The following is a 72,089-nucleotide window of genomic DNA, read 5'->3' as shown; positions in this document are numbered from 1 at the left end:
CACATCTCTTGTAGCTGTGCTACAGTGAAAACTGCTTTATTCTGGTTTCTGAATGCAACTAATACAGAATGCCAAAACTGTTAGAAGAATGAAATAGTTTTTCCACGTAGATGACTCAGAGATGTATTCATCTGGATTAATGTTATGTGACAAGGGAATGAGTATTTACATTTTAAGTCTCTAACTTTAATGTGAGTTATAATTTTTTTTTGCATAGTGACTTTGAAAATTATCATATGTAAGTGCTGTTGACTTTCGGAATAATATCTGGTAAGATTATACAAATCAAAACTATTCAATAGCAGAGACTTTTGTTTGGAAAATAGTTAAGGCTGTGTCAAGTATGCAAATATGTATACTCTGCTTTGTCAAAGAGTTAATTTGGGTTTGGTAAACTGTATAGTAGGCATTGAAAATTTAAATTCTTTTATAGTTGGAAAACAGTAAAGTTCTTCAAGAAGTAAAAATATTTGGAGTGTAATCAAAATGTGAAATAGACTGTTAATGCTGAATTTAAATGAAGAATTTTATGACTGATCTCTAGAAATTCAAATCAAACTGCTATAGTCTATTAAAATGATCTTATATTTATAATTGTTAAACTTATATCAGTGGATATTTGTGATTAAAGTTAGTCCCTTCTCACTGACGTGAAATTTACCAGAAATTGAAGTATTAAGAAAGCTTTCCCTGAGCAAATGTCAATCTGTTCTCAGTTAAAAGGAAAATTTGGGCAATAAACAAACTTTGACATTTTGCTTTAGTACTTGCATGAAGCTTATGCAAGGGGATTGTTCAGAAGTACAATCCAACATCACCCAATAACTGGCCAGGCAATTTGGAAAAAGGAAATCTAGGCTGAGGTTGGCTCCATGTTTTACCCTTTAAGAATAATTATTTCTATCTTACTCCTCAGTTTCAAATAGCTCATCTGAGCCCAAAGTAATTCTTCATTACCTTGCCCCCAGTGCTTAGACTAATAGTGCACTTGAGCAACAGAATTAGTTGAAAATAATTGGTATTGTTGCCACAGTACAAAATTTTTGGTTGAAATTTTTTTCTTTACTAGCCCATCAACAAGATTTTACATATCTTAGCTGCCAGACATATAATCCAGACCAAAGCAATAGTGACAATTAGGTGGACCGGTAGACATTGTTAGAATGAGAGTCAAGAAATGCTGAGTTCAAATCCTTCTTCAGACATTTGCTACTTCTGTGACCTTGGTCAAATCAATAACATCAACTGGTTATATGAATGAGAATGGAACCTTGCTGCTGACTTATTACAGAATCCAAAATTTGGAATGGGGCATAAACAGTATGTTAGTGGACCCCATCTCATACTTTCTTTCAGGTAAAGAGGTTCAGAGACCCTGATCAGAGATAGTGGTGCAGGAAGGCCCATGAGGAAGGGTGATATGTTCTGTTAGAGCTGTGATGGTTATCACTGCACAGGCAGATTTAGTTGATACCACAGTGCCATAACATGAAGAATAAGTATCAACAGTACAGACAAGTTTCTTGTCTTGAAATGATGTCAAAGAGCCAGTATTATCAGTGCTCTAGTAGGAGGCAGGTAGGGAACCATGCAGAATCAAGCCATGTTGATCTTTCACAGAAGGGAGTTCTAATTGACATGATGAACGTAGCTGGGTAAAAACAACTGCCTCATCCTTTGTAAGGGAGAATTATATAGTATGCTCCTACTGCAACATGTCATCATATTTCCCCCACACACACACACTCCATGTCCAGAGTGGTGATGAATCAATTCCTCAACCTCTGCTGTTCTCCCAAGAGCATCAACTTTCTTATTCATTTTAGCTGTGACTGTATATCTCTCCTGGTTACTGACACATCCTCAAACAACTATATGCAATTGGAAACATCCATAAAATTTTTCCATTCATCTTCATCTCAAAGGCAAAAGCCCTTGAGTGTCTAGTTGATGTCAGAGTTGGGAGAGCACAGGTTCAGGTGTGAAAGAATTCCCTTAGACAACTTTCTCTTAACCAAGGGGAGCTTTATTGACACAAAAGCAGCAGGCTAGCTTTGGAAGGAGGACTAGCAATTTACAGAGAGACAAGGACTTGTTTTTATAAGGACAGGATAAGGAAGAAGGGAAATTTTAAGACCCAGGATGAAGGACATAAGGAATTTTGTGGTCCAGGATAAAAGGTTTTATAGCATTTTAAGATAAGGGGAGACTTTAGGATGCCCTCAAGCTCAGGAGGGGCCTCACGAGGTACTGGAAAAGCAACCCTTAACATTATGCTTAACCCTTTAGGGCACCATATACTATATCCACATCTGTTTCCAGGCTTCAAACAATTCTGCCATATCCATAGCCACTGCCCGAGAATCAGTATAGATAAAGATTTTGTTTGCCCCATCGCTCAAGGCTAACTACATAGAACCACAGTTCAACCTACTTAGACGACTTGCCAGGATTCCCATTTGTTGCTAGATCAATGACTGATTGAAGTCCAGTCATAGAAATGGACAGAACTGCAAGAAATGGGACAAAACAGCATTTCTCAGGAACCAGGTACTCACAGGGAAGCCAGGTACTTATTTGGCAGGGGCCTATTTCAATAGCAGAGGATGGAGGGTATTGGAACTTAGACTACAGAGTTTTTAGCAGAGTCTGAGACCTGTTCATAAGAGGTACTAATACCCAAAGGGCTTGATTTGGCTCAATCTTGAATGTGAGAGAGATGTCTCTGTAAATTGTCAGGTCATTCTTGGGATGATTTAGACGACTCCTTCTTATAGATGGTTTTGGGGGGACCTTGGAGTGGAATTGTTGGGAGGTACCTGGCTTTCTAGTGACATGGAGGAGGCAAACCTGTCTTAAATAACTATAGTGGTGAAATATTTCAGCAAAAGCCTTTAGGGGACAAAGATTTGGTATCATTCTCCAAATGGGATCCCCAGGAGTTGGGAAGTTTTGGTGGTTTGGACAAGGAATACTGAGTAGGTATCAGTACTAGGATGCCCTCAACATCAACTTAGAAAAAAAAAATCTAGAATCTCTAAGTTTTTGTTCTCCACATTTTTTTCCATTTCATTTCTCATTATGATGACTTCTTTTGGTGACAGGGGAAAGGAAGAAGAGGTTGTTCATTTTTTTCTCCTTTCTGTTTTTCACTGCTGACCATACCAAGATGATTATCTAGTAAAAGCCTAAAAGCATTTAAATGGTGAAAGGTATTGTAACCATAGGTAATACGTGCTGGGACCAATTTTCCCATGTTTCCTCTCATCCCCACTCCCCATTCTCAATCCCACAATGGATTAGGTTAATTTTTCCTAAAGAGGCAGTAAAACAGACCTTGGGCTCTCATGCTTTCTCTCCAACCCTCCCCCCGCCTCCTCACCACCACCACAATATGGTTTTGTTCAGCTGTTTTTAGTTGTGTCTGATTCTTTGTGACTCCATTTGAGGTTTTCTTGGCAAAGGCACTGGAGTGGTTTGGCAATTTCCTTCTCCAATTCTACCAGGAAATGTGCCACAATAAATATTTTTGTCTATATATGTACTTCCTCTCTGTCTTTGATCTCTTTGGCCAGTGCCTGGTGCTGATATCAATGTATTAAAGAGTCACAGTTTAATGACTTTTCTAATATAGTTCCACACTATTTTCCAAAACTGGTTGAAATAATATATAACTCCACCAACAGTGTATTAGTGTCTCTGTCTTACCATAGTCTCTGAACATTTACTATTTTTCTCTTTCATTGTCTTTGCCAATCTAATGGATATGAGGTGAAACCATAGAATTGTCTTAACATACATTTCATATGTTATTAGTTTTATAGGATCATAAATTTAGTGAATTACCTAAGGTTATATAGGCAGTATCAGAAGTGATATCTGAGTCCAGGTTCTCCATCTTTGGTACCAATGATCTTTCCGTAGTTCTACTCATTCTTTCATCTTGTGGTTGGTATTTTGCTTCTTTTCTTTAAAACTTCCCATTCATATTATTTAACTAGTTATCTTTTGGCAAATGGCTTTATAGGGGGAAAGGTTTTATGGAAGCTTTTTAAATATCCTAATTATATCCGGATATACTGTGCATATACTCTAATCCCACTCTCCTGGAGCTGAACCTTCCTTGTAACAATGAAAAACAGCAAAGCAAAAATAGCCAAAATAGTTAGACTATCTATGCAATACTCTGCCCCTTTAGAATGACCCCACCTTTCCTCTGTTTTCAAGGATAGTTCTCACTCCTCATGTCTTTTTAAATTTTGTGTTAACTTTTAAGCATTTGCTTTAAAAGACTTGGAATACAATGGACATACCACAATATTTTACAAAGTAAGAAATCATTTCCTCCAGCAGTTGGGATAAGCTGCTTCCCTACATGATGAAAACTGATCTAACCACCTTGAAATACCATTTTATTTCTATCAGATTGGCTAAAATTATTGAAGGAGAAAGCAACAAATGTTGGAAGGGATGTAGAAAAATTCACTGTTGATGAAACTGTGGACTGATCCAATTATTTTGGAGAGCAATCTGGAATTATGACCAAGTTATGAAACTGCCTATGCCCTTTGGCCCAGAAATAACACTACTAGGTTGGTTTCAAAAGATAATTAGGGGTAAAGGAAAAGAAAAAGGAAAAGTGGCAAAGAACCGGAAATTGTGGAGATACCCATCAATTGGGGAATGGCTGAACAAGATGTGGTATAGGATTGTGATGGAATACTACTATGCTACAAAAAATGATGAGCTTGATGATCGTAGAAAAATACCAATAGACTTACATGAAATAATGAAGAGCAAAATGAGCAGAACTGAGAGAACATTATATACAGTAAGAGCAATATTATTTTAAGAACAACTTTGAGCTACTAAGTCATTTTGAATATTATAAATATCCATACTAACCACAAAGGACCTATGAAGAAAGATGCTATCTGCATCCAGAGAAAGAATTGATAAATAGAATTATGTATAGAATGATTTTACAACTATATGCACATTTCTGTCTAATAGTAGCAGTCTCTAAGGTGGGTGGAGAGGGAGAGGTGTAGAAAAAAGGGAAAAAAAGAAAGTTACATAACTATTGTATATTTAAAAAGAATAGCCAGTGGCACATAATAGATTTGCAGTTTCATTGCAATCACCATTTTTTTATTATTCTACTATGTTATGGAAATGTTTGTTTTATTTCTTAAGTTCACAATAAAATAAATAAATTTTTAAAAATCAAACAAGATAAAAAGCACTTGGGTTGTTAATAAAAAAACACTAAAAGCATGGTTAACAACAATGCAAATCAATCATCACTTCCAATCCGAAAGATTATGTTTCCCCAGTGAACTGTTGTAAAAGTTGAAGTAAGCTGATTTTATAAATAATTTTTAGCCTATTATTTCATAAAAGATATTCTCAACCTTTAGTATTTTCTCTGTCTTTCCTCCACACCCATGTATCTGACAAGAGGGAGCTAACATTTTTATCTTTCTGCTCCCATTTTTAGTTTGCATACATTTATATTTTCTTAGCATTCTCTAACTATCCCTGCACTCTCATATCCAACTGTTTGCCTCATTTTCCTCATCTGTAAAATGAAGGGAGACTAGTAAATCTTCAAGATTCTTTGCAGCTTTGAACCTATGAACACATTTTGACCTACCTCTGTCATCTCCTCTTAATCCTACCTCTACAACCTCTCCCTTCTAGAACATTATTATGAGGTTTATCATTAGGTTTGAGCATAACCTAAAATGCTTATCCTTGTTTTATGATCTTATGAAAGGATCCATCACACTTTTTTTAAAGTGGGGGTAGGTCCTATTAAGGGTGTCTGCTAAATTCTGACAACTGATGCTTATTGAGGAAATTGAAAGAGTATCCCAACCTCGGAAGGAATAAAGTTGTCTCATCAAAAGCATGAGTCTTAATGATGAATGCACCTCCAGTTAGAGAACTGGTAGACTCAGATTGAATATTGAAGCATATTTTTTCTTTATTTACTTTTCTAGTGTTTTTTGGGGGAGGAAGGAAAACATGGCTAATGTAGAAGTACATATTGCATGATTTCTTATATATAATGAGTATCATATTTCTTATTTTCTCACTGGCATGGGGAGGGGGTGAAAGGAGGGAGAGAATTTGGAACTGAAAATAAAAATAAAATAGAACCCTAGAAAGCAAAAGAAGAGAAAGCTATATTCTTTACCATACTGCCTACGCAAACATCGGTTACAGTAATAGCTTTACAATATTCAAATAGATCTATGATCTAACTGACTTGGAAGTTATTTCCAATTATGCAGCTCACAACCCATCCATGTGTGGCCATCCTGTGTGATTTTTTAAAAAACATATTCTCGTAATTTCAACCACAGAGTATCCACTAAAATTGCTGGAGGCTGTCCTTGGTTTCCCCTGACATTGCAAGGATATTAGTGAAGCTCTCTGACAGTCTACCTGTCACCCCCCTTCATATATATGACCTACCTATTTTCTCTTTCTATAATACAATTTCTTGATCATTTCTTTTACTCCCTTTCTTGAGAGTTCCTCATTGGTTACCCATGGCAGTCCACACATACTCACCCTGCAGTTCTTCATTCCCTCCCTACGATATTTTTTAATTCCTTGGAAACTGTTACATCCCATGCTTCGCTACCATATAACAACCCTAGTTGAATATTAAAAAGGTGAATCTTTGCTTTCATAGGAATCTTGGAGTCGTTAAAGCAGCTTTGCAATTTCCTGAAGTCAATCCAGCCTACTTTCTTCCTCCAGTTCAGCTCTGTCCATGGTCCATCTTCAACTCAGTTACATATATTCTGATAGACATTCTCTATAGGCTGTCCACCTAAATACATGTTGTAAGCTGGGCAACAGACCTCCTTCACCTCCTTTATCCTTCCTTATATGATGGTCAGGTCAAACTCTCAGTATTCTGGGATTTGATACAATTGGCACAATATCATCTATAAACAGTGGCATCTGGAAGACTTCACCATCTATAGTGCCAAAGGAAAAAACAATACACTAATGTACTCTATAATTAGGCACAAGTCTGCCAGAAATAATTTTATTGAATTTAACATTGACCTATATCTAAAACATTTAAAGCTTGGAGGGAGAGATGTCCAAAATTAACAGTCCCCCATACCCTCTGACATGGCTCTCTGCCCAAAGACTATGTGGAATAGTATTTATAGGACTCTTGAACAAGGAAAAAATTATATCAGTTAACATATTAAGATATGTTGAAATACAACTTTGGAGCAACATTCCAGAACAGTTACCACTAAGTTCCTTTCTGTGATCAGTATCTTACCTTTGAATTTCAAAAGAGATGACCCTGTTCCTATTTAGGTTATGACAATACTCACTTCAGGGTACAGCAAAGCAATCCATTCCTTCCGGATAATAGTTGAGTTTGATCACCCCTTATGCTACTTCAGAGGAAAGCCCTAACCTTGATTTTTTCCACTTTCTTAAAGGTAAAGATCTGAAAAGGGTTTTATGCTGAAAAAAATGGTATTTTGAAATATTTATAGAAAGATTTAAAAAGGTGTTTAATATACTTCCACAACAGAGAATCATTTTTTAATTTACCTTCAATTCTTATGTAGATGTCTCTCAAAAAGACAAAGCATAGATGGGAGAATAGACATGTCAGTGGATAATTACTGAGATTTTTTCGCTTGCCTTTTTTCAGAGCAACACTGACTACCTTGCCGCCTACTGCCTGAAGGCCTCCTGTTCTCAGGGTTCTCCAGTGAGCCCTTAAGGGGAATTAAAAGGTATCTAGGCTCTCTGCCAATGACTCCATGGTGTTCCTTCATTTGTAGGAATGGTCCCCTGCATCCCAGTTTCATTTAGCTCCTTAACAATCAGATTAGCTTTTACAAAGAAATATTTACTTCAAAAGGTATGATCACAAATATACAAATTTACCCTCTCAACACATGGGAGGTATAATTCCCTCTCGTCCCTATTACAATACTCTCAATCTCTGGGGAGGGGAGGGAATTAAGTTTATAGTTTAGTTTAGCTCCCAAAGTCTCATTTCCAAGTCCAAAACACCCCTGGGTGGTTGGGCTACTGAGTAAATCCCTGGCTTCTCAGGGCTACGCTTCTGGGTTAGCTGACTTCAATATCCTGCCAGGAATCCTAGCTCCAAGATCACCCTGCCTTGACCTACTTTGAGGATCATCACTAGCACCTGAAAGCTGAGAAGGACAAATGACATAGATAGAAATAAATATCCCCGGGCCCCGTTCTCTGAGCAGGAGTATAAGAGAGGGAGAGCACCAGTTTTCACCAGTTCAGATCATGGTACCAGTGCCATGGGTGAACTGTGATCTTCATCCTCTGGACACAGAAGGAAAGAGGGAGATTCCCCTAGCCCAGCAATTTTTAAAGACATGTCTTGTTTTAGCTACACAGACAATCAAAGGAAGGGACATTCATTCATATGGTAGGGAAACCAAGTATCTTTATGTTAGACTATCTGGGCATGCTCAGGGTACAGGGCAACCCTTCTCTCTCCTTATATATGTATTCAAAACATTAAAAGAGACACAATTGTTAATATGTGGAGGGATGAATATACAAGCAAAGGGAGAAGAAGATATAAATTAATACTGAAAATTATGAATTACTAAATTATTATTTCCAAATTTATTGGTACTGAAAAACACATTAAAATAAACTGTATTAAAGCAGAGAATGTCTCTCCTTTGCTTGGAGGATGTTACTAAATTTTAGAGGAAAGAATTTTCAGCTCATTTTCATAGAATTTGGGTTACAGAGGCAGCTGGGTGGCACAAAGGAAGGATCCATGGCCCGGGACACAGAAAGATTTGAGTTCAAATCCAGCCTTAGATACTTATTGGCTGTGTGACTGAGCAATTCACTTTATCTGTTTGTCTGAGTTTGCCTGTAGAATGAGGATAATAACAGCAGTCATCTTAGAGTGTTGTAATGAGGACCAAATGAGATATTTGTAAAGTACTTACCACAGCACCTGGCACATAGTAAGCAATAAATAAATGCTAATTTCCTTTCTTCCTAGCCCATTTGTCATTTGAAATCCTGTTCTTGTACACTTGACCTCAGAACCTTTAGTACTGGTTTTACCTTTCATTAGTGCATGAATCAGGCGGGGAATGCCATCTCTACAAGGTTCCAGGTAGATGATTATCGCTGACCACAAGCCAGAAAGGGTGAATGGTATAGCAGAGAACCAATGGGCCTTTCTTCTTGTGGCTGATACATCAACGTGCTATTTGGTATAACAGTCTTTGGTGTTCATTATCAGTTCAAAGAGCTAGAGACAAAGCACAAAAAGAGACTTGTACAAACTAGAAAGTTGAGACTAGTGTAAACAGCTGTACCTCATTCAAGATGCCTTGGAATGTAGTGTTGTAGTCAGTTTTGATTTAATTCAGTAAAGGTGTTTCGATTCTTATATGTGAGTGATCCTTTTAGGTTACTGAAGTCGGAAAAGAGATTGAGTGGGAATGGGGGAGCATCCAAAGGGATTTTGAATCTTTTCTAGGATTAAATCATTTTCTTAGATTATGTAAAACCATGGGCAGTCTCTGAAAGGGATATCTTTTCTCTTGCAGAGACTAGAAAGGGACTTGGGATGTGTAAGCCATGAACTCCTAGTCTCACATGTATACTGGAAAACATGGAGTTTGGAGCGATGCCAGGCGGTCTACGCAGGAACTGCGTTCGCCTTGCTTTCCAGCCATCTGTCCTCAGGGTCAATTCAAAGCAAGTGATTCTGTAAGTGGGCATCTATCCTTTTAAGTTCTGGTACATCTGCCTATTCTACTGTATTAGGTAAGTACTGTGAAAGCAAGAACCATGCCTTTTCCTTTTTTTTTTTTCATCTCAGGGCACAATTCTATCTTTTTTTGGGGGGAGGGGAGGAGAAATCTTAGATGTTCTGTAAAAAGGTATTAGAACCTTACCCTCCCAGGGAGGTTTAAGCATAAAAATAGAAACAAAGACAAATGACTGGGTCTTTTCAAGAGAAGAAATCTAACCTACATATCCAATGTAAAACTCCAAGGCTCTGCCTTAGCGTGCGTTGTGGTCTTTATAATGTGCCTGGGAATATTTTCCTTCAGTCCTAAGGAGAACTGAGAAATATCTTTTTCATTTAATTATTGAATTTTAGATTTGCAAAAAAATTTAGAGATCACCTATACCAAAGTCTTTCTTTCACAGTGGAGGAACCTGGGCTCCTTTTAAAGATTTGAGGATGAAGAACATAGGAACTCTTTCTAAAAGTGTCTTTTATGTTGCTCTTGATTTTAGGTTTTTCATGATTGGCTTTTATTTGTTTTTAATTTAGTTAATTTGTTTTCAGTTTTCAGCAATCACTTTCATAAGTTTTGAATTTTCTCCTCCTTTCTCTCCTTCTCCCCTCCCTCCCTGAGACAGCATGCAATCTTACATGGGTTCTACACGTACATTCTTATTAAACACATTTTCACATTAGTCATGTTGCACAGAAGAATTAAAATGAATGAGAGAAACCATGAGAAAATTTTGGTTTTTAATTTTTATTTATTTTTTATGTTACCCATGATTAGCTTATCCTCTTGGTATAAATGCATTGGAATTGACAGAAGTAATAGCACTTTTACCTCAAGTTTTCCCTTTAGATTACACCATCTTCTTTTAAGTTACTGTTCTCATCACTCTAGGAAAGGGTTCCATGTCTATAACCTCTTCATTCCCAAGCACTGAAATAATTTTCTTTTTCAAAGACCTGGCCTTCCTAAGTGACTTTGAACTAGTCATTAAACTTCTCACGTCCCTCATCTCTAAAATGAAGGGATCAGACTAAATAACCATACACAAAGGCAGTACAGTGTAACATCTAGAAGTCCAACCTTGGAGGCAGGAAGACCTGGGTTCAAGTCTTGCCTCTAACTTGTATTGTCTGTGACACTGAACAAATGACTTAACTGAGACCTTGAGTTACAGAATAGTTGCCATTCTGCATTGGCATAGTAACTTCCTCACTGGAAATTCATTATAACAATGAACTCACAGGTCTTCACGATCATCATCATTATATATTTTCATAGGACTATTAGGTACATCCAAACAATCATTCACTGTCTGTGCTGCATCTCAAATATGTTTGAAGTTTCCTCCTGTCTGTGGTGTTCCAACATGTTTCCCATAATAACCAACTTTTTATTTTTAAATGCTCCTCTGTAGTTTTGCATTGAATGGCTTCAACTACTTCTTTTTCCATTCAGCCATTTACTTTCTATTCCTTTGGTTTACACAACGGAAATAGTGTAGAAAAACAAAGAAGAAAAGAAAATCTACCCAGGAAGGTCTTACATTCCCATTCTCATTTTACAGATAAGGGAACCTTGGATACATCAGCCCAGGGAATGTTATTACCCTTTTTGTGGAAATACCTAATGGTCCTAGACTTTTCAAATGTTTCCTAAGTCAAACCCACCACTGAACCCAGTCAGTACAGTAAAGAGCAGTTTATGTTAAATTCTTTTCCAATTTCCTTGCTCCCTGTCAGCAGGAATTTCCTCAGTTTCACTTCAGATTTAGGTTGTGATAACTAAATTTCCTTTAACACTCATCATGTCCTTGATATCTAGAACTAATTCCATGCAATTTTTCCTAAAGCTTTAGTATTCCTCAAGGGAGCACTAAATTATATTGCAATTGAAGACCTTTTGCCTTGTATTACTGTTCTTAGGACTCTTAATCTTGAAAAAAACAAAAATCAAATGATACGTGTGCTGCATAAGAGAAACACAAATATTTTACATTGTTGAACTGAATTGAATTCTCTCTGTTTTGGGATAGGAATAAACTTAATTTGCTGATTGCATGGGAAGAGGTGTGTTAAGTCAGGGGAGAGGGATGGAATTACAGCAAATATAGCCTTTATATTACAGTATTAAAGATAATCCTCAGGTGCTTTAAAACAGGACAGAGAGAAACTCATGAATAATTTTTTAAATGTTATTTCAATTTACATTTTGGCTTCTACATTATAGCTATATTTTTGATTTATGTTTAAGACACAATGGTGGATCCCAAGGAAAGGATGAATTCTCTAAAAACCGAGCAAAATCGGCAGTCTATCAGCTCTTGACTGGTTTCTGTTCTTTGAAGGAACAATTCTAGATTTGTTTTGCTAATGGTATTATGCAAGTTCAATGAGGAGAGATAATAAAATGGCACCAAGGCAAATGATTCTAGGGAATAAAATTTTATTTTCTAAGTTTCATGGCAGTCTTTTATTTAATGATCTTATAACACCAGCCTAACTACACATTAACATTAAAAAAAAAACAAAAACTTGTTTCATCTGATTACAATGTAAACAGCAAAACATGATTAAATGTTCCACATGAGATCACTAAGCACATAAGAACAGCTACTTGAATAAATCCTATAGTCAAGTTTTTTAAAAATACCTTTACTTATTTTTAGCTTTCTTATTACCAAATATTTAGCAATAAACATTCTTTTAAAAATAAATCCACAATATATTGTGTAAGTAATAATCATTTTGTTCCTATAGGATAGTTAGTTATTTATGAATAACCAATTCCTTTTTGATTCATTAAGAATATCTAAGAAATATCATTTATTATTCATTTAGATTAGAGGATGATTATTACATGAATATTCATAACCCTGTCTTTTCTTTCCATTTCATTGCCTACTATTTTGACGTAGTGAAGACTTATGACCAGAGGGTGGGCATGTCTGGGAGTAGGTGGGGAGCAAGAATATAGAAGTTCTAATTATCCATGAGCAACTCTACTCAAAAAGATTGGGGGGAGGCAGAGTTAGAAGAAGGTGGAACCCAAAGTATTAGCTAAAATTGAGGTGAATAATGTCCTCCAGTTAAAATGTGCTCTCTCTGTCCTCCATGATAATAGTTATTCTGACTTGATCATCTAGTATTCATGTGCTTACATAAGCTTTATTGCTTTCTGGGAGACTTAGGAAATGGAGATTTTCCCAAAGCTTAGATAGCACATTTTGAGAAAGTACCCTGCCAAGGTCTTAGGGATCCTTACCACTCAAGTTCAGTGATCTCTGATAAATCATAGGGTTGTAACCAGGTGTCCCAATCATCATCATCTTTGACAGCTACTCTATCACCTTTGTTGGGCAATGAGCAGATGGTCAAAGGAATGGCCTGTTCTCCTCCATCATGAGATCGGGGCCTAAAATAGGGGCGAAGAGTCCCAGAGAATTTGTCAGTGAAGGTGAATATGTGGGAGTTGTCAGTCACATTGAAGAAAGAAACCTTTCCAGCTTCATAGTTCAAGAAGACCCCTACTCGCCTGGGAGGCACTCTCAATGTCAGAGATACTCGATGAGGGTTGAAAATAAAATATTCACAACCATTCCACAGCCCCATCACCCAGTAACCAGTCTGAGGGCATAGCTTTACCTCCTCTTTGCGTTCCACTGAGTCGTAACACACACCCAAGAACCATCTACTTTTCTCCCTGACCTCTACCTCCCAGTAGTGCTTCCCTGAGATGAAACCCTCCTGACCAAGGACACTGAGCTGGTCTTCAAATCTCTTAGGGTCATCTGGCAGGTCCTGCTTTTTGTTACAATAGATAACACTCTTGCCATCTTCTGAGACTTTAAGGTTGGGATGAGCAGTATCCGAATCCAGAGTTATATTCACTGTATAGAGAAGAATAGTGTTGGTCTGTGAGAGGGATACAGGGAGTCAGTACTTTTAAATTATGATTTCTGGTTCTCCCTTCGTTTCACTGTGCAACTCTGGGTAAGCTTATTTCCTTCTTTGGGCCTTATTTTCTCCTTGTTTGTAACATGTAAGCAAAATTATAACTAGAGTGAGGCCAAGACAGCATTACCCAAGGTAGGCAATTTAGAGAATAACAATAGCCCTATCTGGGTTGTATTTGCTCACTCTTTCCCAGCTTCTCCCTTGCCCACTGCTGCCCTCAGAAGCAGCCTAACGCCAAGATGTGCTACTTCTTTCCTGAAAACCATACCCCAAGTAAGCTTCCCACACCTACCCTCCACCTTCACCCCAGGAATAACCACAGATTCAGCTGCATAGACTGAGGTTTTCTTGATTCCAGGAAGTGCACTTCTTCAACCTGACAACAAAATCTCTTCCCACCTTAATCTGCCCAACTCCCCTTGCTCCAGAGGCAAAAACTCCTAGGTATTTCTCTATGTGTGAAAATAGCACCTGTCCATTTCCTTACTCCTGAAGCAGGGAGTAAATTTGTAGCTTGTTTTGATTCTTTGAAGGTAATAAACAGGGACTCCCACTCTCTATTTTGAAGGCTTGTGTATTCAAGAACCAAGAGATAGTATTAGAATATGATAACTTACACTAAAACCTTGTATGGATTTAAATTCTTTGTCTCCATGCAATGTCACAGAGTTCTATGTTTTTTAAAATAAAGCTGAACTAAAACAATGATCTTAGATGAGAGACTATAGTAGAAAGTTGTAAGGTATCTGTGGAGTGTGAATAAATATAGATATAGGGTGTGTATATGTATTATGTATACACACATAACAAACAAATGCATTTTTACATATACCTATATAGGGAGAAGAGGAGAAGATTGAGGGTCAAGAATGCCATCTTCAAATATATGAAAGAAAGGCTGTTATGCAAGGGAACAGACTTGTTCCACTTAAACCCAGGAGACAGAATAAGAAGCAACAGATGGAAGTTGTGGAGAATTTGATTTGACTTGATATAAAACTAAAATAAAACTTTCTGAAAATGAATGCTGTCCAAAAGTGGCAGGATCTAACTACACAGATGACAAACAACGTGTCAATGAATATCTTCAAGTGGAGACAGAATGACCACATGTTAGGTGCTTAATATATGTTGATTGATTGATAGCAAGGGGATTATAAAGGCTATTCTTATTTAGGGATGGGTTGAACTAGATTATTTATTTCTCTGGTACATTCCAATTCTAAGCATCTGTGCATGTACACACATACACACCTATACTTGGTCATAGATCTTGTTACTATCTTTCTCTCATTGTCTAGATGAGATTAAGTTCATGCTAACTGCAGCTAGGTGGCATGGACCTAGAGAGCAGGACCTGGAGTCAGGTAGACCTGAATTCAAATCTGACCTCAAGATGCTTACTAGCTGTGAAACCCTAGGCAAATTACTTCAAGCTGTGAAACCCTGGGCAAATTACTTCGTCTCTGCCTATCTCAGTTTATTTGTCTGTAAAGTGGGGATAAATAATATAATCTACTTTATAGGGTTGTGGGGATTAAATGAGATAATAATTATATAGCACAGTGCCTGGTACTTATTGGTGTGGATTATTATTATAGCTATTATGATTAATTCTAGTCAGCCAATCAGCAAGCAACATTCATTGAGCACCTTCTTGTGATGGAGTGCTATAGTAGGCATCGTTATCGTTGCTTGTATAGACATGCTTACACACACACACACACACACACAGAGTACTTTTAAGGATTGCGAGGTACCATATACATGCAATTTAATGTATCATGAAGTAGGCACCATTAAAGCATATTAAATAAAAAGGTAGTCCATCTATTCTGGTTACCTGCGTGTCTTCTGGCTGCTCTCCACTCTGAAAACAGAGAAAGAGAAATATTAGCTAACAACCCTGGAGAGAGTAGGAATGGAAAGTCTCAAGTGTTTGAGCTCCAACCAAAATAAATCATCAAATGAGGCATGAGTGCAAAAAGATGATAGATTTTAGGGACTTCCCTAGGAAGGGAAAATTTTAGTGAATTGGTAGCTAGGTAATCTTCTACATGATGTGGTTTATTCTCAAACCCTACCTCTACCTCCAGTTACCACCTTCCCATTCTAATGATCCTGCTCTAATGCTATCTCCTACATCACCACCAGCACCATCACTTGCATTTATATAGCACTTCAATGTTTGTCCTTCCTTCTTTGTACTCTCTTAACACTTAGACTGGCACTTATCCTCCATTAAAGTTCTAGTCCCAAGCCTCATTATAGTTTCGAGATGACTCTAGGTTTTCAAGACTATGCTAATTAAATACACAACTGGAAAGTCCCACCCAACTGAAAAGATATAAACTTGGTCTGATAAGTAAGGTCAAGTCTATGAAAATTCAGCCAGTTTCATTATGAGAAAGTTGGTTTTTCAATGAACAATATTTTTTGAGGGGGCAGGGTACAGCAATTTGGGAAAACTATGAAGAAGTAGGGTTTGCTATCTTTATAGTATAGGGAATGTCCACTCCAATAAAATCACAAATCCTTCAAGTGCTACATGTTATATCAGTTATTATGTAATGCCTCATGATAGGGTTTTTGAATACATATCACTTCCCCTACTGAACTGTAAATTCTTTGAAGGCATAAATACATCATGTCATATATCTTTGTATAAGACAAAGTATTTGGCACATAACAAGCACTTGACAATTTTTTTTCTTGTTAAATAAATGAGAAACATTGGAGTGTCCACTGACTATAGAACCTTGATATAGACACTGTAAGGAAATACAGAAGAAAAAGAAGACAAATTTACTCTCCATAAGCTTATAGCTTAGTTGCAAACACAAAACCTCATAAATGAAAACACCTTGAAATGTTTACAAAGGAATACATTAGAATTAGTTTAAATTAGTATGACTCCATTTATCTCTCTGTGCTTCAACTGCTTCATATGTGAAATAAGGGGCTTAGACTAAAGATCTTTGAAATCTCTTCAAATTCTAAGTCTATGACCCTAGAGATTCACATAGAGGACATATGTGGCAATCCTGTAGGGTAAAAAAGTTATCAGAGGAGAAGACATTAATTAGAAAAAGCTTGGGATGGGGAGAGTGTTATGAGTCAAATTAGGGAAAGAGGGAGGGAAAGAGGGAGAAAGGAAAAGGAGGAGAAAGAGAGAGAATCACTCACTCACCAGCCTGTCCTTCTGCCCTTCTCCAGTCTGAAAACAACAAAGGAAAGAGGTAAGAATAAAAATATACTCCTTTTTGCCTGCCCCATGAACATTAACAACCTCCTTTTGCTCACACTCAGAGATATTGCCTGGTTGGGAGAAGATGAACAGGCATGTAAACTGACCCCCAAACACAATCAAACATATTCAAGGGTATGAAGTAGTTCTGAGAGGGAACACTCACCAATTTCTGTCTGAAGCTTACCTATAAAATAAAGCAAGAAATGTATCAATTCATCAAACTATTTAGGACAAGAAGATCTTTCCAAAGTCAGAAGGCCATATTCTTAGGAGGCAAAGCCAAGGAAAAGAGTTTCTAAGGTCTTAAAGCAATGCTAATTCTTGCCCACTCTCCTTTCCCATCCTTTCTCCTTTTTCTGCTGTTCACTGTTGTTTCCCCCTTCTTTTCTTCCTCCACCCTTCCTCCTAAAAGGGGAGAAAGTCTAGATTGTTCTATAGTCCCTCTTCAGGAGTCCCAACCTGGAAACAGTGGTGCTACTGAAGAGTAGAAATCTGCAGAGAGTACTAGTCTAAAAGCACCCAGTCAAACACTGGTCAAAAGCATTCATGATTTTCCTAACTAGATATTTGAATTTTAGTAAGTCACTCTACTTGCTTCCTCATGTATAAAATGAAGGGATTAGATTATCCCTAAGGCTCCCTCCATCTCTAAAATGCTATCGTTCTAAGCTGACAAAATTAGTCTTTCTTATTTCTACACTTTCCCATGCCCTTCATTCCTCTTTCTTCCTCCCTGCAAAGACTGCTCGAAAGCACCTTCTTGCATCTGGTAATTAACTATATCTTAGTTATTAAATGCTTAGTTAATTATTATAAATTCATTTAAAGTAGTACAGTGGTAAAATCACTTGCTCTAGGATCAGAGGACTGGGACTCAAATTCCATCTCTGACATTTACTACTTGTGTTATTTTGGGTTGGTTTCTTAATTTCCTTTGGCCTCAATTTCCTCAACTGTAATATAACGGGTTTGGATTTGATGGTCTCTGAGGCACCTCCCAGCCTCTCTGATACTTTTAAAGTAGATCATCATCATCAGCTCCAAGGAAGGATAATTTTGTCACCTCTTTGCTCACGTTTAGTCTCAATTTCCTTTTTTGTTTGTTTTTCTTCTATGCTCTTGCCTACTAGAACAATGGTTCTGGTAAGTGGTGAGGACTCATGATTTTATTGGGAAAATTTCAAGTATTTTTTTTTATAAATAATGCTAAATTTGGTTTTAGAGAAATACTTTTGAATTAATTACAGAAAGAGTTTTTTAATATGGGTATTTTATTTTGTCAGCCTTTTTTCTGCCTCTATTGATATTGATAACATTTAATATCATTTTTGACTTTTAATAAGGGCCAAAGCCTGTACGAATCAATCAAACCACTTTCTTTTGCTATAAAAATGCCCTTTTCCATGTTAGCAACTTCAAAGACCTGTTCATGACAGGATGCCCACAACCAGAATGGTAGGATTTTTCTTGTCTTGATATGCAGAGACAGAGGAAAATAGACATCCTAGGATCTTAGTTTCCAACTGACTCTACCTTGTTAATTGTCTTGTCTCACTGAATTTACAACTTATATAACTAAGAAAATTCCTTTCTCATGTTAAAGTGTATTTAAGCCTGGTCATTCTTCTATCAGGCAGTCAGAAGTTTTCCTTCTGGCTCCATGGCCATGTAACTGCTAACTTTAAGGGAATAAACAATATTCATTTAGCCTGTTTGCCTTTTTTTAACCAAATTTCCAAGTCGACAATACGTTTGTGTATTTTGTTAACAATATGATTTACAATAGTAACTGCTTTTCTAACATGGAACTTTGGCATTTCTTGCATTCCTGGTAAAATCCAGCTTGGTCAAAATGAATATTTTTTTGGAATATAGTACCATACTCTTTATCAGTATTTTATTTTGTATTTTTGTATAAACATGCATCACAGTATTAACTCATATTTGTTTTCTGTGTTTAACTTCTCTTGATATAGGAACCAAGATTTTTGTATATAATAACAAAAATAGCTAGCATTTATATAGCTCTTTAAGATTTGCAAATTGCTCTACAAATGTTATCTCCTTTGAATGTAGGGTGGGTTAAGTGACTTGCCCCAGGTCTGATGCCATATTTTAAATTAGCTTTTCCTGATTCCAGGACGAATGTTCTAGCCATCTAGGTACCTCTTTTATAGAAAAAAAGTTTGCTGGGGAACTTTAATCATATTTGAAAAATAGGGATTATTTTTCTTTAAATGTTTGGTAGAACTCATTTGTAAATATGACTAGCCCTGGAGTTTGTTCAATGGAAATTATTTACATATGACTTGTTCATGTTCTCTTTCAAAGACTAGGGTTTTTTTGTTGTTGTTGTTGTTAAATTTGGGTATCTTTTTTTTTTTGCTTAAATTAATTTTTTTTTTTGTGGGCAATAATTGGGCACAGTAGTTTCTGATAATTGTCTTTGTTTCTTTTCTATTTGTTGCAAAATTTTCATTCTCTTTTTAGTTTTGATAATTTGGTGTTCTGTACATTTTTTTTTTTTGTGGAGGCAAAGGGGTTAAGTAATTTGCCCAGGGCCACACAGTTAGTGTCCTGCACCCCAGGGTGGGTACTTCCTCCACTGAACCACCTAACTGCCCCTCTTCTGCACTTTTGAAAATTCTTGTTTTGCTCACTTGAATAATATTTACAATTCAGTTTATTTCCCCTTCAATTTTCAAAATCTCTTTTTGGAAAATCTGTTTTGGAAATAGTAATTTGTTATTTTTCTAGTTTTACTAATTACATGCAAATTTGTTAAACCTCTCTTTTTTCCTGTGTATGTGTGTGTGTGTGTGTGTGTGTGTGTGTGTGTGTGTTTACAAATATGGAATGTCCTCTTAGAATTATTGTAGTATCATCCCACAAATTTTTAATGTTATCACACTTAGCATTCTTTTTTTATACAGATTTCATTGTTTTCTATTATTTGTTTCTTGATCTGTTCATTATTAGTGATCTCATTTTAATCCATTTACACTTATATTTCCTTTTTCGAATACATTTTTATTGTATAAAAGATACACATAGCTTTTCTGCAGATATGAATTTAATTACCAGTTTTTATCCCCTAAGTTTTGTAAAAATTCCAAATAACTGAGGAACGCACACACGCATGCATACACACACACACACACACACACATACTAAGACTCTGATTAGATTAAAAAATATCAAATTCAGTTTTTCCACTTTTTAAAAATAATTTCTTCTTTCCTTCTTATTTATCTTTTTGTAATTTTTATCAGTATTTGTTAGATGATATCACTAGACTGACCTCTAGCTTTCCTTACTTTGGTTTTTGGTGCTCTGAACTCCCCTTCTAATTTTGCTATTTGTAAACATTTTGCTCTCTTATGTGTTCTGCCACCCTCACATTTTCATATTCCACATGATTCATTTTACTCCGCAAAGTCCACTGTTTTGTTACAAACTTGCTCCAGTATTCCCCTAACATGTCAATTCTCATTTTTCCATTGTATTTTTTGTTGAAAGAGCTTATTTTTTTTTCATATAGATACCAAGTCTTCCTTTATTTCTTTAAGTTTCTTTAAGAGGTTCATAGGATAGGTCTCTCATAGATTTCTGAGAAGCTAACTTTTGCTCTTGCAGTTTTGTTCTTCTGTAGATTTTGCCTTGATTTCTTTTACCTCAAGTGTTTATTCATTGCATTGAACTCTCTTTTTTGCTTAGTCACTCCCCCATTTATCTCTTTTAATTAAATCTATTTTTTATTCTTCCTTATCTAAATCATACCTGTAACCCCTGCTTTCTCTCTTTATTTATTTGTTTGGTTTTGGATCAGCTGAAGCATAGTAGATTTTGCATTTATTTTAACTCTGTGCAAGTGTTTCAAATGTGTTTTCCTATAAACAACATATAGTTCCATTTTCTTTTCTAATCCTTTATGCTATCCTTTTGCTTTATGAGTGAGTTAATCTCGTTTATACTCACAGCTGTGAATGATAATTAAGTATTTCTCCAAATCCTATTTTCTTAAACTTTTTTCCTGCCCCATATTTATGATAAGTTCTTACCTTTTCTTTTTAATTTTTCTTCCAATCACTATCCATTCTCCAAGCTTAGAGTTTGTTTTGCTTATGAAAAATTTTTCCTTTGATTGACTTTCCCCCTTCCAGTCATCTGCTTTTCTCTCTTCCTGTTCCTTACTGTGTTTCTTTTGACCTGAATGTATTCCTACATCAAACTCTGTGTGTGTGTGTGTGTGTGTGTGTGTGTGTGTGTGTGTGTAATGATAATAATAGCCTTTCTATGGTGCTTTCAGGTTTGCAAAGCAGTTTATAAATATTATTTCATTTTATCCTCATTACCCTAGGAGCTAAGAGCTTTTATTATTCCCATTATACAGATGAGGAAATTGAAATCTCTTTGCATAGGGGTTAAGTGTTTTGCTTAGAATCCTCCAACTATTAATCATCTAAGGTCAAATTTGAACTCAGATCTCATCAACTTCCATGTATTCACTTCTCATCTCAATGCTGATGATTCTCAGATCTACTTATCCATCCCTGATCTCTCTGCCGATCTCCAGTCTCACACCTCCAACCTCTATTAGGTATCTTGAACTGGGTATCCTGTAGATATTTTGATATGTCCAAAACTAAACTCATTATCTTTCACCCCAAATCTTCCCTCTTCCTAACTTTCCTGTTACTGTCAAGGGTACCACCACTGTGTCCTGATATCAGGCTCCCAACCTAGGTATCATATTTAAATTTTTATTCTCACACTTCCTGTATTCAATTGTTATCAGGTCTTGTCAATTTTACTTTGGTAATGGCACGCATTGCTTCCTCTTCTCTAACACTGCTATCACCTTAAGTAACCTAACTATTCATTGAATGGATGTATCTCAAAGTGAGAATGTGATAAGACATTAGCCTGAAAGGGCCAGGGTTTCCCATTGCATCCTGGACTATCTCCAGGCATTCTGATGAATATCAGGCCACTAGACCCAGATGGCTCAGGACAAGAAAGTGAGGCTGGTGACCTTGCACAGCCCTCCCTCACTCAAATCAAAGTCAACTGCAAGTCATGTCATCCTCTTGATGTCATGGTCCTCTTTGAAAACAAAGAACAAACATAACAACAACAACTCATTTCTCTGTAATTTTTCCTGCAAGATTTTTCCTCTATTTTTTCCAACCTTCTTTTTGGTTATTGTTCCTTTGTTTATTTGGTACATTTTCATTTTCTTTTTTGAGATAATAGAGAAAAATTAATCTTAATCATGCTCACTCACACAATTTGTCAAAACTCATCAAATATTCGCATTTTTAAAAAGACAGCAACACAAAAGAATCAATTTCTAATGATGAAATTTGAGCTGCTAGTAGGATCTAAATGGATAGATATTTTGGATAAGATCAGACTTTCTAGAGCTCGTAATCCCTCAAATGATACTATATTACCTATTGGTAAGACTATCCCTACTATTTAATTGATTTATCAATGTTTTAAATGATAGGATGATTATAGGAGAATGAAGTAAAATGCCATCCACTTTCTTTCAAGTAGGGGGTCTAAAACCATTTTATTCTTTTCTCTCTGACTTACTGTCCAACAAGCAAAGAACTTACCCAGCTCAGCTGTGAATTTTCCTGGAAGGGAAATAGAAAGAAAATTATTTTAGCAAGACAGGACAACCTCCTTACAGTAGCCTAGGTAAATCCCACTACTGTCAAGTCACCAGCTGGGTATTTTAGGAGTTAAGACCATTGAGGCTGACTGTCTTACACTGGAATCATGAAAACCAAAGGAACTGGGCTGGACATCAGTCTAGTGATACAACCTAACAAATACTGATTAAAAAAACCCAGAAATATAAACAAGAAGGAAATTACAAATTTAAACAAAATATTGGAAAAACTGGATTTGATATTTTTAATCTAATGAGAGTCTTAATGTGGTTGTGTGTGTGTGTGTGTGTGTGTGTGTGTGTGTGTGTGTGTGTTTCTCATGCTCTTGAGCAAATGCTCCATTATTTTCTTGGAAAGTCATAGCCTATACGTTGGGAAGAAAAAAGTTCTTCTAGTGAGAGTAGTAACAGAAGGAAAGGGGAAATAGCAAACTTGCTCTCAATAGCCTTTGCCTGCTCCATTCATTTTTAACCCTTGTCCTTTTCCCATCCTACTTATGTAGCTTTAATAGTCATCTCTTTCTAGTACCAGGTGTTCCTAATTATCCATATGAATATGAACTTTGTCTAGCTCTCTCATCCGTGAAATGAGAGGTTTGAATTAGATGAAATCTAAGACCTGTTTTCCTTATTTAAGAGGATGCTATTCAAAATCCTATTGCCTCCATTTACCTTTTTCCTTCTCTGATTTTTTCTTCAGTTTTTCTAGGAAGAAGAAAGAGAGAACTTTAAAAGAGTTATTCTGGATCTTCATAGGCTCTTTTTTAAAGTAGGGGTTCTTAACTTTTTCCGTGTATGTTGCAGACCCCTTGGGCAGTCTGGTGAAGTCTATGGACCCCTTCCCAGAATAAAGTATTAAATTGTATAAAATAAAACACATAGATTACAAAAGAAACAAATTGTATTAGAATAGTTATCCCCCTTTTTTTTTAATTCACAGACCCCAGGTTAAGAATCCCTATTTATTAACAACAGATTTTTGCACTGAAATATCCAAAGGTAATATTTGTCTTCTTTCTTACTTCAAGTAGCTACGTTTCCTATAGCTGCAACAGTCTTTCCCAAAACACCCTGGTCAAATCTTCTCTCAAAAGAATTCATTTTCTTATTACTGTCATATTTTGTTCTCATATTTTGTCCTCTTTGTATAGCACATTGTAGGCACTCTTGATACATACCATTTTATTTTTTTTATTAATGAAGGCAAAGTTGGGATTGCCATTTTACCTTTGGATCTCCGTTGCTTCTGGAAGAAATAGAATGCCAGAATCATGAACAGCACCAGAATGATGGCTAGCCCTATGAAGGTCCCAATGAATGTTTCTTTCCAGGCAGGGTTTTTTGGTAAAAACATATCTGCAATATGCAACAAAGGGTTTGTCATCATTACTAAGCTAAGATTGACCTCACTCTCATCTTTGTTCCTTTAAATGTCGATGCTTATTTTGAAGATTGTGATGTAAATTTATGTATGTATGTTTTTATGTATGTGTGTATATTTGTGTATATTTGCAAATGTAAATTATATCTCAGAAGATTTTGCAAGGGACTGCAAAATTTCTGGCCCTTCTAAGAAATATAACCTGCCTTTGTCTTTGCTTATTGAGAAAGAGTGACTCAAAAGACATGGGGAGGGGAGGAAATCTACTTACTGTGGGGTAGGTTACCCAGAATTCTCAAGTTTGGGTGTCTATCTCCAACCCTAAATTTAAAGGGGCTTGTGGTAAGAAGGAGGGTGTGAGGAGGCCATCACAAATAGTTGTAGAATAAGCCATGCTGGACTAGAAGAGGAATCAGGTCAAATTACCCCCATGACTATTTGTTGAGAATTGCAATAGAGAAACCATAGTAAAAAGTGGGAGATTTGGTGTGGTAGAGACTGCCATGACCAGGTATTCTGTATAAACCCCCAAGTCATACTATCTTTCTTTCCCTTCCTTCCCCCTACCCTTCCTCCCATCCATAAAGCAGGGGGAGCTCCTTTTTGTTTACTGCCGCAGTCATCCTCAATCCTGTATTTCCTGCTACTATTTAATCCCAAAATGCTGCTGAAAAGGCAGCTTGGGGTTTGGAAGTTTTATCCTTTCCCTCAGATGTTAATTCCTGCCCTAAGCCAATAAATGTGATAAAAAAATTTCTGTCCAACAAAAAACTCAAGCTATTTAATGTGAATATCTTAATGTACAGATAAAGATGGAGTTGGATAGGAATAGGAATTGCTCTTGTATCAGAGATGACAGACAAATTTTTCCAGGCAGTGATGGGTTAGAATCTGGTGCTAAGGGGAGCAGAGAAAGAGAGTATAGTGTTAACTTTCACAAGCCTTAACAACAACAACAACAAAAAACAACTTTCCTTGGTAAGGGAGATATTGAATACAGAAGGAAACATGATGTGGGACAATAAATATCACCATGACTTCACCGAGAAGTTTAGGGGTTTCCTCTATACTAACCTTTAAGGGGAGAGGAAGTAGTGGGAATTTTCACAGCTTGCTGGAGAGCTTCAGATACATGTTTGATTGACGTAGTAATGCTACCACAGCAATTCTGGGAATCTATGCATCTAAAGTTGTTCACAAGCTCCCCCAAGTGGTTAGATATGTAATTAAGAACATGTACACAGGTGTTTATAGAGCAGTGACTGAGTGTGCTTGAGGAAAAGGACCAAATGGGAATGCTCTCCCAGTGTGCACCTCATTCACTGTTTTGGACACACTTAATTCTGTAAAGGCTTTAGTATGATGATAATTAAGAAGAAAATTATTAAGGAGGCAGAGCCAAGATGGCAGAGTAAAGGCAGGGACTCACTTGAGCTCTCCCCTAAATTCTCCAAATACATTTTAAAAAAGGACTCCAAACAAATTCTAGAGAAGCAGAACCCACAAAAAGATGGATTCAAACAAATTTCCAACCCAAGATAACTTGGAAGATTGGCAAAGAAAAGTCAGGTGCATCAGGAGCACAGTTCAGTTCAGGCAGTGCCAGCACAGCTCTGGCCCCAGCAAACTAGGAGCAGGACTTGGGAGCCACTGAATTGGCAGGTGTAGTGACAGTAACTGCTTCCAGAGCTCTCAGTTTCTAAGGTGGTCAAATGGCTGGCTAGAAGGAGATTACAGGGGTCTTTTTGCTAATATAGAGGCAGGACTCTATTGCTTTGCCCATGCTTGGATCCTGGTTGCAGTCCTGGGTGGCAGTCCCAGATCTAGAAAGAGCACAAGCACAGCAGAACTTATGGCTGCAGTACAGCAGGGACCCTCCTCACAATTCCAGGACAGAAAAGAGTGCTGGTGGTCACTCACAGTCCAGAGCATATATCAGGAGAGTAGCAAACACCTCTCCTTAGATCATACCATCTTGGAAAAACTAAAAACTTTACAGGTCTCTAGATGTAGCTCTGAAAACAGCTACACAAAACCCCTGAAATCTGGGACAATGTGCTCTCTCCACCCTGGAAGCAGAGCCCTACTTTAATAAAGAGTTAAAAGTCAACTAATAGGCTTAGAAAATGAGTAAACAATGGAAAAAAATCTCTATTGAAAGTCACTATAGTAGCAAGGAATATCAAAACACACACCTCAGAGAAGACAACAAAGTCAAAGCTCCTACATCCAAAGCCTCCAAGAAAAATATGAATTGGTTTCAGGCCATGGAAAAGCTCAAAAAGGATTTTGAAAATCAAGTAAGAGAAATAGAGGAAAAATTGGGGAGAGAAATGAGAATCACGCAAGAAAATCATGAAAAACAAGTTAACAGCTTAGTAAAGGAGACCCAAGAAACAATGAAGACAATAGCACCTTAAAGTCAATGAAGTTAAAAAAGCAGAACTGGCCATATGGAAAAGAAGGTCCATAAGCTCACTGAAGAAAATAATTCCTTAAAAATTAGGATGGCAGCTAATAACTTCATAAGAAATCAAGAAACTAAAACAAAATCAAAAGAATGAAAAAAATAGAAGACAATGTGATATAAATCACTGGAAAAACAATTGACCTGGAAAATAGATCTGAGAGAGACAATTTACAAATTATTGGGCAACTTGCAGGCTATGATAAAAAAAAAGAGTCTAGATATCATCTTTCAAGAAATTATCAGGGAAAACTTCCCTGATATTCTAGAACAGGACTGTACAACATACAGCCTGTCAAAGGGTTTTGAACAGCTGTCACATGACTCATGGCAATCAACTACTGTCAGTCATACTGATGAGAGTTGGTAACCACTGGTCAAGTGACAGCTGCCTGAAATCCTTTGGTGGGCCTGAAGTGGCCCAAGGGCCATATGCTATGCAAGTCTATTCTAGAACCAGAGGGTAAAATAGATATTGAAAGAATCCACCAATTACCTACCACAAGAGATCACAAAACTAAAACTTCCAGGAATATTATAGGCAAATTCTAGAATTCCCAGGTCAAGGAGAAAATATTACAAATAGCCAGAAAGAACCAATTCAAGTACTGCAGAGCCACAATCAGGCTAACACAAGATTTAGCAACTTCTACCTTAAACGATTGGAGGGTTTGGAATGTTTGGATGTTGTGGAGGGCAGAGGAGCTAGAATTACAACCAAGAATCACCTTGAATCACTCAGTAAAACTGAGTATAATTCTTCAGGGGGCAAAATGGATATTCAATAAGATAGAGAAATTTCAAGCATTCCTAATGAAAAAGACCAGAACTGAATAGAAAATTTGACTTCTAAATACAAGACTCAAGAGAAATATAAAAAGGTAAATAGGAAAGGGAAATCATAAGAGACATAATAAGTTTAAATTGTTTATATTCCTACATGAAAAGATGATATCTGTAACTTATAAGACATTTCTCATTATTAGGGTAGTTAGAAGGAATGTATATAGACAGAGGACACAGATGTAAGTTGAATATAAAAGGGTATCTAAAAAAGAAATTAAGGGGTGAGAGAGGAATATACTGGGAGAAAGAGAAAGGGAGAGGTAGAATGGGATAAATTATGTGACCTGAAAGAGTCAAGAAAAGGCTTTTAGGGTAGAGGAGAAGATGTCGGAGATAAAAGGGAGTGAGTGAGATGGTTCAAAGAGGGAATAACATATACACTCAATTGGGTATAAAAATCTATCTTACTTATCCTACAGGAAAGTAGGAGAGGAAGGAGATAAGAGAGGGAGATGGTGGTACTGATAGAAAGAAGGGCAGATTAGGGAAGAGGGTAGTCAGAAGCAAAACACTTTTGAGGAGGGACAGGGTGAAAGGAGAGAGAGAATACAATAAACCGGGGGGGGGGGGGGCGGGGGGGGCAGTGTAGGATGGAGGGAAATACAGTTAGCAATAGTAACTGTGAAAAAAAATTCAAGCAAGTGTCTCTGATAAAGGCCTCATTTCTCAAACATAGAGAGAACTGAGTCAAGTGTATAAAGATAAGCCATTCCCCAATTGATAAATGATTAAAAGATATGATCAGTTTTTTAGATGAAGCAATCAAAACTATCTATAGCTATATGAAAAAATACTCAAACTAACTTGACTGGAGAAATGCAAATTAAAACAATTCCGAAGTACCACCTCATATCTATTAGATTGACTAATAGAACAGAAAAAGGAAATAACAAATGTTGGAGGGGATGTGGGGAAACTGAGACATTAATGCATTGTTGGTGGAGTTGTGAACTGATTCAACCATTCTGTAGAGAAATTTGGAACTATGCCTAAAGAGCTATAAAACCATGCATACTCTTTGAACTAGCAATACCACCACTTGTCTGTATCTGAAAAGAGATAAAAACCAAAAGGAAAAGGACCTATAAATACAAAACTATTTATAGCAGCTCTTTTCTGGGGGTAAAGAATTAGAAAATGAGGGGATATCCATCATTTGGGGAATGAGTGAACAAATTGTGGTATGTGATTACGATGTAATAATACTGTACTATAAAAAATGACAAGCAAAATGCTCTCATAAAAGTCTGGAAAGACTTGCATGGGCTGCTGCAAAGTGAAATATATTGTGTACAAAGTAACAGCAATATTGTAAGACAATCAGCTGTGAATGATGTAGCTATTCTCAGCAGTACAAAAATCCAAGGCAACTCTGAATGACATAATGAAAAATGCTATCCATCTCCAGAGAAAGAACTGATGGTATCTGAATACAGATTGAAACAAATCTTTTTAGTTTATTTTTCTTGAGTTTTTTTCTTGTTTATATTTTCTTTAGGAACATGAATATTATGGATATATTTTACATGACTACACATGTATTGAACTGACCTATATTGAATTTCTGGCCTTCTCAATAGGGAGGAATGGGGGTGTGGGAAGAGAAGAAGGGAGAGAATTCAGAACTCAAAATTTTGAAAAGGAATGTTAAAAATTGTTTTACATGTAACTGGGGAAAAATAAAATACTAAATAAAGAAAAAATAATAAAAAAGAAGAAATATTAATTGAATAAACAATTAAGAAGAAAATGATGACTCCACTGACCTGCTATATGAACTGTAAATTCTTTCTTCTGCACTAAGAGGGTGTTCTGAATGGAACAAACCACACTGCTATGGTCTCCCTCTTTGACCACCACAGATATTTCCAAGTGGAACAGTCCCTGAGAATCCTGGGTTATAGTTTCTGATAGGGAGGGTAGTTGTTGACCTTGATCATCTTTCCATACTGCCATTGGTCTGGGGTACCAGCCTTTGGAACTACATCTCATTTGGATGCCTCCTTCTTCTAAACCTTCAAAGTAGATATGTGGATCTGAGCCCAGCCCTGGGGGAACAAAGGAAATCCAAGCAACATTGACTTCTTTCTCAACAATCACATATTCAGTTTGCACTAGTTTATCAAATGTGTTTGCCCAGATCTACCACATCACTGCCTGTTCATTTTCAAACTGCCATGCTCCTACCTGCTAGCATCGAGCTCTGACTAGGAATGTGAACTCATATCCTGGGACTCTGACTAGTAAGCATTTAGTACCTCATTGTGCCCAGAGCTAGACTTACCAAGCTACTTCCCAGCCATCTTTGTGCCATTCTATATCGTACATACATGCTTTCCTCCTTCCCTTGCCCTTTCTACCTCTGGCTCTGAGAACCCCAATCAAAACCTTACCATTCCTGGAAAAGCTATGCCCTATGACTCCAAACACCATCCTTCTGACTTCTCTGTTCCAAACACTCCTAACTATCATGCTCCTATGTGAGGCAGGCCCAACTCAAGCTGCTTGCAGCCAAAGGATTTCAGGCAGCCTGCAAAAAAATGTAAAGGAAAACATCCTTTGTATGTAGAGGAAATCCCTTGGCTTGCTGCAAGTGGCCTGCAGGCCATAAGCAGACTGCTGCAAGTTGTGCAGGTCTGCCCTATATATTTTCTTCTTCTGATAGAATATAAGCTGCTTGAAGGTAAGGACTGCTTTTCTGGGGTTTCTTCTGAGTGCTCAACACAATATCAGGCACAAAGTAAGCACTTAATCATTGGTTTTTCATTAATTTGTTCATTTTTTCTTTCCATTTTACTTTGTAATTGTTTTACCTCAAACTGTGTGTGTGTGCATGTGCGTGCGTGTGTGTGTGTGTGTGTGTGTGTGTGTGTGTGTGTGTGCATGCTCATATGAGAATTATCAGGTGAGATAAATGCCTTTCTTTGACTTGGAGACTATCAGAGTGAATTCTTTCAGGATGCTAGGACTCCCATTCCTCACCATTTCAGGCAGCACTCCAACGTTCTTGGGGTCCAATGACTACAGAGAAGGTCTAGGTAAATTCTTTCACATCTGAACCACTTCCCCGAATCTGACCTCAACAATAACTTTCCTAACGCTTGGGATAATGTCTTATATTTCTTTAGAATTGTATTTCTGTATTTAGTGGCACTAAATACCTTCTTGATCAACCTAGCTCCCTTTCAAAAGAGTTTTGAAGCAATTTCTTTTATTTTGTCCCCTTCTTCAAGGAAAATTAATCACCTACCTGCAACTTCCAGCTCCCAGGTAGCATTGTTGGAGAAGTTCTTAGATCGAAAGAGGCATCCATATTGACCCTCATCGGCAGGGATAATGTGGAAGAGGCGCAGGGCCACACTCCCTTCCTGGATGTAATCCTTTACTAATTGTGCCCGCTCCCTGTACTCTACCATTTGTCTGGTGAGTAGGTCCTGTCTATCTTGGTAGATAAAGACAATTTCAGAGACTTTGTTCCGGAAAAAACGTATCTCCATGTCTTTTGCATCCAGTTTGGAAGTTAGGTAGCAGGGAAAGTCCACCTCCTCCCCAACCATGGCCAGAATTGGTTCACTATGACCAATCACCAATCCACCTTCTGCAATAAAGAAACCATCACACAAGTGCTTTAAAAAAAGCTTCAAATATAATTTCTGTCATGAGTCTCCTCTACCTAAAAACTTACAAGGTGTCCTGCTTCTCACCATATCTAATCTAACACTTTAGTCTAGCCTTCTAGAACTTTCCGCCAGGTTATTTCCCGTGATTCATCTGATAAAATGCCCACAGATACCCCCTATACTTCAGTCAGGTCAACCTGCTTTTCCTGTCCCTAGAATATAATGTGCCTATTCTTGCCTCCATGTTTTTCCATAGGTCATTCCTCTGCCTAGAATATGCTCCTCTTCATCTCTTCATCAACCTGTTTCTTTCAGTTTTTTAACATTCCCCAACCCCAACTAAAATCCCATCTCCAAGAAGATATCCCTATGAATTGTACTAATCATTCAATTAATTTGTGTTTTCCTGGCATTTATCCTCTAGAGGGAGTGATATCCACCTACAAGGTTTTTCCTTAAAAGGCACTGAAACCATTTTGAGACTTCATTGGTTTGAGGGATTATTGGCTCAGATTATTGACATCACTATCTGGTTGCTGAGTACAAAATAACCACAAGGAACTCCATACACTTTTGCTTTACTCAGCTGAATCAACTCAGGGTCTTCTCAGTGCCTTATATCCTTGTTGAATATCCTAGTCCCTTAAACTTTACTTCAGTTTCCTCATCTGTAAAAAACAAGAATAATAATAGGACCTTCCCTTCACTATTGTTGTGAGGATGAAATGAAATAATATTTGTAAAACCTGTTTGGTGTGGTGCCTGCCACATAGAAGGTGCTATGTAACTACTTTTTTTCTTTTCCTTCTGCTATGTTTGTAAAACTACTTTTGTTTACTGTTGCATGAGTTACAAGAGTCTCACTTCATTCCATTATCAAGCAAAAATGACCAGAGGACTGGCCAGAATTAGGCTGCAAATTAATTAACACTTTTTTTTTTCACCTGGAGTATGGGGAACAGGACAGTGTACATGCTCCTCCCAAATGTCATAAGGTATAGCTTCCATGAGCACAAAGATCATGACTCCTATTTCTCTCCTATTCTCTGATATTACTTAGGTCATCACCCAACATACTGTGAATCTTCGATAGATGTTGTATCTCCTGATCTATTCCTTCAAGAAACCTTCCTAGAACTACTAGAAGATACTTCATGACTTTCCTTAATTCCTCTTTTTCCAAAACCCACAGAACCCCAGAATTCTATTGTATAATATAACTAGTTTTTTTCATAGTGTGTTTAGTACTTTTTATTTGTATGTGACTCAAAATTTATTGCTAACCACATACTTCTATTATTGGTACAATGGAAAAAGCATTGGCTTTGGATTCAGAGTCCTTAGGATCAAATCCCTTCTTGACACTTACTAACCCTCTGGTATTGGACAAATCCATGAGCCTCAATTGTTTTATCTGTAAAATGAGAGATTAGGTGGCCTCTGAGGATTCTTTTAGCTTGAGATATATGGTTAGGCAGCCAGTGGTACTGTAGGTAGAATGCTAGAACTGAAAGCAGGAAGATTTGAGTTCAAATTTGATCTCAGATACTTACTAGCTGTGTGACCCTAGGCAAGTCTGATTGCCTCAGTTTCCTCAGTGGGAAAATGGGCATAAGAATAACACCTACCTGACAGGGTATGTGACCAATGTAAAGCACTGAGCATAGTGGTTGGCATATAGTGGGTGCTATCGTTGCTTATTCCTTTTTCAATTCACCCCATATACATAATAAAAGTAAGAATTTAGAACATAGGTTTGAGGTAGATAGCCATGCCTTGAACTACCTAAAGTGTTCTTTCTCCTTCTGTTCATTTGGTTATATGACCAAAACTAATTTCTCAGAGTTGAGAAAAATAGGGGAGTCTCAGAGATTCAGATGATTTTTTTTTCAGATAGTTATTTTCAGATAGTGTTTTGTTGAAAGGGAAACCCTTAAAATATTTCTGAAAGAATGCAGGAAGGATATTATGGGGGACATGTTCTGTTTCTAGTTTTTTACTATGGTATTTCATTTTTTAACTAATTGAGACCTCTGGCTAACTGATAAAAAGTAAACACATCTTTGGAAGCTTGTGAATTAGGATTTCAAGTGGATGTGGATCCTCAGAGTGTGTTGAACTTGGAGAAGCTTCTTTGAGATATTCTCAGATGGTATATATTTAACAGTTGGTAGGTATCTCATATATCTTTCTGTATCATGGTGCTTCTTTCATAAACTGAGCACCTAGGAAGCTTGCACCAGGCAATTTGTTCTGTATAACTCCAAGCACAGTGCCATATAGGTATTTAATTGAAGGAAAAGAGGGGAAGGTTGTTTTCATGGCATAACTTGAGGGGTACAAGCCATGAACTTTAACCTCTTTTATAATGTCATTTTTCTTGCTAAAAGTTGCATAATTTGATAATTTGAAACGATTTATCATTTCATGCATAGATACTTTCACACTGATGTAACATGAGTTGCTGGGATCAAAGTCATTCATAATTTAGTGGACAATTGTTTGGTGATATTAAATGATTGTTAATCATTAAAATTTTAGTGTGAATTTGTTGATCAGGTTTCTAATGAGAAAGTTGGACAACAGGGTCATGTGGCATAGTAAAAAGAACACTTGTTTCAGGAGCTAAAAGACCTCAGTTCAAATCCCAGTTCCATTATTTCTTTCCTTTATGTCCTTGGGCAAGTCATTTATATCTCTGGGTCTCAGTTTCCTCATGAAAAAAGTTGGACTAGATCAGAAGTTGACAAATTATGGCTCATGGGCCAAATCTTTGTCTTATATTTGTGTAAAAATTTTTGTTGTTGTTTGGTCATTTTTTATACCTGACTCTTCATGATCTATTTTGAAGTTTTCTTGGCAAAAATACTGGGACAATTTTCCATTTTCTTTTCAGTGGAAGATCAGATGTGGAAACTGAGGCAATTAAATGACTTGCCTAGGGTCACATAGCTAGTAAGTGTCTGAGGTGCGGCTTGAGCTCAGGAGGATTAGTCTTACTGACTGGGTACAGGCCCAAACTGAGACCTTCACCCCTTACCCCAAAAGAATTTGAGTTCCATTTGTCCATAAGCCCTGGGAAAGCCCCATCTTGACCTCTCTTTGAATCTTCCCACTTGATATGGCTTTTCATGCTCACATCTGTTACTCTTAACCAAACCTAACCCTCCATTGTCTGTTACCTCTAGATTGTCTCCAGCTATGTCCCACCCTTGATCCCATCAAAATCCCATTTTCTTGGTTCCTGGTGTCTGACTTCTAGTTACCTCAGATATTGACCACTCCCATCAAGATCCTTCCTAAACCCCTCCTCTAGTCACCCCAAGCTACTTGGCCAACCCTAGATCCTTCCCACAATCTTTCTGTGTATAAGACCCATCCCACTTACATGAAGGTGCTCAGATTCCTCAAGAATCTAGCCAATGGTGAGATTTCTTAAGAGTCTGGCCAATATGGTGGATCTTTAAGAAACTTTGTTTTTCTTTGGCTGAAAGAAGCTTGAGTCGAATTCACTTGGGCAGGATCTGGTGTTTTGATGTTTTGGGGTCCTGAGCACCCCAAAACCTCAACATTATTGACTCCAGGCCTGGGGCTCTAGCTAATCCCCCTCTATCTCCTCCCCAACCATTTACACTAATTTAGAAACCATTTTTAGGTTGTGGGTGACATAAAAACAGTCAGAGGATCAGATTTGACCTTGAGACTACAGTTTGTTGTCCCCTGGAATAGATGATATGTGAGGTCTGTTCCAGCTCTAGATTCAATGACCTATATCTTTCTAACCATGTGTGCACTGATGAGGGTAATAGAAAGGGCAGATTATAAAATAAATGTATGATTTAACTAATACATTAACCAAATGTATGATCTAGCCAACACTTTGCCTAGATTGTAATGCTGATATAAATATTGGATGAGTGAGACTTGCTGACTCCCACACTTCTGTACAGTGAATGAAGCACTCTTTAAACTTCACTTCTGAAGACCATCCTAACTTTGGGCTGTTGGACAGGGGAATGGAAGAAGAGCGAATTCTGAAACTATGACAAAATGGTGAAGGAGGGGTGTTTAGATTGATTGTTTTATGACAATAACACATCTTACCTGCATTCAGCTCCATGAGATAGAGAAGGAGGAGGAGACAACTGGATAGAGAGGAACTCTGGAAGGAATGAGGGATATTTGGGATAGCCACCATCTCAGGTCAAAAATGATAGGATACCTGGAACATATATAGGTGAGAATAAGATGTATGTTTTATTTGAGATCTGCCATCTGAATTTCTTTAACCTTGGGGCTTCAATTTGTTTTGGCCGAAAGTTCCTTATTAGCATCTGTGGCCCTAAAAATTGATCATAGTTCCTCAATTCCCCCAGCCTTTGTTGTTCAAGGCTACCTTCAGGAAAGTACTTTCTACACCTTCTAGCACTATAGAAATGTGAGTTATTCCTATTGTGATCATCATGCATAGCCCTAGAATTTAGGTGAACTGAGAATTCCCACAGGAAACTTTCATTGTTCCAGCCAAGAATAGAATACAATGTGAACTGGCTAGAGTGTCCCTCTGAAAAGAATTTAGTAAGTTTCTCCAAATTAAAGAAAAATTCCTGAGACTTCACTTCCCCCAACCCTATTCCTGCCTCAATCCAACCTCTTGCCTACTTCCCTTTAACCTAGAACAACAGACAAAGCATCAAAACAAAGCTGTGCAACAATGCAGATTTCTTGAAATGACTTTCTCCTGAGATGCTTTTATCTGGGGAACTGTGAGAAACATTTCCATTGAGGGAATTGCAGATAGGGGAGGTACTGTGATAGAAAGACCACTACTCAGCTTGGCTGACTGGTCTGTATGTGACTTTGAGTCTCAATTTCCTCACCTATAAAATATGGAAATTGGACTGGATGAACTCCAAGGTTCTTTCCAATATTATATCTTATCATCCTATGATAAAGAAAGAAAAATTATTTAACATACTCTTCATATATACTCTGGAATAGAAAGATTAGTCAGAACTTTACCATTATTGGATTTTATATAAAAAAGAGCTGTCAGTATTTTATATAAGATGATTTAAATTTTATGGTCAGAGGGACATTTAATTAATTAATAATTTAATTTAAGAATTTTCATTATTGAATAGAGTAATTTAAATCCACAGATAATCATAAGTCTTTTGCCAATCTTCAATCTATATCTCTTTTCCATTCAGTACTGGACACACCCAACTGGCATATACGGGCAAGTAAGACAAGAGCACTGGGAATAGCAAAGAGCCTTGATCATTGGCCCCCACAGGTATTATCCAGAGAAGCAACCCATATGAACATGTATCCTTGGCTACTACCTCTGTGGGTGTTGTAGGACTACCTTTTCAGCAACCACAAATATTGAAGTCTTGGAAAATGAAGTACTGACCATCAGAGTCCTTGGTATCATCAAATGATTCAGCAATGATTTTATTGTTGGAAAAGATACTAAAGAAAATGAATTACCATCTGCCTTGCCCACTGCACCCCAAGGGTCTTTCCAGTGATCTTTTTAACTGAAACATTCCGTATGTATTGTATCTTCCTATTATAATGGTATCTTCTTGAGAGTAGGGGCTATCATACTTTTCTCTTATTATCCCTATCACTAAACACAGTTCTATGCACAAAAAGAGCACTTAATAAATGCTTTTTTAATTGGTCAGTCAGGCATAAGTAAGCCATTTCCAATAGTCAAATGAGAGAATTCAAGTTTTCTGTCCAGCTCTATTCTACTCTTAGATGAGAAGCACAATGTTCATGTGGAGAAGGGAAACACAGGAAATGAATGAATGACTTGGATAATCCAGAAACTAAACACTGCCCATGGATAACTGAGAATTCATTGTGTACCTCTGAGTTTCTTCCATTTGGGTACTGCCCTCTAAGGCTGATGACAGGCTACCTGAACAGAGAACCTTCTAACATTGCAATCTGCAGAATTCCTAATTGGGAGATTATTGAATAAAAGAAGGTCAAGATTTCAGGGATGATGGAAAAAAGGCAGTAACTTGCCTGAGCTCTCCTCCAAAACCCCTCCAAATATTGTTAAATAATGCCATAAAGCAATCCTAGAGTGACAGAACCCACAAAAGGACAGACTGAAATAATTTTCCAATCAAAGACAACATAGAAGGCTGGCAAGAAAGATCTGTCACACATTGGTAAGAGTTAGAATCCAGCACAGGCCATGCCAGCACAGGCCAGCCACTTGCAAACCAGAAGCAGAACTTGATAGTTATTGAATTAGCAGCAGAAGCAGCAGCTGCTTCCGGATCTCTCAGTTCACAGATGGTTAGGCAGTCAAACAACTGATTGGAAGGAGATTACAGCTAGCTTTTTGCTAGCACTGAAACAGGACTGTTACTTTGCCCATTCTTGGATCCAGGTCACAGTCCTGAGTGGCAGTCCCAGTGTGAAGAGAAGCACTAGCACATCAGAACTTGCCATTGAAGTGAAGCAGGGATCCTTCTCACTGTTCCAGGCCAGAAAAGAGTGCTTATGGTAACTCACAGACCAGAGAACAGACCAAGAGAGTAGTAAACACATGTCTTTTTAGATCATATGACCTTGGGAGAACTAAAAACTTACAGGTCCCTAGAAGTAGCTCTGAAAACACCTACACAAAACCTCTGAAGCTTGGGACAATGCACTCTCTCCTCCATGGAAGCAGAACCCTACTTTATAATAAAGAGTTAAAAATCAACTAATAGGCTTAGAAAATGAGTAAACAACAGGAAAAAATCTTTGACTATTGAAAGTCACTAGGGTGACAAGGAAGATCAAAACACATACTCAGAAGAAGACAACAAAGTCAAAGCTCCTACATACAAAACCTCCAAGAGAAAAATATATTGATTTCAGACCATGGAAAACCACAAAAAAAATTCTGAAAATCAAGTAAGAAAAGTAGAGGGAAAATTAGGAAGAGAAATGAGAGTGTTATAAGAAAATCTTGAAAAATAAGTCAATAGCTTAGTAAAGGAGATACAAAAATAATGAAGAAAATAACACCTTAAAAAACAGACTAGGCCAAATGGTAAAAGAGGTCAAAAAACCAATAAGGAAAAGAATGCCTTGAAGAGCAGAATTGGCCAAGTGGACAAAGAAGCACAAAAATTCACTAAGGAAAAGAATACTCTTTAAAATTGGCCAAAAGAAAAAGGATAATTCCTTAGAAATTAGAATTGAGAAAATGGGAGCTAAGGAGTCTATGAGGAATCAAGATACAATAAAACAAAACCAAAAGAATGAAAAAAATAGAACATAATATGAAATATCTCACTGGAAAAAACAATTGACCTAGAAAACAGATCCAGGAAAGGTCATTTAAAAATTATTGGACTTCCTGAAAGCCATGATAAAAAAAAAAAAAAGAGCCTAGACGTCATCTTTTAAGAAATTATCAAGGAAAACAACCCTTATAATCTACAGTCAGAAGGCAAAATAACAACTGAAGGAATCTATCAATCACCTCCTGAAAAAGATCCCAAAATGAAAACTCCCAGGAATATTATAGTCAAATTCCAGAGTTCCCAGGTCAAGAAGAAATATTGCAAGCAACCAGCAGAAGCAATTCAAGTATCATGGATTCACAATCAGAATAACATAAGATTTAGCAGCTTCTACATTAAAGAATTGGAGAGTTTGGAATATAATCATTTGTAGGGCAAAGGAACTAGGATTACAACCAAAAATCACCTACCCAGCAAAACTGAGTATAATCCCTCAGGGGAAAAAATGGATATTCAATGAAATAGAGGATTTCCAAGAATTCTTGATGAAAAGACCAGAGTTGAATAAAAAATTTGACTTTCAAATACAAGACTCAAGAGAAGCATAAAAAGGTAAACAGAAGAGGGAAATCATAAAGGACTTAATAAGGTTAAATTGTTTACATTCCTACATGGGATGATGATACTTGTAACTCATAAAGACTTTCTCATTATTATGACAGTTATAAGGATATACATAAACAGAGAGGACAGATGTGAATTGAATATGAAGAGATGATATCTTAAAAAAAAAATTAAGGTGAGAAAGAGGAATGTGCTGGGAGAAAGGGAAAGAGAGGCATAGAATGGGAGTAATTGTCTCACATAAAAGAGGCAAGCAAAAAGTTTTTATAGTAGAGGGAAAGAGAAGAGAGGCGAAGGGGAGTGAGTGAACCTTATTTTCATCAGAATTGGCTCAAAGAGGGAATAACACACATTTAATTGGGTATAGAAATCTATCTTACACTATAAGAAAGTAGGAGAAGAGGAAGATAAAAAAGGGAGTGATAGAAGGGAGGGCAGTCTAGGGAAGGGGGTAGTCAGAAACAAAATATGTTTTAGGAGGAATAGGGTGAAAGGAGAGAGAGAATAGAATAAACTGAGTGGGAGAAACAATAGGATGGAAAAAAAGACAGCAATAGTAACTGAAAAAAATTTTGAAGCAAGTTTCTTTGATAAAAGCCTCATTTCTCTAATACACAGAGAACTGTGTACGTTGATATCTTTTTTTACTTGATATCATTAACTGTTAATCTCAGCGTCTGACTCAGGAAAATGATCTGGAAAGAAGTCCCGAGAAAAAACAATAATTCATGTTTATATGGTACTTTGTGATTTATGGAGCGCTTTCATTATGGGTGATATTTTTTATCATAAATGACATACCATAAATCACAAATGACAATTTTGGGACTCAGGGTGTTCTAACTCTCTATTTTACCACAATTTCTTACTTGTTTTTCTTTACTTGCCTTCCTCTATTTTCTGTGCCTTTGTGTCAAAACAGTGAAATGTGGTCACAGCAGGGAGGGAAGAAAAATAAAGTGTTTAGACGTTCCTGCAAGGAGGGGAATCTCTGTCTCTGACTGTCTCCTATCTTTCTGTCTCTCCTCTGTATGTGTCCCTTTCTGTCTCTCTGTCTCTGTCACTGACACAGACACACAACACACACACACATACACACACACACACACACACACACACACACAGTTTTAGCACAGTTTTAATCTTTAGTAGCTTACCAGTCAGCTTTAATAGATTAAAACTATACTAAGACTTTGGGGGAACAACCTATAAAGTGATTTTAAAGTTTTAGAGAGATACATTATCTCATTTAGAGTCTCAAAACAGCCCTTTGAAGTTGTTGTCCTTTGACTTTTATTCTTGAAAAAGACTTCTGACCTCAATGGGTGATATCTTGACTTGCTGGTGAATTGTATTTAAGTGAGGCAGAGCAGCATAGTCATCAGTTTCCCTCTCTCCTCTAGCATCATTAACACCCAGTGTCAAGACAAAAGCCAAGATAGCTGGTGGTGGTCCCAGATACAATGGATGACCTTGGCCTTTCTAAATGAAGGTCTTTCCCAGGCCTCAGTTAGAGGCAAAGCCCATCCAATGACTAAGGGGTAGGTAAGAATTGAGACCAAAGATGGCCTAATTTACCATCACAAAAATATAAATCAGGGAGGGGAAGACCCTCAAAGTTTCTGACCAGAAGAGAAAATAATTGCTATTTATATTCATTATAAGCCATCATAACTAAACGATGAGCCAAAGAGGCTTGGACCGGGGGCTATTATTGACCATTCAATGAAAGCCAGAATGATTTGGGTTTAAAGATGAAGGAATTAATAGATTGACATGTAACTATTGTTTATTGATAGATAATCTAGAGTGTACATACATCTTCAAAGAAATAAAATCATCATGGAATTAAGTTAGACATCAGATTCTTTCTAAAGATTTAATTCCTCTGTCAGTCTTAGTGGATTAATTCCCCTTTTCTTGAGCTCCCCCAAGTTAGATCCTCTTTCTAGTAGCTATAAAAATATACTAGTCAATCTATAGGTCTTTTTTAAAAAAGTACCACCTATAACTGCAAATGTTCCAACTGTAGGGCAAGATTTCTAATGCAATCTCATTTTAATAGACAGGTTGACAGTTGCAGGCCCTAGTCCAATAGATTTAATAGCTGTCTCATCCAAGAAACATGCCATTATCCTTCAACATGTCCACACTCCAAAAATTGACCATAGTACCAAGTTTTGTTAGGAAAGTCTTCACAAAGTAAACTAGTCACAAGACCTGCCTTGTCCAAATGAATTATGTTTAAAACAAGTTTACTAACATCACTGTAATTCACAATTACTCTTTTCTGTTATAAAAATGAGCTCTGTAAATCACTCCTTTGTCTCTGACTACTGAGGAATCAGTAGACCAGATTTGTTCGCAACTGCTAGCCTTGCAAATAAATTGTTATACTTGGAAGCTTTGAGCATTAGGCTTTTCTATTTCAGATATTTAATCAACAAAAGCATAGTCAACTAGCTCCATTTAAAACTGGATGGGCTGGTCCAGAGAACCACTGGACTCCTTTAAAACCGTTATTTTCTTTTAAAGACTGTTTTTTTCAGATCTATGTTTCAAGAAATTTTAACTGAAAACTACACAGGACAAAAAGTAAATTGTCCTAGCTTTTAGACAAAAATCTAAGTCCCAATGAGAATCAGACACCACCGAAATGGTTGAAGAAGAATAATCTGCTTCTAGATTCCTTCGGCAGTCTATTTATTAATTTCCAGAAAGAAATCTTTAGCAACATTCTGGGGAGGTTAAAGAGAAAGATGCAACACAGCATAATACTGGGGTATAATATGGAGAAATACAGAGTCAGAAGATCAGTGAAAAATGAATGTAATATTATTTTTGCAATCTGGGTTCTTTTAGAGGGTTTTTAGCCTGATGTCTTTATAGAGTCTATAAAGACTCTATAAAGTCAGTCTTCCTGACTTCAGAACTGGCACTCCATATGCTGCCCCATACCTATTCTTTAATTGAGGAAATTGAGGCAGGCAGGTTAAATGACTCACCCAGGGTCACTTAGCTAATAAGTATTTGATACTGGATTTGAATCCAAATCTTCTTCACTACAGGTCCAGCACTGTATGTAAGTGGGTCACCAGCTGCTTCTGGCATAGTGCCTGGCATATAGTTGAAATTTAATAAATATTCATTGGCTAACTGACAGACCAAACTAGAATATCTCCCTCCCTTTGACGAATACCGGACAAAAGGTGATTTTCTGGGATTGTTGACTCAGAGAAAAGTAGGAGAGAAGACTTTTACTTTTTGCCCCTTCTCTTGCTGGTCTTTCCTTCCCCTCCTTCAATTCTATCCTGTACCCAAACAATTTGTTGTCAGAACCTCTAGAGGTATTGTGAGGCTCGAATGAGATAATGTATACAAAGCATTTGCAAACCTGAAAATACTACATAAATGCTGATTATTGTTATCACGATTGTTATCCTGCAGTCATTGGGGATGACTTCATACTCTAAGCTTTCTGCTCCAGCTGAGCTCAAGTAATGTTTATAAAACAAATACAAGGGTATGTAGGTAAATGCTTAACCACTGTGCTCTGGGTGGGGAGGGGTTGGGAATACAATCATCTACTTTTAAGTTTAATCTGTACTATTAGCACTGTCTAAAGTTCAGACTATTAAGTCTTGATTTATAACTATTGCCAATTTCTGAGGTATAAATATTCCTGCTGAAAATTTAACAATCTGCTCTTACAAATATGGATACTCCTGCCTATATTCATTTTTAGCAGCTACTAAAGTTATTCAGCATCAGAGAAACTCCCAGTTGGACTGAGAAATAACAGCTAACATTTATATATAACTTCAATTTTGCAAAGCTCATTTCATATACTGTTTCACGTGCTCTCAAAAGCATCCCATGACATAGATGTTGCTGTTACCTTCATTTTACCTGTAAGGAAATTGAGGCTGAGAGAGGTCATGCACAACATACTGAAGGAGTGGTTGTCTAGCCTTCTATTGAAGATTCCTAGTAATGAGAAACTCACCTCTTCCTAAAAAGTAGCACATTGAACTTGTGGATGGCTCATATTGTTAGGAAGTCTGTTCTTATATCGAGCTTAAATCTGCCTCTCAGGAACTTCTACTAAATGCTGTCAGTTTTCTCCACTGAGTCCATTCCAATTGGCAGAAATCTAACTTAATCACTCTCTTGTTGTCATATCTGAAAGGATTTTGATTTGAGGGCAAATACCTTACCTGGCAGCCAGAGAGATATCCAAAATGGTAGTGAAATTCTAGGTCTCCCCTTCCTCCACTTTCTTAACAAAGAAGATGATTTTGAAGAACTCTCAGTCTGAACCAAGTTTTTCTGAACTAAATAGGAAGCGCAAGGGGCCAGAGACCCCTATGTAACCTTAAATCTTAAAAAATAAACTGCTTTCCCTATGTCCAACAAAATCTCAGATGGAAAGGAACAAAAAAAGGAAATGTCCCCATCACATCCTGTCCCCATAGAAAAAATAATACATTGAATTACCATATAAATGATTCCTTTGGGGGCATTAAAAGGAAAAGGTTATCTAGTAGTTTCCTGGAGCCACAGAAGACAAGGTAGATGAACATGGCAAAAGTTCAAGACCTTTAGATTGTCTATCTTGCCCAGGGTTATCCTTATCTTTAAAAGGAGAAAGAACATGAAAATAGGCAAAGTTTGACACGTGAATTTCAACCCACCAGGTCCTTTATCCAAAGCTGATCCTGGTAGGAAAGAGACAGAATCTGAGAAAGGGGCACAGTAGGTCATCTCATGTTCTTAGTGCAGGTGGGAAGACCAATAAAGGGAAAACATGTTGGGGGAGAGGGTGGGTAGAGGAGGTTAAGAGTATTAATCACAATTCACATTTACCTGGTACAAAGCATTGCAACGTATGTAATCCTCACAACAACCCTGTGAGGTAAAGAATGCAAATATTATTATCCAAATTTTACAAATGAGAAAATTGAGGTTCTAAAGTTAAATTACTTCTTCCAAGTTGTGTAGCTAATAAGTTCCATGACCACAATAGAAAATATAGATTATTTTATCAGTAGCAAGATTCTGAACTTGCTCTCTCAGAAGAAAATAAACTATACTTTCCCTGCAGGGTGCTAAGGGTAACCCTGAAAGGTAGGGAGGAGGGTGTCTTTCCTTAATACTATCTGCTGAAGCCCCATTCTGGAGCATTCTCTCCTATATCAATTGACAGTGCCTTAGTATCATTTAACTAATTAAAATAATTTAGCTTTTACAAATGGATATTTACTATAGAGATATGGCAAGAACAGAAGTACAAACATTTTCCCTAACACTTGGGATACCTTCTCTGGATAGAAGGGGCTCAAATTTTATTTCTAAGTGTTTCTTTCTTTTTGTTATTGTTCATTAATTTTTAAAATTAATTTTTAAACTTAAATACAAAATGAGAAAAGAAAAACAAATATTTCCATATACATAGCAGAATATTAGAAGATTCAATATAAAATAATAAATTTCCTTTTCAAGAGAGCCTGTGTAATAAATACTACACATTGTTTTCAAAGTTACCCAGTTTTTCTTTGCTTCCTTGTAGGTTTTCTTTTGTTTTCTGCTATGCACTTTTTCCTTTATTAGCCCCCTCCCCCTCAAGAATATGTGTGTGTATGTGTGTCTGTATATAAATATGTATGTATGTAGGTCCTACACATACATTCCTATTGAATACATTTTCACCTTAGTCATGTTGCATAGAAGAATTAAAATGCATGTGAGAAACCATAAAACAAAACAAAATATAACACAAAAGAAAATGATCTGCTTCATTCTGCGATCCAGTTCCATAGTTCCTTCTCTGGATGTAGAAGGCATTTTGCCTCAAGAGTCCATTGGGAATTTTTTAGGTCCTTGCATTGCTGTGAAGGACTAAGGCTACCAGAAAAATTCCTCACACACTGTGGTTGTTGTTGTGTACAAAGTTCTCCTGGTTCTGCTCCTTTCACTCAATATCAGTTCATACAAGTCCTTCCAGGTCTCTCCGAAGTCTTTCTGTTCATCATTTCTTATAGCGCAATAATATTCCATTACATTCATATACCACAACTTGTTCAGCCATTCCCCAGTTGATGGGCATCCCCTTGATTTCCAGTTTTTGACCACTATAAAGAGAGCTGCTATAAATATTTTTGTACATGTGGGACCCTTTCCCATTTTTATGATCTCTTGGGGTACAGTCCTAGAAGCAATATTTCTGGGTCAAAGGGTATGCACATTTTTGTAGCCCTTCCAAATTGCTCTCCAGAATGGTTGGATCAGGTCACAGCTTCACCAGCAATGAATTAGTGTTCCAACTCTCCCACATCTTCTCCAACATTTATCATCTTCCTGTTTTGTCATATCAGCCAAACTGATAGGTGTGATGTGGTACCTCAAAGTTGTTTTGATTTGCATCTCTCTAATCAACAGTGATCTTACCATTTTTTCATATGATTATAGATAGCTTTAAATTTCTTCCTCTGAAAACTGCCTGTTCATATCCTTTGACCATTGATCAATTTGGGAGTGACTTGTATTGTGGTACATTTGCATCAGTTCTCTTCATATTCTGGAAATGAGGTATTTATCACAGACAGTAGTTGCAAAAATTCTTTCCCAGTTATCTGCTTCTCTCCTAATTTTGGTTGCATTGGGTTTGTTTGTGCAAAAGCTTTTCAATTTAATGTAATCAAAATTATCCATTTTGCACTTTGTAATGTTCCCTAGCTCTCATTTGGTCAAAAATTTCTCCATAAATCTGACAAATACACTATTCCTTGCTCCCCTAATTTGTTTATAGTATCAGTCTTTACACCTGATCATGTATCCATTTGGACTTTATTCTTGTGTATGGTGTCAGGCATTGATTTGTCTATGCCTAGTTTCTGCCACACTGTTATCCAGTTTTCCCAGCAATTTTTGTCAAACAGCGAGTTCTTATCCAAGAAGCTGGGGTCCTTGGGTTTATCAAGGAATAGATTGCTATATTCATTGACTACTGTGTCTTGAGTACCTAGCATATTCAACTGGTCTACCTCTCTGTTTCTTAGCCAGTAGCAAGTGGTTTTGATGATTGCTGATTTATAGTAGAATTTGAGATCTAGTAGGGCTAGGCCTCATTCCCTAGCATTTCTTTTCATTAGTTTCTTTGATATTCTAGACCTTTTTTTCTTCCAGATGAACTGTGATACTATTTTTTCTAGCTCTAGAAAATAATTATCTGGTAGTTTGATTGGTATGGCACTGAATAAGTAAGTTAGTGTAGGTAAAATTGTCATTTTTATCATATTATCTCGGCCTACCAACAAGCAACTGATGCTTTCCCATTACTTAGATCTGAATTTATTTGTGTAAAAAGTGTTTTGTAATTGTGTTCACAAAGTCACTGGGTTAGTTTTGGCAGGTAGGCTGCCGATATTTTATAGTGTCTACCATAGTTTTAAATGGGATTTCTCTTTCTATCTCTTGCTGTTGGGCTTTGCTAGTAATATATAGAAATGCATATAATTTATATGGGTTTATTTTGTAACCTGCAACTTTTCCAAAGTATGTTTCTTCATATAAAAGATAAACAGTATGTCCTTATTGAGTTTTTTTGTTATTAGTCATGGATGTTTACCTTGTTTTTTTCTTGGATCTTGTATATCAAATTTTCTGTTCATTTTAGGTCTTATTGCAACAAAATCCTGAAAGTCTGACAGCTCATTGAATGTTCATTTGTTTTCCACTCAGCATTATGCTTAACTTTGCTGGATATAATATTTTCAACCACAACCCCAGTTCTTTTGCAGTTTGATATATAGTGTTCCAAGATCTGTGGTGTTTTAGTGTAGCTCTTGCTAGGTCTTGTGTGATTCCAAGTGTGACATTGCCATATCTGAATTGTTTTTTTCTTGCTGCTCATAATATTTTTTTCCCCTTGGGCTGGGGTTTTTGGAACCTAGCTATGATATTCCTGTGAGTTTGCCTCTGGGTTTTCTAATAAGGTCTCTTTTAGATGGTGATTGGTGGATTTTTTTCTATTTCTACTTTACCCTCTTTTTCTAACATGTGAGGACAATTTTTCAAAATTAACCCTTGTATTATTGTATCAAGCTTTTTTTTATCATAGCTTTCAGGGAGTCCAATTATTTTTATATTTTCTCTTGAACTGTTCTCCAGATCAGTTGTTTTTCTTATGAGATATTTCATTTTCTCTTCTTTTTTTTATTCTTTATATTTTGTTTTGTTATTTGTTGGCTTCTTATAACTTTACTGGCTTCTCTTTGCTCAATTCTAATTTTCAGGGAGTCATTTTCTTCCTTAAGATTCTAATTGGTTAACATTCTTTTCATAATCTTGTTTTTCTTAGATTGTTCTCATCAAAAAAATTTTTTTTCAGTCTTCCCATTTGGTTTTTAAAGTTTTTTTTCTTTTAAAGTACTTCTATGAATTCTTTTTGGACAAGTTGACCATTTGATGTTACTCTTTGGGGAGGCTTTTTTTTTTTTTTTAGCTTCAGTATCTTCCTCTGAAGATGAACCCTACTCTTCTCTATTCCTATGGTAACTTTCTATGGTTGGGTTCTTTCTCCTTTAGCCTGCTCACTTTTTTTTGTTATTTGTAGTAACTTATTATTGTAATTGCCTCTAGTCCTGGAGTATGAGGGATGTTACCTCTGGCCTCAGATCCTCCTTCAATTCTCTCCTCTGCCCTGGAGTCAAAACCAAGAATTCTTCCCTCCTGTAAGTGCCCACAGACAGCAGTGTCCCCACCCCACTGTTTCTGCACCCATCAGGCATATGTGCTGGTTCCTTCTTACTCAGGGCTGCATCCCAGCAACACAGCTGGTCTGGTGTCCCCTATCAGCAAAAATTCCTTCAATTTCCCCCTGTTCAGACCCCTGACTCTCCACACAGTCTGGGAAATGAAAATTCCTATGGCTGGGGCCTACCTCCCAACGCAATTAGCCCCAGGGTTTGTCACTTGCTGTTTCAGTGGAACTAGCCTCAAAGTATTTATACTTTGGCTCAGGGACCAAAACTCAATCTTCTTCAGTTGTCCCAGGAGGATCACTGTTCTGCCCCAACTCTTTGTTTCTTTTTAGAGTTCTACATTCACCCTGAGGTCCTATTTTGTCTTATTTGTGGAGGAAATCTGGAGAGCTTGGAATTTTCTGACCTACTTCACCATCTTCCCAGAATCCTTTCTCCCTCCTTCCAGTTTTTCCTGACTATCCTTCTCATCCTATTTTCCTATGCCTTCTCATTCCTCTGCTTTATTTCTACCTGCTAATTTTCTCTTTTATTCCTTAAACTACCCCCCCAAATGACCTTCCTTATCTAGCCCCACCCTATTCCCTTGCCCTCTTATTTCCTTCTGAACTTAGAAGTCTTTTATGCCCTTCTACATATATATGTTGTTCCCTCTTTAACCCGTTCCCAATGAGAATAAGTTTCCAGAACTATCCACACTACCCTCATTAGTTTCTTCTGCATCAATTTTTCCTTTTATGCCTCATTTGTAAGAGATAATTAATCTTTTTTATCTCTCCCTACTGTTTTATTTTTTAGAATCACCCTATCATACACAGCTCATTCTAAGTCTTTCTTTCAAATTACTCAAATAATGTGACAGTCATAAGAGAAATGGTAACATTTTCACATATAAGAAACCAACAATTTAATTTTATTGATTCCCTTATAATTGGTTTTTACTGTTTACCATATATTTTTCCTGGATGTCAAATTTTCCCGTAAGTTCTGCTGTTTTTGTCACAAATAAATGAAAGTCTTTCAGTTCATCAAATGTCTTTTATTTTTTTTAATCATTCAAGATTATACTTAATTTTCTGAGTAATTTACCCTTTGTTGTAACCCCAGCTCTTTTGCTCTATGAAATATCGTATTCCAAGACTTACAGTTCTTCATTGTAGAAGCTATTAGGTCTTGTATAATTCTTATTGTAGATTCATGATGTTTCTATTGTTTTTTTTTCTTGTTGCTTGCAATATTTTTTCCTTAACTTTTGAGCTTTGAAACTTGATTATGATATGTCTGTAGGTTTTCCTTCTAGATTCTCTTTCATATGGTGATTGGTGGATTTTTTTTTAATTTCTGCTTTGCCTTCTTTTTCCAGAATTTTAGGACAGAGGGGGCTCAAATTTAGGGCAGTTTCTACAAAGCTTTTGTCCCCTTACATCTACTTCCAGATTAACTGAAGCCAGTGAATGCCTTCAATCCATGCTAGGTCAAATGGGTTACTTGAGATTTCACTTTCAGCAAATACCATTTGCTTCATCTTTTAACAAAATCTCAGCATAGAAGCCAGCTCCTAGAATTCTGATGCTCACTATGTAAAACTTTCAAAGCTCACAAAATCATTACCCTCTATCATACTCCACCTAAAAGGAGCAAAAAGCAAGTAGAGGTCCATATTCATGGACTACATGAAGTTGGGGGAAGGGTCAAGTAGAGAGATTAAGGCCTCAGGTCTCTCTCCCCACTCAGAGGCTTATAGGAGCTTGTATTCCCTTGATTATTTCCAATTGGCAAAAGGGCAAGAGGCTCACTTTGGAGAATTTGTGCATTTTGAATGCACCCCAGTTCTGGTTCAGCAGTCTATCATGATTCTATCTCTTCACCACATGCTTAGTAGACCAGAAACTGTTATAGAATATCAATTCATGCTCCAAATTGGGAGAGCAGAATCTTTCCATCACATTATCACACCTCTCCAGACGCAAGCTCCCTAGTCTTTTCCACATGAGTTCGCAGAAGGCAGAGTACCCTGAATGCGCCCTAAGGTTGAGAATCCTTTGGCCAGATCTCTGTTACATATTCAAGCCAGAATGGACAAACAGCTTGCCTCGAAATGGAGTGAGAAACATTGACCAAAGTCTAGGTTAATGGGCAAAGTTTCCATAGGTTTGAGTCATTGCTCTTATTTTCCTACATATAACACAATACCCTTACCCCAAAGTCTATTAGTGTAGATTATTTTTTCAGGCTCTTGTGTGTGTGTGTGTATATGTATGTATATATTACACATATATATACATATATATATATATATTATAGGCATATAGAATACCATCTCCTAAAAAGATCATGGTGTATTCTCTAGTTGACATAAAAAATAAGAGGAAAGCTAGGTGAAAAAGTGGAAAAAATAGAACTCTGGGCCTTGAGACAGGAAGACGAGTTCAAATCTAGCTTCAGATGCATAATAGCTGGGTGACCCTTGGTAAGTCACTTAACTTTAGTTTCCTCATCTGTACAATGGGTATAACAATAGTACCTGTCTCCCAAGGTTGTGATAATCAAACAAGACAATAACTTTAAAGTTCTTAGCACAGTGCTTTAATCATAGTAAGTACTATATAAATGTTAGCTATTATTATTATTTCCACACTTTTATTTGCTTGAGCCTCTAGGCACAATCCTCATCTGAAATGGATCAAGTCAACTTCTCATTAATGTCCTCTCTATAGCACAAAGAAGGAGAAGCTAAGGATGTGAAGTGGGCAGTGTCTTTGGGGAGGAAGAGGGTAGAAATGGCTTGTTTAAGATTTCAATGTGATCTGGAGACAGAGTTGAAACAATCACCTAGGAATCCAAAGCTCAGTACTCTTCTATATTTCATTACATCATCATGAACTATTTTTTAAAATTATCAAGATGCTGGTAATTTACCTTCTCCATTCCTACCTTAAGTCCCCATTAAAAATGTATTTTAGGCCCTAGTAATTGTAGCTTTTCAGAGTAGCTTATTTACAGATATAAATTTCTGTGAAAAACCCCAAAGTAACAGGGTACTGTATTGTAATCTATGAAGCATGAGGGAAGGAAGGCAAGAATTCATTAGAGAGCACTTAAGGTGTGCCAGGCACTAGGTATACAAAACAAGCATAAAGGAAGATAATTCCTAACCTGAAGTAGGGTAAAATAACACAAAAAAGGGAACTCTTGAAGGAAAAGAGAAGGTCCAAGACAGAGCACCCATAATTTAAATTAAAGATGAAAAAAATCCTTTAAAAAAATTTAAGCCAAAACTTGTCTAAGGATTGGCATGTTTCATTTCTCTATTGGATGCAATACATATGCTGGCTTTTCTGGAGACAAAGGACATTTTTTGAGATTCTCTAAATTTTTTCCCAGTTGGATACTCAGTACTAACCTTACTCCTGTGCTGGGGAATCTGTCCTCAAAACTCACTATTTAAAAGAGCCTGCATACACCTGGTTCCACCCTTATCATAGAATACCTGGTCTTTTTTTCTGGTTCCAGAGGCAATAACCCTATCTCCTATTTTTGAGGATTCCCTGATCTTTATATCCATTAGTCAGATAGCTCATTAACCAATTTTGATCAAATACTTTGAAAGGGCCTCTTTCAAGAAGAATCTCTTGAGTAAGAGGTCACACACTTTTTGGAGGTATAGGGGGAGGTAGAGAGCTTTTTGATCTTCTAGTCACACACTTCTGTAGAAAAGGTAAGGTCAATTACTCCTTAAGCCTTTGTATTTCTAAACAGAACAGATTTATACATCAATATCAAATAAGCACTGAAATTCCTTTGGGAATCCCTGGACAAAGAGCCACAGGATTGTGAAATTCCTAGAGAAATTCCTGAGAGTAACTAAGCTCCTCACAAACTATTACATTATTCCCAGGAAATCTGCTATCCAGATCTGATATCCAGCACTCAGAAAACAGTAAGGAGAGCATTCTTATTAAGGCATCAGAAATAATCTGCTATGATTAAAATCGATTTTAGTCCCAGACCTGGTAGGTGACTTAAAGCTGTCAAAGGAAGGGCTTATATCTGCAAAATTTAAGTCTTACCATATACAACACACAAGGTAGCTACAACCATACATATGAACAAATATACAAATATTGTGTGTCTGACAGACTTGGCCTTTCTCTCAAATGACATATTCCATTAACTTAATCATAAGTTAGCAAATATATGGCAACTCTTCTTTGAAAAGCTTCCTATGAGACAGCAGTTCCTATTTAGTAGTTTGCAAACCCCTTTAGGGATTCATGATAATGTGCCTTAAGCAGGGAACAATTGCCCAATTATGTTATAAATATATCTTTCCTCTCTAACATGTGGATGTTTGAAACATTATGGGTTTCTTTCCGTGATGACTGTGCCCATAACAATTTTGTTGTTCTTGAAATGATTACATCAAACTGACTGATTCTGACTAAGTGAAATGTGTTCTCAAAGATTCTCAACTTTTCACCAAATTTGTTTCTGTATTGTCACAAAGGTTTGGCATTTTAGTGAAAATCAATTCCCAAATGCACACATCCCCTCATTTATCTTCTGTACGCTGAATCAGCATAACTTTTCCCTATAACATTTCCCTATAGTTGTACCTCTTCAACTATGTGATCACATGCTCAAGATGGGACAAATGTTTTCTTTCTTGGAGAGCAAATTTCAGGCTGTTTGAAAACCATGAGCACTGGACATACTCATCTTGTGTCATCTTAAAATCATTGTGAAACATTATCATAAACATTCTTCAGAAACTACATTCTTCTCATTGCATTATTAAGGATTTTTTTGTGATTTAAATTTATCCTTTGCTTGAGGCAGTTAGGTGTCAAAGAAGATAGAGCTGGGCCTCAAGTAAGGGAGACCTAAATTCAAATACTAAGCTGCTTACTCCTATGTGACTTTGGGCAAATCACTTAACCTCTGTCCCAGCTTCATCTACCGTCAGTGGGGATAATCATAGCACCTACTTCGCAGGATTGCTATAAAGATAAAATGAGATATTTGTAAAGCATTAAGCACAGTGGTTAGAACAAAATAGGTGTGCATTTAGGGTCATGGTGCTGATTCCTGGCATACCTCTGTCTCATATACATCTTAAAACTCAAGTGTCACCTTCTTCCTAATGAAATCTACAAGAGGATTACTGTTTAAGTGACCTGAAGAGGAGAACTACAAAGCATTCCTGTTACCTCAAGGAAATATGTTAAATATCTGTAATCATGAAAGTAAATTGAGTTTCTTATGATCATCAAGTGTCCTTCAGTCCTAAAGTTATTTTTGAAAAGCCAAAAAATGTTAAAAAATAAAAAGGAGAAAAGTGCATTCAGATTATAGGTAAATTTTATAAATAACTTTTCACGTTTCAAGTACTGAATTTTATATCAGGAAAATGAAGTTTTATATTTATAAATGCTAACTATTATTATCATCATTATTTCTAATATTATAGTCTTCTACTGGTGGGTTTTCAAATGAACTGGGTTGCAACTCATTCAGTAGAGTTTCTGTGAGGCTGTCGGAGGTGCAGGTGTAGAAAAGAAAAGAGTCACATCTGAAAAGATTTTTTCCTTATAGAAGTGAGTTTACATATGAACATTGTTTAAAAAATAACAAAGCAACATGTGCAATTGAATTTTAAGTACATTTATTGTTTCATCCAGTGCTTATCGTTAGCCAGTAGTAAATATTTTCACATCATAATAAGCTATTCATTTTCTTTTATTAATTGTGACTAAAATTTTTTTTAAAAAATAAGAATTTTCATCTCTCCAAAAGATAGTTTGTAAACACTCCTACTATTTGTCATCATGTATTTTTCTGAACAAGCATTTTTGCTTTATTATTTTTCTAAATCAAAATACAGAAATAAATTCAATGAGAGACCAGATTTAAGACTGTCGGGTATAGAGTCAAATGTTGCAAACATTTGTTTCCAATGAAAAAGTCAAACATAAAAATAAGTTTACATATGATTACTTTATTATCTTAAGTTCCTCCAAGTTATAACTTATTTCAGTAAAATGTCATTTACATTAAACAAAATTTGTAAAATAAAGAAATGTAATATGAAGTCTTACAGATTAATAGTATGCTTGTGAGGTCTTGTGGGAATACTTATTTTATTTCTTGGAGAATGATATACATAAAATATTCATAATTATTTCATAATAAGAGTTTTATCATGTTACATTTAGAGTTTTTGTAATTAAAAATGTTTTATAATCATAATTATATAATGGAAATTTTAATTTGGAGCTTTTTTGGACAAAAGTTACCGTTGTAACTATTGTTGTGGTTGTTGTTTGTCCATCATTCTCGAAGTAGAATGACATCAGGGAGGTGATGTCATGACATCCAAGTGAACTAGATTTTAGTGAGGGAGAGTTGTGCAAAGCCACCAGCCTTATTTTTTTCCTCTGGAGCCCATTCAGTGATGATAACTGAACCCATGGGAGCTGATTAGATCACCAAATGAAATAATGTAGAGGGAGAAGAGAACAAGACCCAGCATGGGAGCCTGTGGAATATCTCTGGTTAGGTGGCATGACCCTGATAAAGACCCAGTGAAAGACAGGAAAAACAGGACAGAATAGTATGAAAACCTAAAGAGGAAAATCAAGGAAAAGAAAATGATTGATAGTGTCAAAGACTCCTGAGAGGTCAAAAAGGATCATGATTGAGAAAAGTCCATTAGATTTGGAAATGGAGAGATCATTAGTCATTTGGGAGAGAGCAGTTTCAGTTTAATAATGAGGGTAGAAGCCAGATTGTAGAGTCAAAAGAATAAGAGGAAATGAAGTGGAAGCAGTTATAGTAGTCAACATTCTCAAGTAGTCACAAAAAGAAGGAGTGATAAGGACAATAACTAGAGAAGATCAAGTGAGAGATTTTTAAGGAAGGGAGAGTAATGAGCATGTTTGTAGGTAGTAGAAAAGCAACCAGTAAACAGGGAGAGACTGAAAACAAATAAGCATGGGGATGATGATAAAGGAAGCAGTCTGCTGAAGATGGCGAATAGAATAGGATCACTGATGTTTGCAGAGAGGTTTTCCTTGGTTTGCCTCATTATATGAAACAGGGATAAGGAGGAGGCATTGGCAGAAAGCATCTGTGTGTTATGAGATGAGGAGAAAAGGGAGCTCTTGGTGAATGGCCTCATTTTTTCCCCCAATAAAACATAAGGAAAGATTCTCAACTGACTTGGAAGAAAGGTTACTTACTAGCCTTTTAACGATGGGTAAGTCATTAAACTTGAGTTTCAATATCAATAAAATGGAGAAATTATTATCTCGCCTATATGAAAAAGCAGGGTCTAGCCAACATAATCTCTTAAGAACTCTCCAAACTCAAAGAGAATGGGTCTTCCATGCCATCTTCCATGTCTTTCCAGGCTATTTCTTGGAAAGGTTTGCTTGGTCAATAACTAATCCTGTCCACAGCAAATTCTTAAGGTTGTAAGCACTAAAGAGGATCACTTAGGCCCATAAAACTCTGATGTTACACAAACCATCATCTAGTATAGCTAACCTCATTAAATTTGTAGGACTGAGAATTTTCTCCACAATTTTCTAGCTGTTGCCAGTTTAATAAGGAATAATGGTATTAGATACAATAAAAATTTAGCTATTTATGTATTTTTAAATCCAAAACTACATGATTATTTCAAGAGAGGGAGAAAAAGCCTTTGAAAAAGTACAACTTCTATCCCCAAGAGATCATAAAAATGGGAAAGGGTCCCACAGGTACAAAAATATTTATAGCAGCACTCTTTGTAGTTGCCAAAAACTGGAAGTCAAGGGGATGTCCATCAATTGGGGAATGGCTGAATAAATTATGGTATATGAATGTAATGGAGTACTATTGTGCCATAAGAAATGATGAACAAGAAGACTTCAGAGAGGCCTGGAAGGACTTATATGACCTGATGCTGAGTGAAAGAAGCAGAACCAGGAGAACTTTGTGCACAGCAACGACCACAGTGTGCGAGAGTTTTTTCTGGTAGACTTGGAATTTTGTAATAACGCAAGAACTTCTTAAAAAAAATAAATAAATAAAATCCCAGTGGTGGTTATCTAAGGCAAAATGCCTTCCACACTCAGAGAAAGAAATATGGAAGTCATTCACAGAATGTAGCAGATCATGTTTGTGTATGTGTAAGTTTTTGTGTATCATGTTTTGATTTGTTATATGATTTCTTCCATTTATTTTAGTCCGACTACATAGCATGACTATAGTGAAAATGTACTCAATAGGAAAGTATATGTAGAAGCTATACAGAACTGTATGCAGTCGTGGGGAGGGAGGGGGGTAGTGGGGGGTAAGTGGGGGGGGATAAAATCTCAATTGTATGGCAGTGATTGTTAAACATTAAAAAATAATTTAAAAAAAAGAAAAGAAAAGAAAAAGTACAACTTCTACTTATGCTAAAAGCCAGACAAAGTATAGGAGATTTTCTTAGTCTCATAAAAGTGTCTCATCTAACAACCAAGCATGATAAGAATGGAAATACACTAAGAACTGTCCCAATAAACATAGGGGTAAAGCAAGGATTACCACTCTCCCCCAGTATAATGTTATGTAGCTCTGGAAATACTAGCAATAGCACTGACAAGAAAAATGAAATTAAGATATAACTACAGGTAAAGAGGAGAAAACCAACCCTATTTGCTGAAAATGTGGTTGTTTACTTAGAAAATCCTAAGGAATTAGAAACATACAGAGACAATAGCTTCTGCAAGCTGTAGGCTACGAAATCAACCTCAAAAGTCAACAGCATTTATATACAATAGTAAGTCCAAGAGGCAAAAGAGAAATGACATTCAAATTAACCACAAAATGCCTAAGCTACCTAGGGAATCAATATATGAAAGCATACAAAATATAAATCAGTACATCCAATTACAAAGTACTGTTTTAAGAAATAAAAAAATAAATAGCTACAGGAAAACCCATTTATCATCACCAGGTCCTGTCATAAAAATGACAATACTACAAAAGTTAATTTATAGTTTTAATTAGCAATAAAATAAAATGATCACACTTATAGTTTACATAGACCAAAATAATAAAATTCATTTAGAAAAATCAAAGACCTAGAATTTCAAGGGGAATAATGAAAAGTAATGGCAAAGGGCAAATTACACCTCCAGAATTAGTTTAAAAATAAAAGAGATGAATGAAATAGACTAGACAAGGAAGAAATTATGAAGAATAGAAGGGTGGGTTCTAGTGTCCTAAAATAATTCACTTGGACAGTCTCCATGTTAAAGTTATTGGGGTAATGCGAACTGCACCCACAGGAGGCAGATCTGACCTTGCTCTCCATGCGAGAGACATAGCCTTAAAAGGTGGGTTCCATAGGTGGGGGGAAGAGCAATTAGCCACTTCTCTTTCCTTAGGTGCCTTAGGTCTAAATAGTTTGATGGAATGGGGGAAGAGAAAAGGGAGAGGGGGAGAGTTGTTCTGGAATGTCAGGTAATTGGGGAGTGCTTTGTGAAAGCACACAGGTAAGTCCACTGTGGGGGGGTGAGGGGTGGGGAGGTCTTCAATGCATAGTCTTCTTAGAGCACTTTTCTGGCTCATCACATCCTGCATCTTATCTCATAGCTCACATCCTGCATCCTATTTGCTCCATCTGCCCGAAACACTCCTTTCTACTTCATCATCCATACACTCTCCAACATGTCTGTCTGTACTAAGTTGATTTAAGGTAACATTTATAGGAACATTAACAAGGAAAAGATCATTAGATGTTAGAATAAAATTTTGGGGTTAATATTCTAAAACAATAGGTATTATTAAGTTCCTTAAATGACCATTCCCCTTATTGTTCTCTGGAGCTAAACAAAGGGGACTCTTCCCCGTAATTAATATCTTAACCCTTTCTTAGTTGAGAAACGTTAAGTCATAGTGCCATTTACTTTAGAGTAGGGACAAAGACGAGCTTTCCCTTAGATGGGTCAATAACCCAGTCACTTCAGTTTAGTGAAAAAGGTAATGATTTAAACAAGTTGAGCTGTTTTTTTGTTAAAAAAAAAAACAAACAAACAAGTTTTGGTTAAGACCTTGAGTTCATTTCTCCAAGAAAAGTTTTTTATCCTTGACCTACATTCTTTCCATGAGATAAATATTATTTCCTAACACTTTCAGTTTAAAAGAGGTTTTCAATGTGTTTCTCAAGGAAAGGGATTTCCTCTGCTTATTTTAGCTACATTCATTCGTTTGTAATATTTTGTTACTATAATTAGCTTATTTAAGCATGGGACGACATAGTGGCCCTTAAAGTCCATGTGGTTGTCTCCTTTTTGGATTTATCAAGTTTATTTTAGATAAAAAGTTATGAATTTATCCACAATTATTCCAAGCCCCATGTTAGAAAATTCCTATTTATTTATACAGAGGCTGGGTTCTCTACCTAACTTTTTAAATCTATGTCTAGTTAATCCTTGGATGTGGTTGAGGCAAAATTCAGTTTACTGGAAATGTTTAGATAATGAAACAGCAGGCTATAATACAGTGTCTGGGCAATATAGGCACTGAGAGGGAAAGTTGGAGCAAAAGCCATCCTCATCTCAAGAAAATTCTTAGGTATTATTCTTCAAGTTGTCTGCAGAGCTCTTTGCCACAGCTCAGTCCTAACTTTGCACCTCAAAGGTACTCTGCATTTGCTCTATCTCTTTCCTTCCAAACCCTCAGAATTTCTGATATAGCTCCTTCCTTTTATTTATACAAATGCATTAGCAGATTGATCAAATCTTTCACAGGATGGCTTTGGTTGATTCAAAGAAGGTATACAGGCCCTATTCACCCTCATACTCAATTTTGGTTAATTTCTTGACTCAGTCAAGAAATAGTCTTATCTAGCAGAGATAGTTACTTTTAAGTGAGTGGGATAATCAATAGAGGTGGATGTGGCTAACTCGTTCAGTAGATGGAGTTCACCAGAGTAAGGAATATCTGAGTTCATCCAGCATCATATAGTAGCTGTGTGAACCTGGGCAAGTCACTTTACTTCTGTTTACCTTAATCTATTGGAGAAAGAAATAGCCAACTATTCCCAGTATCTTTGCCAAGAAAACCATAGATAGTATGGTCCAGGGGCCATGAAGAGTCCGACATAATTAAACAATATCAGCATAATTAGTGGAGCACCACCTTTTCATAGTCATTCATTCATTCATTGCTCTGTTAAAATAATATTTATAAAAGCCTTAGCACAGTGCCTCTCACATAGTAACCATTATATAAATGTTTATTCTCTTCATTTCTCTTTTCTTAATTGCCCAGACCTTGGTAATTTGTAATTTGTAACAAAAAAAAAAAGTAATTTCATAAGTACAAGGACAGGATTTTTTATTTAAAAAAATATAATTTTTGTAAGAGAGAAAAAAATCTTAACTTCTTTTTTTGCCTCCATTTTATTCCTTTTCTATATGTATTTCCCCATCAGTTTTCTACTCAGATGCCTAAAGATTGTTTTGATCATGTTATTTCCAAATTCTAAACCATTTTGAGGGATCTTTATTTTCTAAAGAGAAAGGTCTGAAATTTTTTTGGCATTGAAGGCCTTCCTTTCCCCCTTATCAGTCTGATGTCAATCTACCTTTTCACTCATAGGGACAGCTAGGTGGTGCAGTGGATAGAGCACCAGTGCAGGAGTCAGGAGGACCTGAGTTCAAATCTCACCTCAGACACTTGGACACTCACTAGCTGTGTGACCTTGGGCAAGTCACTTAACCTCAGCTCCCTCATCTTAGGTCATCTCCAGTCATCCTGATGACTATCTGGTCACTGGATTCAGATGGCTCTGGAGGAGAAGTGAGGCTAGTGACCTACACAGCCCTCCCTCACTCAAAACAAAGTCAAGTGCAAGTCATGTCATTATTTCTCTGATGGCATGGTCTTCTTTGGCAAAGAAGGATGAACCCACACCTTTCCACTCATAATTCCCACTACTCCCTAACACAAGATATTTGCTTCTGCTACATTGATCTGGCTTCTGATTTCCCACATGACAAACCTACCTTTACATGTCTTCTCCTACCCCTATCTTGTCCATCCTTCAATGTCCTACTCAGCTTCTAATTCCTCTCATGGAACCTAGGAGTGATCCAGGAAGCAACCAAAGTAACTTCTCCCTTCACTGAAATCCTATACTACTCATTGTCTACACTAATTAATGATTTGGCATTTATTAATTCTGGATTCAAATCAAGTGACACTGCAGCTTTCAAAGTTAATACATATAAGACAATTTCCTTGTTAAACTTCCCATAAATGTTACCTTAAACCAACTTAGCATAGACTGACATGTTGAAGGGGATGGATGATAAGGTAGAAAGGAGTGTTCAAGGCAGATAGGGCAAGAAGGATGCAGGATGTGAGATATAAGATAAGATGCAGGATGCAACTGGCCAGAAAAGTGATCAAAGAAGACTATGCATTGAATTAATTACTTAAAAAAAAGGAGCAAAAAATAATTAAAAGAAACAGAAAAATGAGTATACTAGGCAATCCCAATAAATAATTTAGTTTCTATAGTAAAGCACTGAATTTAATTCTGGGCTTCCTGGGTCCTGAATCAAAAAAGAAAAAAATCCTTCAGTTCTCATCTCATGAATGAAAATTGGAGAATTTTTTTGGGAAGATTTGTTTCTCTAGCACTGAAAAGAAATGAGAAACAAACAAAAACATAAAAACCACTGCATTTGGCTGTCAGAGAACCTGGGTTCAGATTCCAGCTCTTCTTCCTCCCTGTATGTCATTTAGGAACACTTTGTAAAATGAGGAAATTGTACCAGATATAGATAAAGTAACTTACAAGTCTAAACCCCATTAATCAAAAGGCATTTAAGAAGAGTTTCCTAGGTATCATCCACTGAGAATTAAAATCCAGGAAAGCATTTGACCTATTCAAAAGAAGGATTAAGTGTCATATCTGAAAGCAGAGAGGGGGCAAAATAACTTCCTGTCCCTATTAATCTCTCATTTCCTCTGCCCTGCTCCACTCCCTTTGGAGTTTGTTTCTATCATATTCCTTAATCTTTGCATTAATTAGAGGCTTTTAACTTCTCAAAGTGGTTTCAAGTTATGGTCTTACTGAATCTTCAACAAAAGTCTTGTGTAGTCATTGGGGATAGGTATTACTGTTATTTTCAAAATGCTAAAACTGAAACGGACTGCTTTAGGTCACACAATTAGGCATTTGCAAAGAACTCAAGCCTCTGAATTCCCAGTCTCGTATTTGCTTCAATAACGTACAGGGGCTCCCTCTTCCATAAGAGAAATAATAAAAAGGAAAAAAGTCAATAGCAAAACATTCTGGACAATAAGATCCAGTGGATATTAGGTAGCATTTAATCTAAGCTGTTAGAGACTGTTTAATCTGTCAGAGACTGCATAGAACCTTTGGCATAGAAGAATATCCATGGCTCAATGTCCCACTCCTTGAAACTGACCTTGACAGAAACAAATACTTCAGAGTTGAAAGAAAATTCAGTCAGCTTTTGGGAACTAGCCAAACCAGATCAAAGAAAAGGGAAAGAATCTGGGCACAGGACTAGCCAAGCAGGAGTCCAAGTCTGAGAAAAGACATAAATAAAATCAAAGAGGCATTGATTTCTGTTGGATTACCAAAAGTCTATGAAAGTGTTTGGGACAATGATTTTTTTTAAAAAAAATAGATTTTTAATTGATATCTTTTGTTTTTATGTCTCCTAGATTTCCCCCTTTGTTCTTTCCCTATCCCTCTCAGAGAGTCATCCTTTCTAACAAATGTTTTTTTTTTAAAGAAAAAGAAAAAAAACAAAGCCCATCAATAATTTTTAAAATGATATATACATTTTCCATGGTTGTGGACCCTCCATCTCTTCAAAGAGAGAGGGGAGGAGATCTTCTCATATCTCTTTTTAAGGAGGCCAAGATCATTGGGACAATTATTCTCAGCTTTGAGGATGATGGAATGGAAAAGCCCACAACCTCATTCTCCAATGAATGTCTCCTGCTTCTCTTTTCCAAGAACGGATGAAGTGTCATCCTATTTTTCTCTATTCTTTCAGGATGATTGAACCTTTATTTTGACCGTTTGGAGAAAATTCTTATGTTGTTTTGTTCATAGACTTGAATTACCCAGAGATTCTAGTACTGGATATGGAAATAGTCTAAATATTCAGAAGTGGTGCTGGAAATACAGAGTTGCTATGTGTTTCTAGGAACTACGCAGCTAAACTTTGATCTACAGAGGGAAGGACTCTAGAGTTGATTAGTGATTACTGTGGGCAGAAGATTCCTCAAAAGAGATATTTGGAGCCCAGTTAAACTGCCCTAAGTCTCTGAAACAAAAGCAGAATTGCTGTTTTGGCCAATGGACAGACTTCCACCCCCATCACCTTGGGGTGATGTGATGTCCTTGTCTCAGGCAACTATGAAACAGAATGATTGCCTTGGTTTTAAAGAGGCATCTTAGGGAAATTTGCTATTTCTGTGGGAGCCTTCATCCTCCTTACCCTCAACACCTCATTTCCCAAGCCCCCAAGACCTACCTCCACAATCAACTGCTGAACAACATTTCCAACTTCTTTTTTAAAAAGAGCCAGAGAATTTATTTGTCCCTTTGTCATTTCTACATAGTGATCTCTACTGGGTGTTATAGAAGAAGAAAGGAGGGTACTGAAGAAAGGGGAGAAAAGGTCAAGCATCCCTGTGCTAATGGGAAGAAAGGGTTCAGCTGAGCAGAACTGAGGAGTGGGTCAATGTGTAAGACTCATTAATACTTGGTTTCAGTGACTTTGGGAGGGGGCAGAGATGGAGGCAGTTGTGGGGAGAGAAGGTGGCAAAGCCACTCACATTATGTTTGCATCTTAGTGATGGACAAGTTAGCAATTTTAAGTCAACTTGCATGGAGGTGGTTTCTAGAAGCGAGGCACTAATGATTAGAACCTTAACACCCTTTGGTCTTTGCTGACTCTATCACTTAAAAAGGTAGAAGGAAGAAAGAGCTAGAAACTAACAGGTGGGTCCTGAGGCAGGTCTGATTTATATAGTCAGATTATAGTCAGGTGCTAAAGAAGGAAACAGGAGGAAATTACTGGGTTGGGTTCTCTTCCCTGTGACCAAAATATCAAAACTTACTAACCAGTCTCAAGTGCTTTAAGGTTCAACATTTCCTTACGGTTTTGTGTTTTCTGAGATAATATCTATTTCATCCATTTTTCTGTTCTATGTCCTTCACCTTCCTTTCTTCATGCTTTCCCTGGACAATCAGTGCTAAACGCTGAACAAATATCAATTTATTAAACACTTACAATATGTAAGGTGTTGTACTTAGGTGCTGGGGGTACAAAGAAAAGAATACTTGTCTTAAAAGAATTCAGGGGTAAATAAATATATATGTAGTACAGGGGAGTGAGAAGAAATACTCTGTCTCATTCATAAGGCTGCCAGAAAAGTTACCCCAGTTTCAAGGGGCTCTTTGGATCTGCATCTACTCAAACCTAGTGAAATTTCTTTTATTAATTAGCCAGTAAAAATAATTAAATCCAAACAAAGGGATTTAATGAAACTGCACACTCACATGCACACTTGCTTCTGCAGGCAGAGCTCTTTTGTGGTAAGAATATACAAGCCACCTGGCTGCCTCTTATAGAACAGTCACAGTCCAGAACCCAGAACCAGAGTAACCATGGATGACCTAAAAGATGTAGTTTGAAATGCAGACATATTAGAGGAAATGTAGCAAGACTGTGAAGTGTGCTATTCAAGTCCCAGTAATATAACACAGAGAAAGATATAGAGATACATTATTAGTAAAGAGTCTGATAAATAATAATAAGTTAATAGATGTTTATTAAATTGAGTTGAATTTCACCTACCCTGGCATCATGAGGAGATATGTCAGAAGTTAGGAGACACATTAGATAGATTAAGCCCTTCACATGAACTAAATTGTTATTCTCCTCTCATTAGATCATGGACTCTGCTACTTACCAAGTGATTCATCAAAGTAACAAGGGCTTCATCCTAAATTCCAAATACTAGAGACTTAAATCTTCAGCCTTACCATGGAAATATCTCCATCTCTATTATGTTCTTGTTGTGCAGGGTATCCTGTGTTCAAGTCTGTTGTGGTAACACATTTTTAAGTGGCATTAGAAAATTCCTCCCATACACCTGGAGTTTTTTTCCTCTGCTAAACCTTTCCTACAAACACATGCACCATCAATTCGAAGAGTCGACTAGTTAGACTAGGAGATAATCTTAGAGGATGAATTGGAGATCCAAAAAGATCCTTATGGATTAGAATGAGTTGGATAAAATAGAAATTAACTTGAGTTCACAAAAGCCTGTTTCCCAAATACAGGAAGTGGTATGGGTGGGGAAATATTAGAGCACAGTTCATGTGAAAAACATCTGGACATTTTGGTGGGCTGCAAGTTTAAACTGGTTAACAATATAACATCGAAGGTCAAAAAGTTGATGCTATTTGAGATTGTATTAAGAAAAGCATACTGTGCATACTAAGAAAGTGATCATGAGAGCCATAAAATTATAATTTTATTTTTAGAGTTAGAAGTGTAAGGGACTGCAGAGGACACCTAGTCCAGCTCCCTTATTTTGGAGATGAGAAAACTGAGACTCCTCCACAAAAGTTAGATGAATTCTATACGGTCATAGAGCTAGTTAGTATCAGGACCACAATTCAGAATCAGGTCTTCTGACTCCAAATCTACTGTGCTTTTCACTAGACCACATTGGATTCTGCCATGACCAGGGTGAATTTGGAGTCCCTAGTTGATTCTGGGTACCACATTTTATTGTTCAGTCATGTCTTGCTCTTTGTGAACCCATTTGAGATTTTCTTGGCAAAGATATTGGAGGTTTGCTGTTTCTTTCTCCAACTCATTTTATAAATGTGGAAACTGAGGCAGACAGGGTGACTTGTCCAGGGTCACACAGCTAATAAGTGTCTAAGGCTGGATTTGAATTCAAGAAGATGACTCTTCCTGTCTCCAGAACTAGAACTCTACCCATTTCACCACCTAGCTGCCCCTGGCACATTTTAGGAAGTACATAAATATAGTCTAGAGCACTTCCAGAAGAAGGCAGCCAATTATCAGCAAGATCACAGGATAATCAAGAGATGTTAGAAGAGGACTTAAAAGTCATCTAGCCCAATGGTCTCAAACTCAAGTAGAAATAGATTCCTGTGGCTGCATATTGATTTAGAAAACCACAAATTAACAACATCTATGATGCTTTTGCTTATTTTGTTAAACATTTCCAAATTACTTTTTAGTCTTGTTTGACTACACTGAGTTTTGCCATGTGGCCTGCTCCTGGGGAGTGAGTATTACACCTCTGATTTTACCACTCCCTTCATTTGACAGATGAGAAAACTGTGGTCCACAAAAGGTAAGTGAAACTTAATGAAGGTCACCCAGGTAGCAAAAGGGGAAGAAACAAGCATTTATTCAAAAACCTACTTCATGCCAGGAGCTGTGCTAAGTAAGCACTTTACAAATATTATTTCATTTGATCCTTAGAACGATAGGAGGTAGGTACTATTATTATCCCTATTTTACAGTGGAAGAAACTGAGACAGACTGAGGTTAAATGAGTTGTCCAGGGTCACACAGCTAGTAGAGTGTCTGGGGTTGGATTTGAAATCAGGTCTTCCAAACTCTAGTACTAGCACTTTATCCACTGCACCACCAAGCTGGTAGCATAGCTGGGATTTGAACCCATAAAGTTTTGACTCCAAATCCAGTGTTCTTCCCATTATATCTTGCTGCTTTTCCAAAGGCTAGGGTAATGCCATATTGGGATAAATTGAGGGAGCTGGTACTATTTAACATGGAAAAGACAATATGGGATATATCAGTAGTCCTCATGTATTTGAAGGACTGCAATAAGGAAAAAAATAGATTTTCTCTGTTTAGCCCCAGAGATTAGAACTGGGAGCAAAGGGAAAAAATTATAGAGAAACAGATTTCTACTCAATGTAAGGAAAAACTTCTAATAATTTAAACTTTGCAAAAATGAACTGGACTACCTTAGAAGCGAGCCTTTTACTAAAATTTCAGCCTCTCTCATTAATTAATCAGCTCTGAGCCCCCCACTCAATTTATTGAATATTATTTGTTTAATAAGCTGGAAAAACTTCTTTTCTCATATCAGAAGCAGTTGCTTCTCTCTCTCTCTTTCTCTTTCTCTGTCTCTCTCCCTCTATGTTATCTCCCAGTCTCTCTGTCTCTCCTCTCTCGTCTCTTTCTTTTTCTCTTTCTCCCTTCTCTCTCCCTCTCTCTTTTCTCAGTTCTCTCATATATATAGATATATATCTATATATATTCTGTATATATGTATATATACATATGCACAAGTATATATGTGCATACTATTATATATATTCATGTGTATATATGTATGTGTATGTATATGTGTGTATCCCTTATTCTCCTAAGTTTAAATAGGATCAAAGTGCATGGATATATGATTTATTAATAGTATAACAAATAATAAAAGAAACACAAATAATTTTTACTATCCTTCAGTTGTGAAAAAGATCACAGAGTCAACCAACATTGCTATTCTCAGCATCCTCAGCATAGTCCTTTGCACCTGGTAAGCAGGTGCTTAAAAATATTTGGGAAATTGAAAAAAAATTCACTGTTATTCTAGGTCCAAACTTTAACTGGAAAATAGACAAGGGATAACAGCACTAAGTGAGGGACGAGCCTTTTAGTATTTTCACATTTGCATTAATTCAGGCAATAGATTAAGTTTTGTAAATAGGTTGTGTAAAAGGAGAGATTTTCCCAGGAAGGAGGTATATTTTCTTTCAAACAAAATCTCCCCTGTTGGTTCCCCATCTGATTTGTTACTTCTACCATTCAAAACACTCAACAAGTATTTATTACCTACAGGGCAGAAAATATAGTGCTAGATACTGAGGAAAACAAATTTTTAGATAACATATAGTCCCTGTCCTGAGGGAGATTACAATGGAGTAAGAAAATGATACATACACAAAAAATTGGAATATAAAATAAGTAAAGGATCTGTGATTCTTCTCTGGCAAAATCACCAAGCAGTCTGTGATTTAGTAAACAGATCTGAGGGGAGTCCCGAGGCACATAATTGGTTTACCCAGTTAGTAAGTGTCCAAGTCTAGATTTGAATGAGTTTTCCTAACTGTAAGACAACTATCCTCCATACCAGTTCATAGAAGAGGTGCAAATGTACTATATCAACAGAGAGATCATTGGCTGATAAAGGGATGTAGATGAAGTAATAAGTTTTAAGGGAAGGCTTTAAGGGAAGGATAAGATTTCAAGAGGTGGTGGGGTATTTCATGCAAGTTAGACAAGATAATTGGGCTGCTGAGAGTAGGACAGGTGCCTTGTTGTTCATCCTTTCTGAAGAGGACCGATGATATCACTTAACCTTTGGAGATAAGAGGAATCTGAGGGCTCCCCACCATTTTCTAATGCCATATGCCTCCTCTTTCTAGCCCTGCTGAATTATTATGAAAAGAAAAAACCTAATAAAACAAAAATAGAATAGATCTCTTACACCTCCTACTGAGGAGAAGTATATTTTGTTAACAACTAGTAACAAAAATTTCTTGCTTAAATCTCTTTTAAACATTTGTAGGTTCTTGCCTGTCACTGAGGAGCTGCTCAGTCAAACCCATAGTGCACTGGGCTTTCTCTGATCTGTACCTAGTGTGGTAGATGATTAATTAGACCCCTATTTTATTCCAATCCATATTAGTCAGTTTGATATGATTCCATAGGGTACTGATTGTAAATTCTATGTATTAGTCCCCAGAGCTGTGAACCATTAGTTGTAAAGTTCACTTGTCTATCCACAAGAATGCTAATGACCAAACCCAGAGTGAGTGAGATGTGCTAATGTGATATGGAAAGTATTTCAACTTATTTTTCTGCCTCCAGACCACCCTCTTTTGCCCAGCATGAGGAGGAGTCCATCTTATGACCACTTAGTCAGTAGAGATGATGACCCTTACCTTGCCCATCCTGTGACCATCCTTGCTAACATATCATTTCTAGCCTTCCTCAAAAGCAAGGTCTATCAACCAATTGCTTTGTCTCTTCTGAGTACCTGGTAAGTATTAATTCCTATAAAAGGAAGGCCCTGGTGAAATGAAGCATCTCAGGGCATGAGGGAGATCTAAGGTCCACTTCATTAGAGGGGACTATGGATCTTTTAGTAAAGTGCTATTGGCTTAGAACTTTGTCTCAGTGGTTTTTCTTGCAGATTGGACAATTTTGGACCCTATACCAACCATAAGGTTGGGACTGATACCTGGAAAACCTGCCTCTCCAGGGGCAGGTGAGGTTGGGAGTACTCTCTTTTCTCACATTTATTGGCTTCTTAAATTCTCCCATCAGGGCTATTCTAAGATATGATTTTACTTAAAGACCATATCTAGTGGAGTTCCACAAAAGAGGAGGGGAAATAAAACAGTACTTCAAGCACAATATGAATCAGTGTGTGGGACAGGTAATTTATTCCTGCACACAGGAACACTAGTCATAAAAGAATCACATGTGCAACAAAATAACTATTAGAACACAGTTTATTAACTTAATTTATGACTACTGTTACAATCCACTGGAAGGCTACTTAAATCTCATCAGAACATAAAAGAATTAGAACGACTGAGTCATCATTTTACATTTCACATCAGTTGGACACTATCCAAACTACTGCCAGGACATGTTTCCTGGTAAAACTGCCCTGGGTTTGGACAATGTTTTTTCTGGTGGTTGTCCTCTTTGATATAGAAGTTTCTGGTCTGTATGTGTGGCAGCAGAGGGGTTGTCACAAATCAGGGGCAGAGAAGAACCTGTCCTTTACCACTCTTCCTTGGAGTCATAATATTGACAAGTGGAGACTCTCTGCCAATAGAGCAGCCATAAGGTAAGAGAGAGCCAGAGATGCATTGCTTTTGTGCATCCATTGAGTCATCAGGTCCTCCAGCTCAACAGAAAATTAGAGTACTCTTCTTAATCCCCCATTACATGCTCCTCCACAAGAGTTATATATGACTGGAACCCTCTCCCTACCTCATCTGCCAAGCTTTTTCTGTATTCTCTTAGAACAAAGAATGACAACTGTGAATGCTTCACTACTCCTTTTTTAAAAACTTCTTCCACTTTCTTTTCCATTCCTGATATTCTTCTGACTTTGAATCTAGATCCTTTTCCAAATACAATTGCACTTTTAATGCCTCATGCTATGAGGAAGAAGGAAAGGAAGTGAGAGAGAGTGAAGAGCTGAGAATGAGTTTTAGGTTTCAAGCCTGAGTTTCAGAGGATGGTGTTACACTGAACCATCATAGGAAAATTAGGAAGAAGGGAGGCCTTGGGAGGATAGATAATGAGTCACACAAGATGAATAGGCATGGATATGTTGCAACATGCATCAACAATACCACTATATCATCTTTTCCCCAAAACTCACCCTCTTCCAAATTTCTTCAAAGGCACCACCATGTTTCCAGTCATCCGTTTGAAACTTAGGTATCATCTTCAATTCCTTACTCTTACCTACTGCATATGTTCAATCAGTTACCAAATCTTGTAGTATCTACATCCATAACCTCTTTCCTCTTCTTTCTACTCACACAACCACAGCCTAAGTTCAGGTAGCTGGTGGCCAAGTGGATGGAGCCCTAGGCTTGGAGTCAGACAGACTAGATGTGTGGTCCTGGGCAAGTCACTTAACCTCTGTTCCTTCCATTGTAAAATGGGGATAATAATAGCACCTACCTCAAAGCGCTGATTTTATCTCAGATGAGATAATAACTGTAAAGCACTTAGCATTGTGCCTGGCACATAGTTAAGTGTTATATAAATATTATCATTATTATTTCTCACCACTGGATCACTACCACAGACCTTTAATTGGTCTCCCACCCTTAAGTCTCTCTGCACTCCAATCTATCTTCCACTCATCTATTAATGTGATTTTCCTAAACCTTGGGTATGACCATCATTCACCTATTCAATCATATACAGTGACTCCCTAATGACTCTAGAATAAAATATTATTTCATCTTTATTCTTTTCTTGAGGTCTGTTTTCTCGTGTTTTGTAATGTGAATAATTATTTGTGTAGGAGTACATATATATAATTGATCTGTAGCCCTCATAAGCTCTTGAGATCCTTATTCCAGTATCAGGAAAGGTGGGATGCCTTATCCAGTAAGTGCCCTTTATAAGCATTCTTAATTCTGGTTCTTCTCCTTCATGTGATAAGTAGGCCAGAAACAATGCTTGTACATGCAGGTCCACACAGAGACTGAATCAGTAGAGGATTCTGGGCATCCTCATAAGGACCAGACTTTTATTGGCCAATTTCCATCCTCTGTAACATATAATAGGTAAATATACACATATTAGGGTAGGAGTTCAATTTTTTTTACTGATAGGAGTGCAAGATCAAAAAAAAAGTGTTGATACTACTACCTTAGAGGAGAAAGTGTTCCCCAACTATACTGCTGCAACTTTCCCACAAGTTATGGAAAAGCCTTGAGCCAGATCTACTTCCCAGGATCTAGGACAACAAAAGCCATCCAAGGAACATAGAGAAAATAAAGTTTTCTCCTCTAAGGTCAAAAGGACTGGTTTGGTAATTTTTCCTCCTGAGTGTTAACACTTCTTTCCTCCACTATCAGATCCTTGCCCCACCCCTCAGCAGAACATCCCTTACATCCCCCAAACTGATTCTGTGATCTGCAGTCACTCTCAGTGCCCAAAATTCCTTCTCTAAAATCAATTAAGAAACAACTATAAATAAACCAAAGAGGTCTGTTCTGTCTGGCTTTTGTAAAGGCAGGAAACTATTTTCTTCTTGCAGTAATTGTGTCTATAATTAGAACGAATATTTCAAAGGGAGAATGGAAGAAGGGGGAGGGGGAATCCAGCTTCCTGTCTCATAGGTGCTAAAATGATGGTGTTTTCAATGGAATCTCAGGCCCTACACCCTGCCTGACTCACCCCAAACAACAACATAACCAACGAATCTCCGTGCAGATAAAGCAAAGCAACCTTTGCCCTCCTTTATTGCTGTTACCCAACCAACCCACGCTTGGAGTAGAATCTTGCCAGGCCTAGAGGCCTGAGGGCTACCCGAGTCTTCTTACCTCACCTCCCGAGGTCTTCGGTTGGCCAAACCGGATGCTCATATGAGAGAAAGGACGTTCCAGAGTCGAACAAGGGTTGAGCTTTATTTCAGGGTCTAGTTACAAGTGCAGGGGAATTCTTCCTTAGGAGGGAGCGAAGAATCTCCCAAGGAGGCAAAGATCTTACAATAAGAGATTGGAAGTAGAAGTATAAGCGGGGAGAGAGGGGGAGGGGAGAGAGGAGAGAGGAAAAGCGGAGCCTTGTTGTCCTGTCCGCTCCTGGCCCCTACGCCCAAGAGAACTTTCAGGCTTTCCTGATCCTACTTAAACTCTCCAGCAGCATAGTTTGCATCTGAATACCGTGCTGTTAGATAACAATAGTGTGCCCAGATCCGGGACAATCTCGAGGGTGGGGAGAGCTCTCTCCCATCACGTTTCTCACGGGAAGAGGCGGAAATACATGAGATAGCTCGGTTCACCTTGATTCCCAGTCGTTTCCTGGGGGGTCTCGTGAGAACTCTAAGATTTAGAAGTTCCCACCTTTACCCGCCCAAGACTGTCCACCTGGAATTGAGCTTCCATCCCCAGCAGAATCTGGTCTCCAGAGAAGGATTACTGCTTACCCCATCCTTGCATCTCCCCTTCCCCAGGCAACTAGGCTTTAGGGATTAGGAGTTGGGGAATTTTTTTTTTAATACTATCACTTACAAGCCCCAGTCCAATGTGTTTGCCTCCAATATCAATTGCCAGTTAATAACTCTCCATATTATTTAATCAATATCAATTGACTTTTACAAAGGGGTATTTACTATAAAGGTATGGTAAGGACAGAGGTGGAATTACATTCCAAACTCTCTTGCTAGTGGCTGGCTCACACTGTCTCAGTTACTAAGTCAATTCACTGCTGGGTCAAACGGGTTTGCTCCTCAGGGCCACTGACCTGGCTACTGCTGAAACTTCATTCTGATTGCTGAAGGGACAGCTGATGGTCCTTATTTTTCAAAATTCACAGTGACATCCTGTTTCGTTCTCTCTCCAGTCCTCATTCACTTAAGATCAGGAAAGCATAAACATAACAGGAACCGAAGCTCTGTGCATTCACAGCCCCAGGGTGGCTGGGTGACCTGGTAGCAACAGGAAACAGGCTACTGACTTTTCCATCTACTACCTCTCCCCCAAATGCAAGACTTAGAGCCATTCTTATTTGGGAAAGTGCTGCCTCATCAAGTATTTCTGGAAGCAGGCTCACT

General features: G+C 37.1%; 1 protein-coding gene across 3 annotated transcripts; it reads right to left on the bottom strand.

The window, feature by feature from the left end:
• Nucleotides 1-12,243: 12,243 nt before the first annotated feature.
• On the bottom strand, nt 12,244-71,175 carry BTNL9 (butyrophilin like 9). 3 transcript variants are annotated; one of them, XM_072641480.1, is made up of 12 exons: nt 70,861-71,175; nt 63,262-63,378; nt 35,123-35,240; nt 30,649-30,996; nt 29,165-29,446; nt 23,932-24,060; nt 23,377-23,409; nt 22,646-22,666; nt 17,185-17,205; nt 16,962-16,988; nt 15,615-15,641; nt 12,244-13,704 (listed from the first exon to the last, which is right to left on the bottom strand). In XM_072641480.1, exons 3-12 carry the CDS (start codon nt 35,214-35,216, stop codon nt 13,076-13,078), a joined length of 1,611 nt encoding a protein of 536 aa, XP_072497581.1. In that variant the 5' UTR covers nt 35,217-35,240; nt 63,262-63,378; nt 70,861-71,175; the 3' UTR covers nt 12,244-13,075. The 3 variants fall into 3 exon arrangements, with proteins under 3 accessions (XP_072497581.1, XP_072497580.1, XP_072497579.1); XM_072641479.1 differs by lacking the exon at nt 63,262-63,378 and having other exon boundaries at nt 70,861-71,174; XM_072641478.1 differs by lacking the exons at nt 63,262-63,378; nt 70,861-71,175 and adding an exon at nt 43,125-43,312.
• Nucleotides 71,176-72,089: the final 914 nt, after the last annotated feature.

Source organism: Notamacropus eugenii, chromosome 2 (genome assembly GCF_028372415.1).
Source record: "Notamacropus eugenii isolate mMacEug1 chromosome 2, mMacEug1.pri_v2, whole genome shotgun sequence".
NCBI lineage: Eukaryota > Metazoa > Chordata > Mammalia > Diprotodontia > Macropodidae > Notamacropus > Notamacropus eugenii.
This window is presented reverse-complemented; position numbering and strand designations above follow the sequence as displayed.

Coding starts and splice junctions, on each gene's coding strand:
- BTNL9 (XM_072641480.1), bottom strand. CDS start 35,216: ATGGTGGCTATCCCAAATATCCCTCATTCCTTCCAGAGTTCCTCTCTA. Junction 29,447..30,648: donor CTGGGAGCTGGAAGTTGCAG/GTAGGTGATTAA, acceptor TTGTTCCCCCAG/GGCTGGGCTCAGATCCACAT. Junction 16,989..17,184: donor TAAGCTTCAGACAGAAATTG/GTGAGTGTTCCC, acceptor TGTTGTTTTCAG/ACTGGAGAAGGGCAGAAGGA.